Consider the following 69,346-nt stretch of genomic DNA (forward strand, 5'->3'; position numbering starts at 1 on the left):
ATAAAAAAATAAAAATGCAGTTTAGGCACAGTGAGCCGCCCTCACCCTTTGGGGAACTTTTACGTCCACGTGGGGAGCTCTCAAAAGCCAAGCGCGTGCCGGACGCCAGCAAGCAGGCCTTGCTCAGTGTTCCAGTCTCGGGCCTGCTTGGCCACCTCTTTTCTGGACGACCCCTTTTAAATTTATTTTTATTTAGAATGCTACGAGCCATTTCAGTTTGATTTTGAGTCAATGTGATTTTTGCATGCTAAGTGAAGTTTTCTGTGCTCGTCTCTTTGATTATGGCTTTTCTTCCAGTTGTATGGGTTTCTTCCTGAAGCAGCTCTATAATCCTTGGGCCTGGCAGGCAGAGAATGAGGACCCCTCATCCGTCCTCCCTCATCGTTTCCGTTACGTTGCTCTCCTCGCCTCACTCCTGTCCTCCACCTTGCTGGGTCACTTTTCTAGGGTGTCGGCTCTGCTCCTGGTTGACTGACTGGCATTTTTTTCGCCACTGATATTGCTTTAACAATATGTTTTTTAACTGCAAACCTGAGTGCTTTTTCAGAACTTTAATAATTTTTTTCTTCCTGTCTGCCCTCACCGCTCCACTCAAGCTCAAATAGTGGATGATTGATCTAGACCCATTAATTTCCAGTAGGAAGGCCGTGGGGCCTGTGCTTGTTACTGCCGCTGGGCTCTTACGTGTCTGTATGGTTAAGTAGAAGATTGTGGTGTGCACAATCAAAGTGCTGAACTTGTCAATCAAAGTGTGCAGCTTTCAGTCCCAGGGTTGCACTCACGGAACGTCTGCTAAACGGAGATCCACCTGTAGCTCCCGACGGCTGCAGGAATGGCGAGTGCAGACAGCGCGGGGCCCCGGCTGCCTCCCCTGGGCTCTGCGGTCCGCAGGCTGCGCTGTGACATCTGTGGGACTCACCTCCTGGCTACGGGGGAGCCCCCAGTCCCTCCACATACACACCCCAGGCCATTGGGAGAGGGCAGTGGTGGAGCCAGAGAGCAGCCGGGCCAGTGTCCCAGAGTTCCTGGTTTTAGGAGCAGGTTTTCTGGAACACCATGCGGGTGGTCTTGAGGTGGCATTTTTAATCCTGTTTTTTTTGCCTGACATTAGGTTGAATATTGACCCTAATTCACAGAATGAGATTTTTGTTTTCTTCAATGTCATCTTAGCTATTTTCAGAAGTTGGGAGCAGCTTGGTAGGGGGCTATTAGCCAAGCATTGTAAAAACTAAAGTCCTAAGGGAACTTCTAACTGAGGGGCGATGGAGGATTACAGAGAACTGATAAAGTGCTGTAAGCAAGCGTCACAGATCGGAGTCTCCCCAGGGCGGTGGCCAGACGCGCACGGAGAATAGGCCGGTGCACCGGGAGGGCAGTGGGCCGGGGGTCAGGGGCTCCGGCGTCGAGTTCCTACTCCAGCATGGACTTGCTGTGTGACCTTGCACAGGGCAGGCTCCCTTCTGGAACTCTCTTGCCCTAATGAGGGGATTGGTCTTGAGAGTGTCCCATACGCCTCCAGCTCCAACATGCACCATCTTTCCTGGCTGCTGGGGTCCGGGGGCTACTGCAGAGGGAAGGCGGCAGCTGGCTTCAGGCTGAGCAGCTCTAGGAGCCAAAAGGACAGAAGCACGGACACCTCCCAGTGTCCAGCCTCAGTGACAGGGTGTGACTGGGGTCCCCCAGATGGCTGCGGTCTCTCATACCCAATTCCAACTTCTGCATCTTGTCTCTGTTAGATTTTCTTAGACGAGATGACCTATACTTTGTAAGATGTTCCAGTTTACAGTCCACATTCTCATCTGTTCGAATCATCTTGCCTGCGCGGGCGTGCGAGCATGTGCGTGCGTGTGTGTGTATGTGTGTGTGTGTGAGTGTGTGTGAGTGTGAATGCCTAATGTGGCAGAAAATGGATCTCAGGCTTCCTTTGGAATGGAATCCGTTCTTCCTTTTATGGCTGAGTCCTAACTTAGCCATAGGACTGGGACGTCGCTTCGTTCTGACAGTGAGCCATGATCCCTGCGTTAGGCCAAGTTTAGACAAGGGGTCTAAGGCACAGTGACTAACTGCTGACGCATCGGGGTGTGCAGAGACTCCTCCAGCTCCGAAGACCTCGTACCTGGCCGGGAGCCTCCTGCGCTCCCCAGGGGGGTTTTGCTGGTGTTCAGATTCCGCACCCTACGCCGTCTGACGGGCGGGCTGAGTCAGCGCAGGCGGGGAAGAGCAGGTGGCACCCTGCCGTCTGGTGGGGCTGCTCTCAGGTGCGGAGCCCGCGGGGGCAATGGGAGGAGGACCTGGGGCTTCCGGTGCTCCTTCACCCTGTCCTCCCCCCGCCAGAAGAACGACCGGCTGCCCCCCCAGCACCCCGTAGGCAGGAGACCCACTGCTCTCCGCTCTGTCTTGCCCCAAACTAGGCCGCCTCCTTGCCCCAATCCAGGCTAGGAGGGGCAGTCAGCTAATTAGCAGATTATAAGACGCTGCCAGAACCAGGTATTTGAGTTAATGCAAAATCCACTTGAGAAGCGTGAAGAATTTAATTAGCCGTTGACACGCAGCCGGAACAATCGCAAGCTCTCCCCGTACTCTGCCTTCCGCTCCCCTCCTTTCCGGACAAGTTGTTCATACTTGTCCCTCTCGTATATACCCGCAATTCAGGGAGAGCAGAGCGGGGAGAACTGCTCTTACAGTTCCTATCTGTGAGCTGCCCCTAGAGGGGACAGTGCAGACACCCCAAAGGGGCTTTCTCTGTGGCTTCTCCTGACGGGCCGGGGCTGCCGAGCAGCTTCCTCATGCATCGCCCTTGGGGTCTTGCACCTGCCTGTGCCCGTCTGTCCCTCAGTCTGAACTCCTGGAGGCTGAGAACCACGCCCAGTTTTCTCCCCTTGGCAGAAAGGGTGCTCAGCAGTGATTTGCTAGGCCAAACAATTAAGTCCACTTTGCTAGAAAGCTGAGAGGGTGATATTCCCAAGAAGACAAGCTGTATCTGTCAAAAAAAAAAAAAAAAAAAGCCCAGCATGTGTGCAGTTTATATAATTGATAAATATTTATTGAGCATCTACTATGTGCCAGGCATCCTTCTAGGTACTGGGGATGAAGCAGGGAACAAGACAAGTAAGATTCCTACCCGCAAGGAGTTTAAATATAGTGGGAAGAGAGATAATGAACAATGGATGAAAGAAGTCAAATAGTAGCAGTGGTTGTTAAGGGAGTTAAACAGGATGACAGAGAGTGATTGGAGTCGGGGAAGACTTCTCTGTGATATCTGAATGACACAAAAAAATCAATGGAGGAAAGCTCATTCCAGAGGGAGGAGACAGCCAGTGCAAAGGCCCTGAGGTAGAACTAAACTTGGCATGTTAAAGAAGTAGGAAGAAGTCCACAGAGGGCACAGAGGGGCGTGGGGAGGGCCGGCATGAGGCTCTAGTGCGGGCCGGGGCCGGACCACACAGAGTATTCTAACTACGTCGAGAAGCCACCGAGGTGCGGTGAGCCGGGGGGAGGAGGGCGGCACAAATCTGTTCACGGAGGCATTTTGAGAAGACCTCTCGGTAAAAACAGGGTGCTGTTCTTCGTGTGTGGGGATGGCCCTCCGTGTCCACTCTCACGCTGGTTTCCAGGCAGGCATGTGGTTTTTGCGACACCTGCCTTTGTGGCAGCCTTGCGTGCCCAGCTCCTCTGGTGCATGTGTGGGCCTGAGGGAGGGAGGAATGTCCTGGGCTTGGGGCAGGGAGGAGCAGAGTGGCTCCCAAGAGGATAGAAGACACAAATTTGGTCTCGAAAGCATTGACCATCTCTGCACCGGCCAGGTCTCTTTGGGTTGCAAGTGACAGAGACGCAATACAAACTCGCTAAGGGCAGAAAGAGAATTTGTCGGCTGCCAAAACTGGTAATTGAGGGGAAGAACTGGCTCAGTGTAAGCAGGATTGTCTCTGTCCCTTGGTGTCTCCCACTCTGTCTCTCTCTCTTTGTGTGACGTTATTCTCTCTCACTGTAGCAGAGCTTACCGCCCCCCACCCAGATGTCCTTAGGCCCAAAAAGTGGAGTCTCTGTACTGGGCCCCATGCCTCTGGGGACCCCATGCTTTGGAGCATCTTCCTGGAAATTTTCTAAGCTTCCTTGGGTGCCTGGGACCAAGCACCACCGGTGGCAGCCAGGCAGGGTGCCCCAAGCCCAGATCAGGACTCATATAGGCCCTGGTCCTCACTTCCTCCCCTCGGGACATCTGTGACCCTCCGTCACCTTCATTTCAGCCGAACGTTCTGAGGAGCTTCTGAGTTCACAGCCAAGGGACCATCCAGCAGCCCTGGGGCCAGTCCCCAGTTCCAGGAAGACGGGCTGGTGAATGGAGCCCTCTCGCAGGGCAGTGTGGCATTTCTTGCGCAGGACCTTCTGAGGCTGAGCCACCAGGATGGTGCTGCCATGCAAATCGGGGTGCTCGTCCTCCCACCCGATACAGGTGGGGCCAGAGCTCGGGGCTACACTGGCCCTCGGGCTCCAGCTGCACGTGAAGGTCCCCGTGTCAGTCTGTCCTGTCTGTGCTCCGGGTGTGCTGCGCCTGAGCAGGACGTGGAGGAGGGGGTGGCAGGCACCCTTTACCTCTGTACTCCCTGCCGCTCCACCTTGGTCACCACCCACACCGCACCTCGGGTCAGGATCTGCGTTGCGGGCTGTGCCCATCTCCTCCCAGGTGTCCAGGTCATTGCTGCAAAGCACCGATGAGCCGTTCCAATGGATGTCCTTGCTTGCACGTGATTGACGTGCTGGGTTTATGCCCTGCTTGGAATCCCTGCCAGATGAGGGACGGACATTCCTCGTGCAGCTCCAGCCAATGACAGCGCCCTGCCTCTGCCCACTCTCTCACCCGGCAAGGCCCGCACGCCAGCATCTCTCTACCCTGCACGTTCATGTGCCTCGCCCCCACCCACCGTGACGGACATCACCCCTGTCCTGCCAGGACCGAGGGGTCTAGTTTCAAGGAGGTACTACTCAAAGAAACGCAGTCCATCTACCCAAACTGATGTCAAAATAATTTAAGTATTTTATTTTTCCTCTTTGAAAACCCACAGTCCATGTGACTGTTATCATTTCCACTCCTCCATACTGGTTATTTATTTATTTTTCTTTCTTAATTTTTTTTTTGTTTGTTTGTTTGTTTGTTTGTTTGTTTTGAGACAGAGTCTCACTCTGTTGCCTGGGCTAGAGTGCGGTAGCATCAGCCTAGCTCACAGCAACCTCAAACTCCTGGGCTCAAGCGATCCTCCTGCCTCAGCCTTCCGAGTAGCTGGGACTACAGGCATGCGACACCATGTCTGGCTAATTTTTTCTATATATTTTTAGTTGGCCAATTAATTTCTTTCTATTTTTAGTAGAGATGGGGTCTCACTCTTGCTCAGGCTGGTCTCTAACTCCTGAGCTCAAATGATCCGCACTCCTTGGCCTCCCAGAGTGCTAGGATCACAGGCATGAGCCACTGTGCCCGGCCTGGTAATTTATTATCTAGATTTGTGCCGTCTAATGTGGTAGCCACTAGCCATGCGTGGCTATTAAGCGTTCGAAATGTGGCTGGTCTGAATTGAGGTGTGCTATACGTGTAAAATACACACTGGGTTTGAGAAAAAGAAATATAGAATATCTGGCTAATAATTTTTTGTGTTTATTATGTGTTGAAATGATAGAGTTTTAAATATACTGGCTTGAATTAGATATATTTTTAAGATTAATTTACCTGTTTCTTTTTACTTTTGCAATATGGCTAAAATTAAATATTTAAAAGAATTTAAAAATTTAAAGTTACATATGGAGCTCACATTATATTTCTATTGGATGTCTCTGGGTCAGATCAATGAAGACCCCCTAGAAGTTTTCTCCTCTTCTTCCTTCCCCTGTGGTTCCTTCTCCTTTGCCCCGGTATCTTGATTCCAAAACACAAAGCCCCAGTCAGTGGCCTGGCAGAAATGAAACCCTCCTGATGGGGCTGTCCCAGGGCACAGCCTCTAGACACAGGCATTAATCATTTTTGTCTCATCACATGCGTGCTAAGTAGCACTTGGATTCCAGTAGACATTTTAGGAAATACCTGACTTCACTGTCGGATGAAATTGCCATCATAACATTTTACCATACAGAAAAGAACATTGCATGGTGGAGGAAAAAGAGTAGTTTTTTTTGCCCCCTCGAACTCTCATAAGTCTACATTTTACCCTAGAGTTTAAATGATTTCATTCACAAGGGAGCTTCTGTCTCACTTCTGCTCTTTCCAGGCTCTGCCACGATCCCATACTTCTTAGTTGACACAACTCATATGAGACACTTAGCTCCTTTTATTATTTAAAATTGGCAGGCAACATTTTCCTACTTCATTTTCCGAACTTGGTAAATGTCTGGTTCCCAACCCGTCACCACCACCACTTCCACAGACGTGAGGCCCCGCCACTCATTCTTGTCTCCCGGGAGACTGTCCCGACCCGCAAAAGCCAGGCCTCCCTGACTCAGGCTTCACATAAATATGTCTGGGTGCTTGGTCGATGGCCAAAAGCACTTAAATATAGCCTTGTGATAAGAGATACAAGGTACTAATAGCTGGGAATACAATAAGAGGATTTGTTCTAAGCTTTGAAATATTTTTTTATCTGATAATCTTTTAAGTCTTTTTTTTTTTTTTTTTTGATTGAAAACCAATGCGCATCGACAGCTAACAGGAAACTTATTCCAATGTCTAAGTGTTCACATCTGTGAAAAAATTGGATGTGGGCTGCAAGAATGCACTTGAAATAAATCATGGCTTATGAACAAAAGAGGACCTTTTCCTTGGTAATTATTCTCCCTATGTCAATAAAGGAGCAATTTACTGTGGGTGAATTGGTCAAAGATTTAAAGCTAACTACTTGTTGTTATTAGCCGTGGTCCTGAAAATCAGAAATGAACTTGGGGAACTCTCTCAGCTATATGATCTTTTCTGCCTATAATGCCAGCTGCTCTTCTCTGCAGATAAAGAGCAGCCACACACACAATGTTAGAATGCATTCATTAGCATTTGCTGTCGTTTCGTATAGTTAATGTTTCAGACATTTGCTGGTTCATGGTAACTGAGGAAAGAGGAAGTAGAGTATTGTGTAATTAAACAGAATCTCAGGAATTAACGCTGATGTGTAGTAAGCCGTTTCCTCTTCTTACCATAAGTGTCTAATTCATGCTTTTTTTTTTTTTTTTTGGATAAATGGCAAAACTGCAGTGCTCATCAGAAATTTCGAATCCAAAATATAAATCCCTGAGTTTCTTAGTTAACTTCAGGGTGCCACTTTCTTAAAGATTTTTTTTTTGCAATGAGGGGCAGTTTGGAATTTACACAATTCCACAGCTGTTTCATCTATGAAGAGGTGCACGGACAGGCATGTGCGAACAAAAGTTGCTCGGTGTTTGGCCCAGAATTTTCCATCTCCCCCTCCTCTGGGCTGAGGTTCCTGTGTGAGAGTGAGGCCTCGTCATAGAGTGGAAGTTGCGCAGCGTGTTGGAAACATTTGTTGAGATGTCAGCATTTAGACAAAAGTTAGGGAAGGGCTGCCACTTTGCCCGACCGTGGCCTGGGGCCGGCTGCCCATGTCACAAAATCCCAGAGTAGCAGCAGCCTTCAGAGGTCTTCTCCCGGTCCCTCCCCTCCCTGCAGGCTTGTCCCCAGCCAAGCGTAATAGACGGCTGTATGCTCTTAAAGATGTCAGGCGCCTCCCAGCAGCTTCCGCAGCCTGTTCCACGCCTGACGTCAAAAGCCCCTTCACATTGGCAACATACATGTGCCCTCCACTCGCCTGGGCCCGGGGCGCTGGCCTTCAGAGCACGCCTCGGTGAGAGACAGAGAGACTGGCTCCTTTCCGTCTCTGCGAAATATCTGTTCTCTTCGGTTACGTGTACCAGGGGAGCGACGATTTCTAAAGCTTCTCTTGAGATCTACGGTTTGGGGCTAAGAAGAGAATAATGAAGATAATTATCTGGCTCTTTCATAAATCCTGCTGTGTATCTGCTATTGATTGCATCAGTGCAGACTCTGGTCTTAAGAGAAGAAATGAGCCTCGAACGTGACCCACAGTGACACTTGTATCAGAACCCTGTCTACACAGCGTGTTAGGACTAGGTGCCTGGCCAGGGCAGGAGGTGAAGGTGAAGGTCGCCGGCAACTGGGAGGAGCAGCAGCTGGCCCCCAGGGCTCGGGAGAGGAAGAGCTCACACTGTCAGCCTGCCGAACGGCGCAAGGACGGCGACGACAGGGAGGCCGGGTCTCCCCCCAGCGTGTGGCCTCTGGGCGGGCAGAGCCGGCTCACTGCCTGAATTTTATAAGGGCAAATTACTAAATGATCTCCATAGCGCCAAGGGAAAACAGGGGAGGTATCCAAGCCCAAATGCAAGTCTCTGCATTAAAAGAACGCTCAACACGGACTTGAGCTGAGGCCAGGCGCAGCCGCCGGGCGCGCGGGAAGGCGCGGTTGGAGGATGCGCCCTTTGAAGTTCGGTGGTCAGCTTCTGCGGCCGCGGCGATGACCCCGTCTTGTCTCGGTGAAGAGTCAGGCTGTTATTTAGCAGGGACGGAGTCCACGTTTGAAGTCCTGTGTTAGCATTGCTGCAAATGACAGAGAACTTTTTATTTCTAGGCAACAGTTCATGTTGCAGGAACCAAAAGCAACTCGCCTAATGTGGGCTTTGCCCGCTCGCCTGAAAGCAGCAATTTTGTTTAAAAGGCTTTAATGTAATGAAACAGATTGGCGCGCCAAACAATCCCCCGTGGTGGGGTGGTGGTTTGCAAGGGCTGTCAGGCCCAGTTTGCTCCGACAGGCTCCAGGCCCTCCCTCTGCCCGGGGAGGGTGCAGGGTGGGATGCGGCTCCCGTGGGCACCCACAGCAGGGACGAGGGGGACCCCACTCTGCCCCCAAAGTCCGCAGGCTCACGGGGTGGTGGGCATCCCAGCCAGGCCAAGGGGTTGGGTGGAGGGGGTGCCTTGAGATGAGCCTTAAGAGATGGGCAGAGTGTGGTGGAGCAGTGAAGCAGGAGACAGTAGATGGCGGGAGGGCGTGTGGGAAACTTGGAGACGTGTGGGGAAGAGTGAGCGAGCCATGCACTTGGGCTGGAATGTAGAGGAGTGCTTGGAGAAAAGTCTGGAAGAAGAGTCTGGGCCATGTGCAGAGAGGATCTTGCTTTGGGTAGAAGGGCTGAAGCCTGCATGGTGGCCCAGGTGAGAGGGGACGAGTGTGCGGTGGCGAATGGGAAGGTAGGAACACCTGGGAGAGCCGCCTCAGGTGGGCCTGCCTCAGTGGTTCTGTCGTGGCTGCACAACGGAATCACCTGGGCAACTTAAAAACCAGGGATGCCTGGGCCACGTGGCCACAGATTCCGGCTTCCTTGGTCTGGGGTGTGGCCTTGGGCATCAGGATATTTTAGAAGCTCCCCATTATTAGTGATTCTCAGGTGCAGTCAAGGTTGAGAACTACTGGCTGTGGCAGATCGTAATTCCACGAAGGGAGGCCTATTCCAGAAAGCTCATGGTGACGCTTGTGACCCCGGTCCAGAGACCCCTCTGTGAGTAGAAAGAGTCTGTAGAACTCAGCAGAGGCCCTGCCCGCAATTTCACTTCTTAGGGAGGAGAAATTTGAGAAAACCTTTGACTTCTTTTCATCCGGTACGCCCCGGGGTGCTGGGCCCCTGCTGAGAGAGGGCTGCCACAGTCACTGCTGCTTGCTGCCCTGCGAGGACACATGGGGACTTTAAACTGGAGCACGCGTGGCCCTGGCGCTTCGCAGAGACCTTCCGGGGATGTGCACCTTCTGCCCGCAGCCAGTGTTTGGCTCCCTAGTTCATAACATGCCTCTGCTAAGACTGACCAGCCGAGCGCTCCTCCCCTCCTGGAACGCTCCTGCCCACGCCCCCTTTCCCGCCTCCCTTCCCCACTAAGGAAGATTTCCCTCTCCCTCTCCCCAGGCTTACCGTCAGGCTTCCTGCCAGGATTCCTAACAAAGGGCGATTAGAAAACAGAAAACGCAGGCTCCCAAGATCAAAGCAAGAAGTAGTATGGTGCTTGGTCTCATCCAGGCGGAACGTCTCTGGCAAGACACACAGACCTACCTACGTCTCCTAGAAGGAGAATCAGCAAGAGAGATGGTTTTCGGGAAGGCAGGTGGTGATATGTCTATTTGAACTAAAAAAAATGAAGTCATGCTTTTCCTACCGAAAGTAAGTGTGCTTTGGCCAGTGTTGACAACGAGGGCTGGCTTTGCAAATAGAGTATGTGATAGTTGCAAACACTTAGGCAGCAGTGTGGACCAGCTCTTATTCTAAGAACTTTCCATGAATTAACTCATCTAATCCTCTCCGTAGCCTTGTAAGCAGGTACTATTATTGCTCCCAGTTTGTAGGGAACATTGACAACAAGAGGGTAAGTAACTTGCACGAGGCAGGCAAGAGGCAGAATTGAGATACAGCAGAGCTTTCTATAAGCTGCACGAACTAAATCTACAGTTCCAATATCTTCACAAAAATATAATGTAATGCTCATATTCAACATATAATACTCTGTCATCTTTTGCAGTTATTTAAATGTATAATAAAAATCCTTACATGTCAACTTTAAAATGTGCAAGAAGTTCAGTTCTTTGAGGAGGTTTTTGAGCAAAATTTTTGAAGATCACTGGTTCTGAGCCAGACTGCCCTGGCTATGGCTCTTGGCTTAGTCGCTCTGCCCCTCGGCCAAATCCCACCCTTCCCGAGGCTCAGTACTTGTTGGTTAAAACGAAGATGACCATTCCTACTCAGCAGAGTTGTTGAGAAGATCAAATGAGGCAGCCCAAGAAGTGGCCTGGCCTCCCGCCAGCCCAGGGTGAGTGGCAAGTACTGCTGTGGCTGGCATCTGGCAGACCGTGCTGGCATGTGGTGGGAGCTCCGTGGATGTGCACACCCTTCCCGTGATTAATGGTTCCCAGATTTGATTCCTATGGAAGCCCAGACGTCTCTTGGGGGAAAGGGGGGTAGCATGAGGCCCCCAGATTGCGTGCCTCTCATCGTCGTCCTTTCCAAACTTCCTCAAAGAAAATCTCAAAATGCACCTCCTGCAAGATGAGCTCCCGACCACTGCAGTCTCACAGTGACCTTCCTCTGTCATGCTTTGACTGGCTCACACTGGGCACGCCACCAATCAGTTAGTCAATCAATAAACGAATGCTGGGAATGGGGCGGTGAAGAAGGCAGGCTTCTCCCCGCCCTCGCCAAGACTACAGTCCAGTAGAGAAGACAGACGTGTCACTGGTAGGGGCTATGGTAGTAGAAAAATAGGGGCCAGTGAAAGCCCATAGGAAGGGCCCCTCCCAGGCTAAGGGCATCACGGAAGGCTTCCTGGAGGGAATGTTCACTAAACTAAAACCTAATGTACATATGGAAGGCAGGCAGCAGGAGCAGCGCGTTCATAGGCCTGGAGGTGAAAAAGGCATGCTGGGTTCTGAGAACTGGAAAGATCTTAGTAAACTTGGCCATGGAGATGCATGTTTCTCAGTCTTGAACGTGATTTCTTGCCTTTTGTTGGCCATCCCAGACAGTGATGCAAGTCTGGAAAACACAAAGAATCTTCTACATCTTTTGTGTTTATCTCCATATTTGCTTGATGGTGCAATATTGATAGCTGACACATTAAAAAATGTTAACTGCTGGGCGTTGAACTTACTAGAAAAGGAGACCCCTCTGAAGCTTTGTTGGAGCTCATGTCATGCATCCCCCGGGCCTGGGCAGCACTGCACAGAACCCCCTCCAGCAAGAAAGGGGCTAACAGAATCCCTTGACCTGGCCCTTAAGACAGGAATCCGCGGGCAGCCATGCTCTGAGCTGTCTTTCCACGCATTATTGCAAGATCAGGACTGTGTGGGAGCATTTCACCTGCAAAGGGTGTGCACACCAGTGGCCCAGGGGCTGGGGCTCTGGGCCCGTGGCTGGGTGAATGGCAATGGCGTGGCTTGTCTCAGCAGGCCTTTCCTGTCTTAGACCAGGGAAGGGCACAGAGTCCGCGGCAGGGGTGAGAGAGCAGGATGGTCCATTCAGACCCTGGCTCTGTCACAAAGAGGTCAGACCCAGCCACCAGCAGACAGACTCAGCCTTTCTTGCTGCCCCAAAGTGGCCCTCGCCAGCCACCTGTTCTCCTTCTCTTCTCACACCCTTCAGAGCTTTCTGTTCAGGTTCCCAAAATTAACTCCTGCAAATGACTCAGGGAAATAAGCTCTGGTACCAACAAGTGAAAGCCAACTAGGATTGGATCTTTCTTTTGAAGCATGAAGGCAAAGATTCTCAGTGATATTTCAGAGCCTTCCTAGTTGCAAGGTTTTCCTGGAATCCACAAGTAAGTGCTCCTTGTGTTCTAGAGAGCATGAAATTCTTTCTTATCCCAGCCAACCAGCTGAATGCCATGGTCGGCTCCAAGGTGGTCCATGATACCCACTGTATAGGCACACTGACTCCCTTTCTCTCTGCTAGAAAAGGCCACATGTATGTCAAACTAATTCATATGTTGTCGGTTTTAAAAATTCAGAGCTGGAGTTCCCTGTGGTTGTGGCGAGCAGGCTGGTCAGCAAATGGAAATCCGCAGGAGGAGACCTTCCCCAAAGTCGGGGGAGGACGGAAGCAGAATGCCAGGAGACTGGGCTCAGCTGGCCTGGCCTCAGGGCTCGGGCCACGCACCGCCGACTGGTGCCCAGCCGAGGTCTGAGCGCCGCGTGGAGCTCCCCACACGCGGAGACCGGCCGCTAGAGCCATGCCAGAACCTCGTGTCTCCTCGGAGCACCTCTTCACTGAAGCAGGCCCGACTGGCCTTCACAAGTGCCCCAGTATGCCTGACTGCCAAGACGCCTCCTCCCCTGGCAAATCCCCTCGGGCCCCAGACCCGCCTCTGGTTTTGTTTCCTGCGAGCAGGACCGGCTTGGTCTGGAAGCGCCCGCAGTCAGGACCAAGCTTCCCTCGCCTCTCCCCGCCGGAACTGTACAGAAGCAAGCATCTCTCCCAGGGTGAGGACGGGGCTCTGAGCTGATGGCTTCACGGTGCCATTTCCTTGCTTGCTGGGCTGTTTTCACCCCAAATCCAGCCCCCGTCCTTCCTCACTGTTTAGGACTGCTGTTGTAAGCATGCAATCTCCCGCAACCTTCTTTTTTCGAGACACGTCTTGCACGGAGGTTCTCGTGCTGTGCTGTCTTCACCTCCACCGCCTCCGCCAAGTAAACACTCAACGCGGGCAGATGCTTCTAGCCACGTGAGTCCTCTGAAATGAAAACACAAACAGGCCTTCTGCCGGCACCGCTGTAGCCACCTGCTGTTAGCTGGGGAGAAAGGACTTTCGCTCTTGTTTCTGTCCCCGAGCTGCTCCTGTGCCAACAGCCACATCTGGGAGCAGTTATGAAGAAAGAAGAGGCCTGCAAGCCTGGGTCTCATGACCCTGTAGCCTTCCCTTCTGCTGCTCTGTTTATTGACCTGCTGGTGTGCAGTGATCAGCTTGGGTCCCCAGAGAAAGCGATAGGAACTGAAGTAAAAAATAGGCCCTGACTGTCGCAACACTGTATGAAAACAGGCCAAGGTCTTATTTATGGGGGTCTCAGATGGACTTTGTACCTCAATGAAAACATTTTTGAAGTTGCATATTGTATCGTGCTTTGCACACCAAGCCAATCCTTTTTTGGGCTCTGCCTTGAGTTTTGTGCACCTCCTCAGCTTGGCGGAACCCTCCCCCAGCTGCCTCAGGGGCCCGATAGGATTTGTACTTACTGGATTTGGACACACAGATAAAGGCTGTGATTTGCACATCACACAGACACACGCGTTGCCCTTCCTTGCCTCCTTTAAACTAGAAGCAACTACAAAGTTAAGAAGGAGCTGGAACCAGGTTGCGTGTAGCACTAGCACACGGTGACATTAGCTGTGGACGGTGCCCCGAAGATGCAGATAGAACCCGCAAAGGCCAGGGCCCCCCCCCCAGGGTTTATTGGTTTTGGAGTTTGAAAAGTGCCCACGTGGAAGGACTTGGATCTATTTTTGAGCCTCAGGATATTTCGTAGGTTTCTCTACAACAGAGGAAGGGGATACAAGGATAATCTTAAATGGAAAAGTCAGGATGGCATTTTGCTTGGCCATCCAGAGTGAATGCAAAGGAAAACATCTCTTTCAGGGCCCTGTGTGTCTGAGAAATTGTAAAGCACTAACGAGAACCAGAAGTCCAGACCAGCAATGCCGTCTCTAGCGCCAAGCCCGTCTCCGGTTTCTGGTTGGATGAGTTGCAGTCTACCTTGCTGACTTGGCTCCGCTCTCCGCCCGATGATGAATCACCTCTTCTGGGAAGAATCTGGTTCCCCTGCGGCTCCCCTGCCCACCCACCCCCGCCGCCCTCCCTCGGCTGTGCGGCCGGGCACTTCTCTCCGGGGTTCCTTTGCGTATAGCCGCGGGCGGGCGCTGACTTCACCGTATGCGCGCGGCTGCACGCCAGGCCGTGAGCGCCTCCGGCCAGAGAGTGACTCAGGCGTCTCTGGGACCACAGCAAGTGACGGGCCGTAGCGCGAGCTCAGTCCACACTGCTGGACAAGAAACAGCCACCCTTTGCAACAAGCCGGTCGTCCACATGCTGTCAGTAGTAGTAATCTCCAGTTAAACTGTCACTTCAGAAACGTGCTAACGAACGTGGGCGGATGTTTTCTGTGGACCCTGGGGGTCGTTTGAGTTGTTTTGTTGTCCTGGGATTTTGGTGTATAAGTTGTTCATTGAAATGACGATGCCCCATTAGTTTGAAGAGTCCTCGGGCACAGAGAATGGCTATTTGATCACTAATTAAATGAGGGATGAAAGAAGGTTTTTTTCCTTGAATGGGCCTTGCCAAAGTGCGGTCACGTGTGGGGTTGTGCCAAGCACCAGAAACAAACAAACAAAAACTCCTTTACTTATATATATTTATTGAGACAGAGTCTCACTCTGTCACCTGGGCTAGAGTGCCATGCTGTCAGCCTAGCTCACAGCAACCTCAAACTCCTGGGCTCAAGCAATCCTCCTGCCTCAGCCTCCCGAGTAGCTGGGACTACAGGCATGTGCCACCATGCCCGGCTAATTTTTTCTATATATTTTTGGTTGTCTGGCTAAATTTTCTATTTTTTTTTTTTAGTAGAGACGGGGTCTTGCTCTTGCTCAGGCTGGTTTCGAACTCCTGACCTTGAGTGATTCTCCCGCCTGGGCCTCCCAGAGTGCTAGGATTACAGGCGTGAGCCACCGTGCCCGGACTACTTCCTATTTCACATACTTTGATGGTGTTTGAAGAGAAGCAGTGACTGCTTCGTATATATTACTCCATCCCCATTGTTAGCTACATTAGAAAAGAAAACAATCTTTCTTGCCAACCGGAGTCGGACTCCTGGAAATGCAGAAGACTAGAGAGGGGTCAAGAAAACTCAAAGCGGACGGTTGGGTGGGACCTGCTGGCTCCTGCTGCAGGATGCTCAGGAATCGAATCCCAAGTGAGCTGAGACAGGAGATTAACCCCTGTGCAGGATTAATCCTGCAGGATCCCTGCCGGGAACCAGGCGGGGCTGGGCAGTATCCCTCTGGGAGGTCCCAGGCCACAGGGGGGAGCGGGAGGTCAGTGCTGCGAACCCCCTCCGGTGCAGACACCCCGGCCCTGGGGAAGAGACAAGGACACGCGCACCACAAGGTCAAGGATGTAATTCCCCTTTTGCCCGTGAGTAGCATTTTTATTTTAACCAGAATTCTAGAGACTTCGTCAGAGGAAGATCTGAACTGAGATGATGCCGAGGGTGCAGAAGGAGCAGCGGTGGCATCGGGCTGATGAATGATCCCCCACCCCCACCCGGGCAAAAATCGTGTGCGCCCCGTCTGGGAGGCGTCGGCTCGCTGAGCTTCCCCACGCGGTAAACGCGGAGCATCCTCCTGCGGGCCGGCGTGGCCGTGGTGGGTTTGTCGAGGACTGCTGCATAATTGCAGTTGATCCACTCACAGGAAGCCTGATTCATGGTCATCTAGGCAGCTGCCGCCACGGCTCCCCAGCCTGTCTAAGACGAGGGCCGGCCGCGGTGTGCTCTGCTCTGCACGTCTGCTCGCCCACCAGGGCGCGGCGGGGGTCTTGGAGGGTTTGCTCAGTGGCCACGTGTGCAAGGGACGAGGTTTGAGGGTTTTCACACACTATGCAACGACGTTGCCTGTGGGGGTCCGTGGCGCGTCACACTGAGGTTCTGCCGGGACAGGCGGCGGGGGCTGGGCTGCCTCTGTTCAAAGGCTGGCTCCTCTGCCCGCTAGCTCTGGCACTATTCTGGAAAGTTCCTTCACCCCTCCCAGACTTGACTTCTTCATCTGTGAAACAGGAAAGACGACAATGCCCAACCCATAGGCTTATTTTAAGGATGAAATGACTTACTCCATGCCAGTATTTAGGGTAGAGCCTGGGACCTCGGTGGGCGCTGATTTCCTTTGACAGGCTGGTATCGTGTGGGCACCTGCACGCACATACGTGTTGTCCTGCCTGCTTCCCTGCACCGTCCCAAACTTACAGCCTTTCCCAGACACAGCCTCAGACCTGGAGGCCAATCCTTGCTTTTGTTGTCTTTAGAAGCAGCAATCCAAGCCCCTTTCGCTACCTCCTCTATCACTCTGAACACATGTGTCCTCACCTGGAGGCAGCGTGCAGTCCGTGTAGAGCCCCGGAAACAGCAGGCGCTCCAAGACAGAGGGAGAAAATGCCAGGACAGACCTGGCGTGGGCTTGGTCTTCCTGGCTGGGCCCAGTGCCGACTGCCGGGTGAAGGGCAGTGGAGGGTCCAGAATAATCCAAGGCAGGTGCCATGCGGCGCTCTACACGGGGTTTAATTTTGTCCTTCTATACCAGGGCAAAGGTGCTGATCTGGACGATGAGAAAGTTCCAGAATGCTGTGGCCTTCATCTCACAAGCTCTCCTGCATGGATTGTCTTCCCTACCGTGGATTTGAATGTCCAGGGTGTTTGGGGTGGGGTGAGTGGTGTCGGGATGAGAGCGAATTCTTAGCAATTCTGGAAGCGGCTGTCAGAACGGCTGCTTTGGAGCCAGCCGGCCTCCACTTCCTGCTCCCTGAAGCTGGCGCCAGGGCAGCGAGGGAGCAGGGGCCTGCTTCCCCCTAGCCTGGGCGAGCGCCCCGAAAGCCAGGCGGAGATATTGGGAGCACCGGCTGGCTGCGGAGGAGCTCGCTCCTTCACAATGTCACCTAAGGCAGTGCCAAAGAATGCCTTTGTGTGTCCCAGGCCCCTCTGCTGGAATAGGTGTGAGTTACCCCAGGAAGATGAGGCCTTTCAACACACACAGGCATCCGGGCAATTGGTGGATGGGTAAATGTTAACTGGACTCCATGCTGACCTGTTAGGAGGCTGCAAATCAATCCCAGGAGCAAACACACAGGCCCCCTGCGCTGAGGGACAGGAGAGGCTCCATCCAGTGGGGAAGAGAGACCAGCTGAAAAAACAGCAGCCGGGAAAGGGTGAGGAGTCTCCCGAGCAAAGCTGCTCCGTAGCCCAGCTGGCCTTGCAGGAAGACCATCCCGCATGAGAAGGGACGGAGCAGGAGCACAGCGCTCTCTGCACAGGGGCGCGGTGGGGCTGCGGGGCCATATGGGGCTGGGGGACAAGGCACTGGGCACATGGAACAGGTCAGATGGATCAGACGCGGGATCTGGGAGAGGACTTACAAGTCAGGAACAACAGAAGGAGGGCCACATGTTGCTGGTTCTTTCGGCACAGAGATTATGGACGGATGTTTTCCTCTTATCTAGCTTTTTCAGTATTTTCCAAACTTCTTGTAATGTGCACTGTGCCTTGAATGGGTCAGGGTGGCGGGGAGAGGATTAGACGTTCGTTTAAAAAAAGGAAAACAGAGAAGTCTGGATTTTCTCTCATAAGCCATGGGGAGTGTGCTAGGAGAGCAGGGTTGTTTTGGTAGCAGGGGTGTCTAAGACAGGGCAGACGGGGCGTGTTGACAGACTGGGGAGGGGTGCGGGGTGGGAGCTGAGAGCAGAGAGGTGGGAGGGCAGGGCGGGGAGCAGAGGTCAGAGAGGCAGGGCAGTGGGGATCTGGGGTATTTGAGTGGTCCAGGGGGGAACAGACACCCAGGAGAGGCGCACGTGTAGGGTCTGGGTAGCTGACTGCACGTGGGGCCGGAACAGGGAGAGGCAAAGCCGAATGGAAGGTTTCCAGTCTTGAGCAGAGCCGACGGCGAAAGTGAGGCAGTGAAGAAGGGGAGCTGGACCAAGGAGTCGGGGCCTTCTGTCTTTCAGAATGCATTGCTGCATTGCTGCCGGCAGTCTATTTCTCTGAGGCCCTTGGCCCCCGTGCCAGAAAGCTCCAGGCGAGCCGAAGAAAGGCGTGGGTGAGCTCTGCCCCCCGGCCAGCTTTCCTCGGTGGGCATCACTCCACAAAAGCACTTGAGGTCAGGCAATTAAAGCAACCTCAAAAGCGCCTCTGAACCTGTGGCCTTCCGATGTCAAGATTGTTCTTTTTTAAGCGCCAAAGGAGGCAAAAGAAAAAGCTTCATCTTTCTCTGCTGCACTCCTTTTAATAAAAGGGTTTGTTCTGTAAGGACCTAGAAGGCTGCAGGTTTCCCACCCGGTAAGCTGAGCCAAATCAACGAAACTCTCATGAAAAATCAATTTCCCTGGAAAATCAAGTTGGGTTCTAACCAACAAGAAGCATTTGGCAAGGCCTGATTAAGAAAGCCAGTGTTTGGAGAAGTTGTGAAAACAGCAAGTCATTTAAGAAAGTCATTTAGAAAGTAAACACGGCTTGCCTAATGCCATTTCAGGGCGGTGACAGCTGCCCTGTTCCCATCAATTGTGGGGCCTGAAGCCGCAGGTTTGTTTTCAGTTGCTGCTGTTACAAACCTGCGGACCCTCCCTGCCCCCTCTGCAAACTTGGAAAGGAGAGAAGAATGGAAGATGACCGAACCCAATTTCCTGTCCCTGTTCAGTGTGTGGAAGACACTGAATAGCCAACAGCTGGACCTTGTCAGTCACCAAAGCAAGTGGACAGCCATCCACAGAGCAAGCTGGGCCTCTGCATGAGCTGAGATTGCTGCTGTGGTCATTTCATGGGCACAGATTTGCAGGCGTGTGTCTTTTTCATCAATGGCTGCATGGACTGAGTCATATTTTAGTCTTGTCTGAGCTCTTAGCTATGTAACAGGACCCCTTGGTCCTATGCATACAAATCTCCGAGGGATCGTGAGAAAAACACACAGGTGGGCCCAGAAGATTTGGGGAGGATCTAAGATTCCACTTTCTAAGGAGCCCTGGGTGGCACTGGTGCTGCTGTTTGCAGATCACATTTTGAGTGGTGAAGTCGTGGGAGACCCTTGAAAAATCAAATCCAAAATCCCCTACATGGCACTACAATCGCCCTTTGATTTTAGTAAACTGGAACGTTTCTTGCTTTTGTTTGTAACGTGGATGGAACAGTTGCCGTGTGCAAAGTACGGTTCTAAATGCTGTGTTTTATACAGGGAATGGCAATTTCCCCCAAATTTGACCCATGCGCTATTTTCACGTGGATATCTCATGCCGAAACTTGCCCACCCTTCTCCCTAGCAAGTCCTGGGGAGCTGAATGCTAAAGGCTCTGTTTAGCTACCTGGTGGCTCGTCAGAAAGGCCAAGTGTCCTCTGGAGATGACTTTGACTGTGTCTCGGCCTCCCCTGCTGCCAAGCACCACCAGGGACGTTGGGGAAGATGGCAAGGGAAGGCTGGGGGTGCCAGCCCTCCCACCCCCAGGCCCAGAACCAGGTCCTTTCTCAGGTTCCTTTACGGGGAACTTGTTGCAACTACTGACTCATCCCGATGCCTAAGGCCCGTCATGCACGACAGCTATTTTCAAAAGCGTAACTGTTTCTGGTGATCCTGTGAGTGCCACAGAATGTAAAAGTAGTCATTTTTTTTTTAAGTGGCTGAAAAAGTCTAGTAATTATTGTTCCAAACAAGCCTCACTTTCTCCTGTTTAGACTGACTAACCTGGAAAAAAAATAAAAAACGCCTGCTCAAATGAAAGGCCTTTTAGTGTGCTGTGCTTGCCTGGTTGGCTGTGGGTCACCTGGGGTTAGAGGGTCCCTGCTGCTCCCTCCAGCAGCGTCACCCCCCCAATCTCCAAAGCAGCCGCCTGGGGCAGGGGGGAGCATGTCTCTATTCATGGGGCTCTGCTTTTTACTGTTTGAGAGAGGGTGGGGGGCCGGGCATGGAGGTGGAATTTTTTTTTTTAATATCTAAACAGTAAATGAAGTACTCTTGTAATCTCTTGACTGAGCTCATGGAAAAACTCAAGTCATTGAATGTTAGTTTTATAAACGAGGTAAGTGAGGTCCAGTGAGATTACTCGACTTGCCCCAGACAGAGCCCCTACATCTTGCTCGAGGGGGAGCTGAACTAGAGGGCCGGGCGCCCAGCGCTTACACAGCAGGGGCATCTGGCCTAGAGACCGTGATGCGGCCAGACCCCACTGGTCTCGGGGGAGACTTCTGAGAGAGAGCCTGAGCTCGGATCCCTCTGGGTGCTTCCCACCATCCCATGCCAAGAAGTCAGGTTGCAACAGAAATGTTTTGCTTTCACTTAATGAAATAATTATCTCTCTAGTTGCTCAGAACTATTATGTCTCTTCATTGACCTCTACTGTTTGGAACAATTACAGGGGAGCGGTAATAATAATAATAGCAATGCATGTTTTATGGCCATGTTACTTGGACTGTATCATGTGCTCTTCCTTAGCGTCCCGGGAGGGAGACTTCATCATCTCTACGAGGATAAATTACTAGCTCAGGGCCACACAGCGAGTACGCAGCAGGGCTGGTGTTTGAACCCAGGTCACCTGCCTCCAGAGCCTGTACTCAGCAACTTTGCCGTGCCAACGCCACTGCTCGGGGGAGGCTGGCATCAACCCAGTGCGCACTGCCTGGGGGATCCAAGCTATACGTCTAAGCTACCAAGCAACGTTGCCAAAGGCTGCTTCCTCCCCCCCTGAGTGCACACTCGTCCCAAAAACTTTCTTTCATTTCTTACCACCCCAATTTTACAAAGGGGCTATTGGAACAGCGGCTCATACTCAGATGCCACTCCATAGAGGCCACCATGGTTTGGACCTTCACCAGCCAAGCCAGCCTCCCCAGCTCCTGGGCTCAGCGTCCATCCACCTTGACCCGCTGGGCGGGCGCATTGCCAGGGATGCCATCGGCCTCTGTGCGGGATCACTGGCCGCACGCACTGCGCAGACAGGAGCGGTGTTTATGTGGAAACTGCCAGTTCTTCCTACTATGGTCTCTGGATTTTCTCCCCGGAGGCTCCAGGGAAAAAATGATAATAAACACCACAATGAGGAAAATGATTCATGCACGATGTGGAGCTAAATCCCAGGAGCCCAAACCCAGAACTCCTCCAGCATGAGCCGCATTCTCCTCTCCCAAATGATTGTTTTGGGGAAAACCCGCTCATTCCAGACCAAAGGATGTGCTTGATGGTCCTCGCCGGTGAGCAGTATGAGCCACATCTGGACAGAGACAGAGCAAAGGGAACATTTTCCCCAAGGGGCAGAGGTCCCCAGCACTGGCACTGGCCCTCCACGCGTAGCCAGGGGAGTGAATCCCACCCCTCCCTTCTGGGGAGATGGGGTAAAGGAGGTGGCAGGGAGGCCATCAGGGAAGGACCTGGCTCTCCCCAAGATCAAAGCCACCCCGGAACACCTACTTGTCATCAATGCAAAAGATACAGGCTCGGGTTAGAATGTCCAGGAGACTTTCTATGGCCTTGTAGTTTTTGGTTTCCGGAGTGCCAACCATATGCTGGGGCCTACTCGCTGGGGTCCAGCTTGGACTCTCTGCCCCACCTGGCAGTGATGATGGTGGCTCTCCAAAATTCTCCTCTCCTGTGGCCCCTCTGTATCACCCTGGGCCTCTCCTTTCAGGGCTCCTCCTCAGCCTGCCCCTCAACCACTCCCGCCTCTCCAGGTGGCTGTTCCCCAGGTTCTGGCCACCCTCTCCTCTTCTTCCCCTTCCTCCTCCTCCTCTCTTCCAACACATGCTCCTGAGGGATCTGATCTAATCCCTGGCTTTAGCTCCCTCCTGTCCATCTCCTCCTGGAAACGCAGGTGTCTTGCCGTGCGCAGTGTGAACACAGGTGGAGCCACTCCCAGGTGCACCCAAATGCGCACCTTCGCCAGGTTGCCGCACACAGGCATTGGGTCCTTCCAGCTACGAGCCTCCAGGTTACCTCTGGCTCCTCCCTCTCCCCCGGGCCTCCCGGCCCCGCCCCGGCGGTTTCCAAGTCCAGCCAGTGCTACCACTAAAACCTCCTTACCTGTCCCCTCCTCTCCTCTCTCTCTGTCATTCCCACCAGCCCCTCCGTAGCTCCCAGCCCTCGGTGCTGCGCCCTCCTCCAGCACCCAAGCTGCTTTGCTCCATGCTCTCCTTGCTCCTGTCCCCTCTCTGTCACTATCCCTGCCTCCCAAGGCTTTGACCCCTCCTATCACCACTCAACATCTCCAAGCCTCTCTTGACTTTGTCTTTCCTTGGTTCCATCATCCTAACTGCCCGCTTCCCTTCTCAGATAAGCTTCCGGACAGGACTGTCTACAAGCCACTCATGTCTCCATCAGACCACCACAGCCTGGCCTGCGCCAGCCTGCTCTCCACAGCCAAGTCCCCAGTGACCTCTCTGTTTCCAGCGCAGCGGACGGATGCAGGTCTGTCCTGTGCGCAGCGTTCCTCCTGGGCTCCCTCCCCCCAGCGACAGTCCCACACTTCCCACTTCCTCCCGATCTGCCGTCGCTGAAGCTGACTCCCAGGTGTGAATCCCCTTCCTGGATCCCCTGCTCAAGCCGGCTTAGATCCCGTGGGATGCTCCACCTGCGCGAAGCACAAGCATCTCAAACTCGGTGTATCTGAAACCACTTGTCTGCTCCCTGCAAGCCTGCAGCCCTCCGCGTCCCTCATTCTAATCGGCATCACCCTGCCACCACGCCCGGGCCGCAGACACCTCCATCATCCCTCAATCCCCCTTGCCCCCACTCTCTCTGCACAGCCTCCAAGCTCTAGCGGGTGCACTGCCTCCTAGGCCACCCTCAAATTTGCCAGCCCCTCTCCGTCTCTGCCTCTACCACCATGATGCAAGCTCTCACACGGTCCCTTCCTGGCCACCTGATCGTCCTGCCTCCTTAAGCCTGCTCATGACACTGGCCATGTCATCTGTAGGACTCTTAGCTGGGGTCTGGCCCCGCTACACTCTACCCCTCCTCTTCCACCCTCGCCTCCAACTCCCCATGCTTCAGACAACGGGCAACTTGAGTCCCTGAACAGATGCCTCATCTGGCCTTGCTAACCCCTTCTCATCCTTCAGGCCTAAGAGCAGCTGTCCCCTCCTGTTGGGGCAGGTGGCTCCTCTGGGCCCCCAAGGCCCCAGCTGCCCCTCTCCACAGTACATTGTTGGTTGGTCCATGGATCTCCCTGACTGCGAGCTTCCTCGGAAAGGGCCTGGGTCTCATCCACTCTTCCATCTTTGTGACCTCAGGGCTGGCAGTGCCAGGTAACTGGTGGGTGATGAACAGGTGCTTGGGTGAGCACCATCGCTCTACCTGTGCTTGACTAGCTGTCTGCTTGCTCTGAGCTCCTCCAGGGCAGGGCTCTTGCCTTTTCCATCTCTTCGCAGCATCTACCTGGCAGGAGGCCTGCAGAGAGTTCACTGCACGAGGGAGGGAATGAGTGAGCCCCAAGGTGAGGACCCCACCCTTTCCCTCCTCCAAGAGCAGCCTGGAGCAAAACCTGCCCCCACGGGTTCTGGCTTCTGTCACTCACCAGATCTACTCCTCACCTATCTTGCCATGAGCTTGGCTGGCGGTGGGGGCCCTGGGGTGGGGAGACAAGTCCGCTGGGCCAGGTGACCGGGGGTGGCGCTGCCTCCCCATCTCCGGGTCAGCGAGGGGTCTTCGGGCTCAGGGCGCGCAGGACCCGAGCGGGGAGTGAAGTTTAGGGCGAGCGTCAGAGACGGCGCCCCTGCCCTGCATTTGGAGGGACCCGCGTGGCTGCCCGGGCGCAGGGAGGGAGGGAGGCGGCGGCGCGGGCGCGGGCCTTGGCCCACGGGCCAGGACGGGCGCGCGGCTCGGCGGGGGAGCGGGGCTGGGAGGCGCCAGGCGGCCGCGCTCCCGCCCCCGGCCGCTCCCGCCGCTTACTTAACGTGGCGGGCGGCGGGGGCGCCCTCACTTCCCGAGCCGCCGCCGCGCAATTGCTCTCTCGGTGCGCGACCCCCGCTCCATGGCGCTCCTCGTGCGGCTGCTGGCTGTCGCCCTGGCGCTGGCCCTGGGCCCCGCCGCGACCCAGGGGGGCCCCGCCAAGTCGCCCTACCAGCTGGTGCTGCAGCACAGCCGGCTCCGAGGCCGCCAGCACGGGTAAGCCCAGCCGCCCGGCCCGGGACGGCGCCCGCCGTGGGGGGCTCCCAAGCGGGCTGGGGGGCGCAGGGGACAAAGCCCAGAGGAAGAGCAGGCAGCTTGCAGCTCTGAGACCAGCCCTGCCCGTGGAGGGAGGGAGGTGGGGGCCGTGGAGGGAGACCAGCGGGAGGACGCTTTGTAGAGGAAGAAAGTGGGGAGCTGGTCGAGGACCCGACTCGGGCCAAGAGCGCAGGACCGACCGCGCTGTCAGCCTCTCCTCCCGGCCCACAGGAGGGAGCAGTTGGCAGCTGTCTGCCCAGAATCCCAGTGGGAAGGTGCCCAGGGCAAGCTGGAAGCCCACCAGGCAGGCAGCTCGCAGCCAGGTCCCTGGCCAGCAACTTCAGACGGGGTTGGGGGGGTGGGGAGCACAAGGTGGCAGCGTCCAAGGCGCCCCAGTGGCCTGTGCACCTGGCCATGCCCCGCACTCACACTACCTGGGCACTGCAAAGGCAGTGTGGCACCTCTGCCCCTGCCAGTGCAAAGCAAGAGAAGCCACTGGGCCTCACACACATTGTACAGATGGGGAAACTGAGTCATGAGAGGTCATGCCACTTTCCTGCAGTCCTGCAGCGTGCACCGGAGCCAGAACTGGAGTCTTTCTTAAAGCAGTGGCTGGGTTTGTAAATATGGGGCATGAGCACTGCAAGTGTTCCTCTGAGACGCTGAGGATGGGCTGGCTCTAAGAGACAACCAAGGCTGAAGGTCTCACCTGGTAAAGACCCTAACACAGTCCCAGGCCGAGGTGGGCAATATTTCTGCGCCCCACACCAGGCCATGCCTGCTTCACACACAGCCGGGCTGTGCCGCGGCTTCCAGCCCACCTGCACCTCCTCCTCCTGCGCAGCTAGGGAAACCGCATGTGAGTAAGGTCGCAGTACGGCTGCTCAGGGGGAGGCCAGATGCCACTGGGGTCTGGCAGTCACCAGGCCTTGCCTGCACCTCCAAGGGACTGGACCCATCCGAACTCTGATGGAAACTCATTGTGGGGGTTACAGAGTTGAGTTCGCAGGTCCCGACAGAGCCCTGGCCCTCCACGCCAGGCGTGCTCTGGGCGGGGGCACAGCCGTCTCTCCTCCTAGGGAGCAGTTGCCCTCGTGTGCTCTGCCTGCAGCTTGGTGGTCTAACTTGGCCTTCCAGGTGTTTTGGGCTTTTGGGAAGAGGGGCTTCGGGGGGACAAGTCAGGCACCCTGCAGAGCGAGATCAAGCCGGGCCTGCCCACAGCTGCGACACCCTCCTGGGGCAAGGAGAGCGCGGGGCAGATCCCGGGGGCGCTGGGGAAGTGGAAAACCCCTTGGACTTAGGCTGTGTGCGCCAGAGGGCAGAGGGGCAGGTGGGCAAGGCGAGGGGGATATGAGGCCTCAAAGTCGAGCTGTGAGCCACCAGCGTCTTTACTGCCCCCGTCCACCCCCCGCCCTGGTCCCTCTGCTTCTCTGGCAAATGAACCGTGTTGTGTTTGGGTGCCACAGTCCGCCCGGGAGGTTTCCGTTTCTTCTGTTTTGTACCCACTAAGTCAGGAGAAGATGCCTGCAGCATGCCCCGCGACACTGTCACCTGTAAGGGCATCTCTGGGCACAGCCCCAGGGAAGGGTTCCCCAAGGTATAGAGCACCTTTCCACCAAGAACCGTCTTTTTAGCAAAGCTCTTCTTCCCTTCAGAGCCCAGAAGAGACACTGACCAGCTGGAAAATAGGGCTTGTTTTTTTTTTTTTGTTTTTTTTGTTTTTTTAACATGCAGATGCTCTTGATTATGAGTTTCAGATATTTGATCAATTTCCCCACCGTACCCCTGCAGGCCAATCCTCTTGATGAACTTCGTGCAGTGCAGTTGGAAAGGCCTAGAGTAATTGGTGGTGGGCAGAATGATCTGGGAAGTCTCAGGAGTTACCCCGCCCCCAGTAAAACCTGGATGCACAGGGACAGGAACCGAGACAAAACGGTTGCAGGCACCGTGGCACTAACTCTGAACTCTGTCCCCGAAAATACCGCAGGGCTGCCTGGCTTTGCGCACATGGGTGTGGCCCCCATGCAGATGGGTAACCTCGTTCGGGCTCCAGCCCTTCATTCAAAGCGAGAACTGGTGCATAGGGAAGGAGAACGTGTTTGCTGTTTTAAGGAAATACAGTGTGCTTCAGACGCGGTGGAGGAAGCACTGTGTTGTTGGTGTCTAGCACCCTATCACCCTCACCACTTCTGCTTTCATCTTCCCCACCCTAAAGGGAGGTCTGTTGTTCATGCTCCCATCTTACAGATGGTGAAACGTCAGCTCAGTGATTCAGTCCAAGCACGGAAAGCTGTCGAGAGGCAGTTGTTACAACATGGTCTCTTGACTGTGTCGCTACAGAAGGAAGGGAAGGGGAAAAATAATACTGAACACAAAGTAAAAATGGGATCGCATTTCCAAACATCAACAACCAGAGACTGGACCGGGTCTCCTGCAGCGCTTGATTTTTAAATCCAAGTGGAACAGCAGCACTGTTATGCTTGAGGCAGAGGGGCCAGAAATGGCTCGTTCATTTCCGTTAGGCTTCGGCATAAATCTCCGCTGTACAGAGCCCACCCACACCCCCCTGATGGGAGAGGGAGACCCAGGGTCACAGCCGCCCCGGCCTCTGCTCCGGTTGCGAGGGCAGCAGCAGTGGAAACGCTCTGCAGAGGAATGTCCGAGCCGCATTCGCTAGAGACTCGCTGAAGAGTCGCCAAACGCCTACGGAAAGTTGCAGGGAATTCATCGACAGTAATTGTTTCCTGCTCGGGCAGATAGAAGAACTTCTGGGATTGTACAACAATAAATAAAACCTAGGGCTGGAGGGTGGCCAGCAGGGACTCCTCGGGGTTATTTGGGGACTTTCTAATCTATGAATGCTAGGCAGAGAAGCCAGGTGTGTAGAAAGCTGGAGGCTGCTGTCACTTGGCCAGACCCGGCTAGGACTAGGAGGCCTGGACTCGCTCTCTGCTGGCCTGGGGTCTCCTCTCCAGACTTCACTTCTCTCGCCCCAGGTTCTTGCATTGATTCACTAACACCCATGTGCCTCCTCTGCCTACTCCCCTTTGGAAAAAAAAAAAAAAAACTGGACAAGAGGTGACAGTCACATGCTGGAAGAGACAGGGCGGAGAGGAAAGGGTGGGGGTGGATTCCCAGCCCGTCACTCGGCTGCAGCTAAATGGCGGCAGCGGTGGCCGCAGCTCTCCCGGCAGTATCCGCGCGACGCCCCGACGCCCTGCACAGCGAAGGAGGTCTGCGGGTTACGTTTTGAACGTGGCTGGAGAACTGACGTTAAAGGAACTCCCCACCCTTTGCAAGACACCTGAAGTTCTCCGGGCCCTCAGGTTCTGATTTCTTGGCTCCTGCATCCTGACTGGGTGGCAGGCCCCGTCTAGAATGTGAAAGACAGATCACTTGCTCTCAGTGTTCTTTTGAGTGTAGTTGAAGAGAAGAGACACCCACCCCACAGGCACACCAGGGGCGGGACTCTGTTTGGTACCCAGCACCACACAAGGACTGAGACCCAGGTGAGAGGGTGGAGAGAAGCAAGTCACCTGGGACGCCGGAAGAAGGCCGTCTGGGGGAAGTGGCACTTGAGTTGGGGTCTAAGTGATGAACATGTGGGAGTCACATGGGAGAGCATCCCCTATGATGGCCCTGGCAGCAGCCGGGCGTGGCCTCCAGTCACAAGGAAGGCACTCGTTACAGGTGGCCTGGGGGGGCCAGGGGCCGGTCTAGGGATGCAGAGCACGTCTGTATGTGGAGCTGCGCGGAAATCCTTTTCTTTACGCTTGCCAATTGCCCGTGTCAAAAAGGATACTTACATGACGTTATACCCACGTGTAAGAGAGACTTTAACAATTTTTAACCGAAGGGGAAGCTTTCATGGGGGCCGATGGGAATCTAAGTAGACAGGCCTAAAGCCAGCCCCTGGTACCCAGACTGAAGGGGCTGTCTCTCCTCCATTTCTAGAACATTGGCCCAGGAAGGCCAATCTGATGGGAAAGATGTCAAGGTGGGGTGGCCGTGCTACCATTTTGCTAACTCTGTTGCTTTTGTTTTCAGCCCGAACGTGTGTGCTGTGCAGAAGCTCATCGGCACCAACAAGAAGTACTTCACCAACTGCAAGCAGTGGTACCAGAGGAAGATCTGCGGCAAATCAACGTGAGTGTCCGTAGCCCCCCTGGACCACCAGTGCCAGGGAGGCCCAGCGGGTGCGTGCGGGAGGCAGGCGCCCCCGTGCCTGGGCGCACCTTATAAAGGGCCAGGCTGCCGGAAGAGCCATGACGGTGCATGTGAGAACCTGTCGGGACCGTGTGCCGGGGAGTGGCATTTCTAAGAAACTAGGCCAATTCTGTTTTGCATTTTTAAGGCTGCCGACAAGCCTTGGATATGCTTTTGGTTGGTTTGGGATTGCAGGAAGCGTGAAACATTGGTGGGGGGCGGGGTTCTCAATGATCACCAAGTGATACAGATGTTCGGGGGAGAAGCCACCTACATGTGACTCTGCAAAAGAGAGCCCACTGCTGGAGCTATGCTGAAGAACACCACCCCTGCTCTGCAGTCCTAAGGCAAACACCCCCAAAAGACTTCCCGTGCCTAGATACGCGCACGTTAGGAGACAGCATGGCGTATTGAGAACGCTGGCTCAAACCCCGGCTCTCCCACTTCCCTGGGCAAGGGGCTTCATCTCTAGAACCTTCCATTGCCAGAGCTGTAAAGTGGGAATACCACAGGGACCTACCTTAGGGGGTTGTTATGAGGAATGCGGTGCGTGGCGCTTAGTCGGTGCTCAGTGAATGCTCGCCGCCATTATCGTTACCCCTGACTTTGCAAACCTAGACCACACACGCGGCAGTCAGAGTGGCAGCAGGGCGTGGGAGAGCGTGGTCGCAACAGGCTTGCCGGTAAGCAGGGAGCAGCCTTCGCTCCGGCTGCCTGGTGGAAACAGGGTAGCGTCGTGTTCTAACAGATTCTGGGGAAACTTCATCTGTTTCAGCACTCCCTGTCGACAGGTCTCAAAGCTGGCTTTCTCCTGCGGCTAGGAGGATGTGCTCCGGGAAACCTCCTGAGCCCCTGGGGGCAGGGGGGGCCCTGACCTTCCTCTTGTCTGCGTAACAGGAGGACTAAGGCGTTCTCTGCCACGATCCTGAGCACTTTCCAGTGTCGGGGATTTTTAAATTTGTTGCTCGTGACATTGCTTTGGAGCAGACATCTCCTCCAATTTAACAGCCAATGGAAAGCAGGGAAAACGCTCTTCCCTTGAAATGTGCATGGAACTAAATATCCCAGTGTGCGACCCTGATTGTGTTAGGCAGTTATCAGTCCTGGTTGTGAATCCCTGGGAGCCTGAGCAGGGCAGGTCCGTGGCAGCTGGCTGCCCGGCCTTTAAGCTAGAGCTGAGCGAGCTGGGACACACCGCCCGGTTTCAGTGAATAGAAGCCCAGCGATGATTCTTGCTGCCGTGAGCAAAAAGATTATGCAAATCCCTCTTCCACCCATCCTTCCATCACATCCAAGTTTAAAAAAAAAAGGAAAAAGAAATACCTTTAGTACTTACTGCTGGATTTGTTCTCGTGTGCATGTATTATCTACGCAAACATGCAGTTAAGTAATTGCTTAATTATACATAAAGCCGGGCCCCACGTAGCTGCTTCTTGGACCAGGAGGAGGCCCAAGGCACTGGTGCCAAGCAGACAGCTCTTCTGCATCTCAGCGCCTTCCGTTTCAAAGAGCACCACCTCTTTGCTAGTTCAGGTTTCTCTAAAAATGGGGCCTACTTGCGATGGCGAGCTGGCCACAGGTGGCACGGGCCACGCTGTTTCGGGCGTCCCTGTGGTGAAGCACTTGCCCGCCTGGTTAGCAGCAGCTGGGTCACGTTCCCCAGCCCGTTCCCAGGCCTTTGCTGCGGCTGGGGATGAGTTGCCGTAGCTATCGGCTCTGGCTGCCTGCCTCTTTCTCCACGCGTGTGCCAGCGCCAGGCACCAGCAGCGGAGCTGCGTGTTGGCACACTGTGCCAGGGTGTCCCCTCTAAGGCAGCCATGGCTTTGAGAGTCCAGTGACGTGATGGTGCAGTGCCCTCCCTCCGGTGACCTCAGGGGAGAGAGGTGAGAGCACTTAAAATCCATTCTCGTAGTGGTTTTCAAGTATATAATACATTGTTATTAACTGTAGTCACCGTATTGTACGATAGATCTCTTGAATTTAGTTCTCTTGTATCCTTGGAACAACATCTCCACAATCCCCACCTCCGATCCCCAGCCCCTGGTAGCCACCATTCTACTTGCTGCTTCTAGGAGCTCACCTATTTTAGATTTCGTATGTAAGTGAGATCATGTAGCATTTGCCTTTCTGTGCCTTGCTTATTTCGCTTAACGTAATGTCCTCCAGGCTCCATGTTGTCTCAAATGACAGGATTCCCTTCATTTTTTTAGAGACTAGATCGCATTCCATCATGTGTATATACCACATTTTCTTCAGGCACCAGGAAAGGGAAGAAGTGTGCAGGTGGGGTGTGGGCGTCTCACAGGTAAGTGAGGTTTGCAGTGGCCTCAGGCAAAGCCCAGTGTCCAGGCCCAGGTCCTGGCCGGGTCTTGCAAAGCCAGAGGGACGTGATACCCACATTCAACTCTTGGCCGCGGCTTTGGCCACATTCAAAAAGAGGAAATGAAGATAGAAAAACATGAGTTGATATAAAACTTCATGATCCAGGACAAGAGAGGCCCTTCCTGGAACATCACATGCAGTACCAGGAAGGTGGAGCTGACTTGGAAAAATCCAGAAGCTCAGAGAGGGGAAGAGGAAGAGGCTGGACCCATCTCCGTCCTCTCGGAGAGCTGAGTAAGAGCAGCTTGGCAGGGCTCCTGCGGACCCGGGACTGGGACCGGTGAGGGGGCTGCTGCCCGGCCACCATGTGGCCAGAGCTAAGTGCCAGGGTGGTCAGGCGGGGAGGGGAGAGGGCTCAGGTGCCGGCTGGAGTTGTCGCCGTCCTGGGGAAAGCGGGTCCCAAATGCATCCGGTTGGGTGAGGACCAGACCGGGAAACGGAGCATGGTTGTGAGTGATGGGAGCAAAAGAATTGTCCCAGCGCGGGGCCACTGTGGGCAGGGGGCATCTTCTCAGCGAGACTCCAGAGAAGAGGCTGGCGCATAAGTGAGAGTTGGGATGGCCGGGAGCGAAGTGTCGTCGATGAGAGGGGCAGCACCGGTCGTCAGAGGCTCCAGACCAGAGAGGAAAGCAGACTCTCGGGGCAGCGGGCACCGTGGCGGTGTGAGGTCACAGAGTCACAGGGACAGGCCTGGGGAGACAGGAGCCTGGAGCCACCCGCCCGCTGCTGGGGGCCCTGGACTCAGTCTCCCGAAGGGGGCGCCCGGCCACATGCAGCCCCGCCGTCCCCAGGTAGAGCCGCTGTACCCGCAGACAACGGCTTTCTGCCCTTATGGACGGAGGGCGCAGGACCCTGGCGTTAGGCGTCCAGCCGACATGCGGATTTTATTGCGGGAAGTGGCTACCCGTGGGCCCCTCTTCGGTGGCCTGCGTGAACTTTATTACTTGGAAATGCACTGTAGCATTCATTTCGGACCCTAAAGCTCACCAGAGTGACACAACGGCGGATCAGACAAAGAGGGCTGTGGGGGGCGGGCGACGTCCCCCTCTGGGACTTCGGGCCCTGGTTTGATGAGCGGCCGTAACGTTTCTACAGGCCGCACCGTGGGCGGAGGTGCAGGGAGCTGTGGTCGGGAAGCCTGGCTGCCTCTCGACAGGCCCCATCCGCGTGCGCCCCGGGGAGGGGAGGCCTCTCTAGCAGCCAAGTCTGAGTTGACATCACCAGGGCCAGAGCGGCCACAGCGGGGGGGTGGGGGGGTGGGGAGCGCAGACATCATGAACGTGGCGGGAGGGCCAGCGCCAGAGCTGGCTGCAAGGCGGCAGCCGTCCATTGCAAAGGCCTTGACGTTGTTGCATGAGCCGCACGTTCCCCAAGTGCAAGAGCCTCTCTCGGGAGCCCAGACGAGCTGGCAGGACAGTCCCGCTTCCCTAGTAGCAAGCCTGGCTTCGCCCAGAGGCTGGAATGCTGACATTTCTGGGGCGCTGCGACGCAGCGTGCACGTCCAGCTTCACGGCAGCCAGCTGGTGCGTGGCCCCGCGCTGCCCTCCGCTGGCCGGGCTAGTTCCAGGAGTTGTCATTCTGGGCAGGGCACCCCAGAGACACCTGACGTGACGCCGAGGAAGAGCCACCTCCTTCCTCCCGTTCTCATACCCTACAGCCTTGGTCCCAGGGGAAAAGGAAGAAGATGGCGAGGAGCCGCCCAGGGCTGTCCCCACACCCGCGCCCGCACCTCCCTCCTCCTTGTCTTCTGTTCCCGGTGCAGCCGGCCGGGAGCCCCCGCGTGCTTTGCTCCAAGCTGACTGAGACATAACCAAGCACCAGACAGCTCCCTGAAGGTCCCGTCTCGTTCTGTAAACGACGAGGCTGCTTAGCTGAGGTGGAGCTTTGTTCCGTTGAGCACTTCCGTGAACCCACGTACTTACCACCTGGGGCCCATGGTAGGTGGAAAAACGACCTTCCAAAGAGGGAAGAGGTCCGCGTTCTAATCCCCAGACCTGCAAATATGTTTCCTGCCGTGGAAAAGGGGACTTTGCAGGTCTGATTAAGTTCAGCATCTTAAGAGGGGGATTATCCCAGATTATCTGCTGAGTCCAGTGTAATTGTAAGAGGCCGCGTGAGAGGAGGCAACAGGGTCAGAGGCTCAGAGGAGGAGTCGTGATGAGGAAAGCTGGAGTTGGAGTGGGGCGACCACAAGCCAAGGAATGCTGGCAGCCACTAGACGGTGGAAAAGGCGAGGGATAGAGTCTCCCCCACAGCCTCTGTAAGGAACATAGCCTTTGATTTGAGCTTCATAAAGCCAATGTCTGACTCTAACCTCCAGAATTATAAGATAATAAATTTGTGTTGTTTTAAGCAGCTAAATTTCTTACAACAAGCAGTGGGAAACTAACACAGGCCCTATCTACTGAGTTCTATGGATGTGTTTGGGGGAGTTTATTTGCTGCAATGTGATTTGATCATTGGTCTGATGTTAGACATTGCTTTCAAGGACGTTATGGACCTAGCTTCAGTTTTAAAGTTTATATTGGAGAGTTTCGGGTTTTGTTTGTTTTGGTTTGTTTTATTTTATCTTGTTTTTGAAATGGGGTCTTGCTCTGTTGCCTGGGCTAGAGTTCGATGGCACAATCATAGCTCACTGCAGCCTCAGATTCCTGGGCTCAAGTGATCCTCCCACCTTAACCTTCCGACTAGCTGGTGCGTGCCGCCACACCCAGCCAATTTTTTAAAAAATTTTTTGTAGAGACAGGGTTTTGCTTTGTTGCCCAGGCTGGTCTCAAAGTCCTAGCCTCAAGCAGTCCTCCTGTCTCCGCCTCCCAAAGTGCTGGGATTACAGGTGAGAGTGACTGTGCTCAGCCCAGAGGTTTTTTTTTTAGAAGAAGCTCAACAACTATCACTTAGTAAATATCAATCGTCACATGTGAGCTCATTCAGTGCTCACAGTTGTGCTATAAGGTCAGTATGATTATTAGCCCATTTACAGATGGGGAGACTGAGGCCCAGAAAACCCACCTGACTTGCTCACAGCCATCCACTGATAAGTGGGGCAGGTCAGCCCTCTCTTCTGTGCTGCCCCCAGGGAGAGTCAAGCCCAGCGGCCATGTCAGCGACTCAGGGGGTACACAAGCGAGCAGGCCTGTGGGGCGGGGGCCGAACTGCCCCAGGTGTCTCTCGACAGCCCCGAACCTGTGGCCGTGGGTCCCAGAGACAAGGCTCAGGGTGAGAGAAGGCAGCCTCTGGCTCAGTCACCAACCTTCCCCCGGGTGCTCACCGTCTGCTGCAAGGGGGCCCCCGAGGCCCCCCGTCACAGGCGGGGCGTGGGAACCGAGACAGCCAGCAGCCAGGAGCCCCCGAACGCCCTGGCACGCTGCGCACAGATTCCTGCCCAACACTCACGTCACCCCCATCGCCCAGCAGGCGGTGGACACCGCGGTGGTCAAGGCCTGTGGTGTGGACGGGAGGTTAAAGCCAGCCCTGATTTCTGCCGGGAAGCACACTCGCCCGGGGAGCACACTCGCCCGGGGAGCACACTCGCCCGGGGAGCACACTCGGAGACAGCGACCGTTTTAGCTTACGTTGACTTCTTGGGAGATCATGCAAGGAGATAACTGTCAGTGAGTCTCTCTGTGCAGTCGTGAGTGGCAACGTTAGCAGGGAAATGGAGGAGAGCTCCCCAAACACCTCTACACAAAGACTGCGGCCCAGTGCTTTCTTTTTGCCACTCTCCTTTAAATCTGCTTAATCAGATACCTTTCCTCACTTCCTTTTTCAAATTACTCTTTTGACCTGGGAAGCTGGAACAAGATAATTAGCAGGTCACTACTCCAGAAGGCCTGCTTTCTCTAACTCGAGGTTTTTCTTTACTGGACTGTGTCTGGCCAGGGAGAAGCCTTTAATCAGAACAGCTTTGGCTGATGAGATTAGAGTCAGAGACCAACAGATCAGTCTTTTCTGTGCAGGGAGGCCCAGGAACTGGGGGGGTGGGGGTCACAGCTGGGAGGCCCCGTTGTTCCTGTCCTTCCTGCGTTCACCCGGGAGAGATGGTAGCAGACCCGTGACCCTGTCCCCCAGCCCGTCTCCCCGCAGAGTGTGTGTGCTCCCGGGACCAGAGCCCGAGGAGGGCGGGACGCTGGGCCGAGCTGGGCTGAGCCACAGGTAGCCCGCTGTGGAGTCTCCGTGGGTAGCTGTCTCCGTCTGCCGTTCCCAGTTGCCCCGAGCATCTCTGGCCCGTGCAGACCAGTTCCGACAAGGCTGGCCCTGCCAGGGAAGCAGGGAAGCTGCCAGCTGCGCACCTTCGCAGCCCACAGGCCGCTGTGCTCCGGCTGAGAGGCGCGGCTGACCCTGGCACTCCTAGAGAGTGGCGGCGGTGCCAGGCTGTGGGCAGCGGGAGGACAGACAGGGAGGGGCCGGCAGGGCGAGAGGATCAGGACAGAGCTCCCTGGCAGAGAGCCACGCTCGCTCAGCCAGGAACAAGCCTTTGCCGGGGAGGCGGTGGCCTCAGGGACGGAGCCTCGGTTGCGGGGAGTGTGTTGCGCAAGCCGCCCACTTGTGACAGCAGAGCGTGCTCCAGCCGCCCAGGGACCCAGGTGCAGAAAGGCCACACGGAGAGGAACAGTGAGTGCTGACAGCGGCTAGTCGTGACCACCTTGGAGACACCACTTGTCGATGTCAAACTTCGCAATTCAGGTTACTGTCCTCCAAATATGCACATCGTCCAGAGCAGTGGAGAGAGGACGGGACTGGAAATGCAAGGAGAGTCCTGGGTCTGTCTCTACCCGCCTGTGATCCAGCCCTTGCAGCTTTCCGACTCCATCCTAAGCTACCCTGCGTCATGCCACGCTGAGACTTTTCTGCTCAGGTCTGTCCCTCCCTCCCCAGCCCCTCAGCCCTCCGTTTCTCCTGGTGTCGTTCTGTTCATGCCCCACCCCCCAACACACACGCAGACATACACCTGGCCACAGGCAGGTAGGCTCACGTCTAGGGAGTTGGTTTTCTTTTGTCCTCAGTGAAATCCCGGTGAGGCCACTTGAGCCGTTCAGCTCTTTCGAGGTTTCTCGGAGTAGAACTCAGAAGCCAGCAGTATGGCAGAAAGTCTTTGGCCGGCTGGGCTGAGGCTTCAAGCTGTGGGGTCTGCAGCACCCAGGCACGGGGGGGCCAGAAATGAGGACTCTTGACGATAAGACTGTCCTCCAGCTCCGTGGAGCTTCACACAGACACTTCCAGAAAGACACTAAGTTTGGGGGACTTGACCTAATCGCACCTCCCCAACCCCAGCCACGGCGCCCTGGAATTCATCAGCGAAAGCCTGGGACCCCCATGCATGGGTGTCCCCTCGTCCTACGGGTCAAAGGCTTGGAGCTCTCCCTGGATTTAGCTGGGAGAAGTTGGCACTGTTCGTCTTTGAAAAAGTGCATCTCTACTCCCTGGAAATAAGCCTTTTGACTAGGATTGGGAGTGTGAGATTGGAAGGAATTTTAGACATCATCTAGTTTCACTTCACCCCGTTTTATAGATCAGGAAACTGAGCCCAGAGAGAGAAAAGTGGACTTTCAAGGCTACCCTGCTGCTCCGCCTAGTGCAGCTCCTCTCGCACCAAGATGCCTTTGCAAATGTGTCAATCAAATCTTGTTTTGGTTGCAGAGGATGAGTTTAGTTTCTGAAGATAACACTGAAAGTCAGTCCTGAGACCACAGCCTGTGTAGCCCTTATAAACAGGGGTGGCGGGTTAGAAAGGGACAGGCTGGGAGGAGGGCTGGAGAAGGAGGATGGAGTGAGCAGGGTGAAGAAGAAAGTGCACAGCTCAGTCCCCAGTCATTTCCTGGGGGGCCCAATTCTAGCAAAGCAACACGGCAGCTCCTCGGCTGCCCGACTCCCAGCGAATCCATCTCTGAAGCAGCCCCTGGATAACACGTGACCAGGCTTCAGCTTCACTTGCTTAAGTCCTCCCTGAACCGACTCCAGCTGCATTAACCAGGGCAGAGTGTCGCGGGCAGGTTGAGCGCACCCCCCGGAGCCCGGAGCCCCAGCCCTCATTTCTCCCCCATCTGCCCCTCTCTGCTGGCATCCTCATGGCATTAAACGTCCCTGCGGTAAACCCGCTGCAGTGAAAGGCTGTGCTCCCTCCTGTCCCAGGGGGCACATCCCCAGATAAGAAAGGAAGGGGAAGGATGTGGCTGTTTGCGTTTGGCCCCAGGCCTGCCAGGGAGAGACATGCTGTCTTCCGCAGAAATTGGGGATTTGATTTTAAGCTGGTCTTTTTTAGGGATAGGCTTTCTTCCTTGAAGTGTCGTCTGAAATTCCCAGTCTTTTTGGGCTTACCGGAATCCCGGGTCGGCTGAAGCTGTGTATTTCAGACCTCTGCACGGTGGCCAGTGTCCCTCGATGATGGGCTGGTCTGAGTTAGGAGCAGAGAAAGTTCGTACTTTTGCAGAACAAACGATCTCGAAGGCTAAAACTGCGCACTGCTCATCCAAATGTAAAGAATCTCGCAAGCTGGCTATGCTGGCTCACGCCTGGGACGGCCGTGGGCGGTTGAAGGGTGAGGGTGGGTAGGGAGCGCTTTACTATCTAATCCTTTGTATGTTTTCAATTAGAAACCAGAACAATGTTTTTATTAAATTTTTTTTAATTTAAAGAAATAAAAAGCCAAGCATATTCATTAGGGGAGCTTTGTTTTTAAAGTTTAAAGTTTGATTGTGAAGACTGAGGAAAACTCGATGGTCATATATATGCTACCCTGTTTGGTTGTGAAAAATTGGAGAGCTGGAAGGCCACGAGAGATTGAATCCAGTGGCCTTTGCGGGGTACACACGTGCATTTTACAGGTGGGGAAACTGAGGCCCAGAGAGGCGACAGGGCTGGCTGGGGATGTCCCAGCTGGTCGGCAGCAGACTCGGAGCCAGGGCCGGTGCAGGGCTCTTCCTGCTCCTCCTGCTGCGTTGCAGGAACGCTGACCATCGGGCTTCCCGAGTGCAGGATTGGAGACAGATTCTCGGTGAGCGATGTTGGTCGGGCGCACCATGGAACGTGCTGCCCAAGGCCTTCGTTTTCCCGGCTGCTTTGCTGTAGCTGTCGGTGACCATCGGGAACGTTCTAGGAAGCTGAGGAGGGGCGAGAAGCTCCTCGCTCACGAAAGGCAGAGATAAGGTGTAGCAAGTGACCTCCCGGGAGCAGGGTGCCTCACCCGCCTCCCCCTTTCCTGGCCACGGAGGCGATTCTCCCTGGGGAGGCCCCGCGGCGGGAGAGGAGCGCGCCCTGCCCTGACGCCCCTGCGTGCCGGTCTCCTTACAGAGTCATCAGCTACGAGTGCTGTCCTGGGTACGAGAAGGTCCCCGGAGAGAAGGGCTGCCCAGCAGGTGAGCAAGCCCGGCCCGGCGTGCTGGCGTGGGTGGAGGGGACAGGTGGGGGGAGAGGCAGGCGAGGCGTGAGACAGGAGGCGGCGGCGTGAGGGCGTGCTGGCTGGCGTTCTCCCTGTGTGCTCGCTGCCCGCCTCTGTCCGCCGTTTTTTTCAGTTAAGAATGTGAGGCTGAGACTCAACAGGGAGGGCGGGCAACTCGGTCGGTGCCAAGGTCACGGGCAGGGTGCGGTCGGCCCAGGCAGGGCTGTGGCCGTACCGACTCCAGTGCAAGGACGGGCGGGGGAAGGGAGTGGGGAAAGGAGACACCCTCTGCATCCCAGTTCCAGACCCTTCGCAATGAACGTTAAACTCCCCGTCTGAGAAAGCCCTTCTAAACTTCGGGCTCCTTTTAAGAAATAACACTGTAGTAACTGCAAATAGTCACAGTGCTTTAGAGATCTATAGATTTCTTTTATTCCAGTAGAGGCCACCAGGGAACCAGGTTCAATAACTAGATGAATCTGTAAGACTAGTTTGTGATTAGTGTATCTATCTCTGCCTGTATTATCTCAATGTCTAGGAACAATAGCTTTGCACTGTTGTGTTTGAAATGATGAAAACTCCCCATTAGTTGAGTTCACGTAGAGAGGCATGTGACTCGCTGGGTCATTTTAAGAAGCATGTAGTGAACTTTTAGCTCCCCAGCGAGGGAACAAACGTCTCCTAAACGAAGCCCAAATGAGTGTCTGGGCTTTCCAGAAACTTCCCTCTGCACCTGTGGACGCACCGTGGCTCTGGCAGGGAAGGGCTGGGACGGCCTGGCTGGGCTGGACCCCCAGAGCCCCACCCTGTCCCTCTGTCCCCTGCCCCTGCAGCCCTGCCGCTCTCAAATCTTTACGAGACCCTGGGCGTGGTCGGGTCGACCACCACGCAGCTGTACACGGACCGCACGGAGAAGCTGAGGCCAGAGATGGAGGGCCCCGGCAGTTTCACCATCTTCGCCCCCAGCAACGAGGCCTGGGCCTCCCTGCCTGCCGTGAGATGACCTCCTCTGCCCAGGGGACCCTTGCGGGGGACGGCCCTACCTCCCCGAGGGGTGGGCATGAGGGTCGGGATTCTGGAGTCATTTCCTGCTGCTGCAGGAAGCTGTCCCCTTAAGCCTTCAAATGGAACTTGTGTTAAAACGTACCCACCCCATGGGGCAGACACCCCCTCTGCTGCCTTGGACAGGCCAACCTGGGTGCTCTCTGGGTGGGGGGGTGGGGATCGGTGGCAGAAGACAGTCCTGGGTTGCCAGGGGCCAAGGATCACGCTTCCCAGGGTGGCCAGGACCCGCCTCTCGAACACGAGCTCTGCAGCTCCTAACTGCCCCCCTGCTTGCAGGAAGTGCTGGACTCCCTGGTCAGCAACGTCAACATCGAGCTGCTCAACGCGCTTCGCTACCACATGGTGGGCAGGCGGGTGCTGACGGACGAGCTGAAGCACGGCATGGCCCTGACCTCCATGTACCAGAACTCCAACATCCAGATCCACCACTACCCCAACGGGGTACGCACGCCCGGCCTCGCGGCGTGGCCCTTCCCCAGCGTGAGCCCGGCGCTGGCCTCTGCGGGGCCGGTTTCTGGGCTGTGGCCTGCAGCAGCGGCAGGCCGCAGACAGCCCTGCCTCCCGCGCCTGCTTGGCCCCAGCCCGCTCGTCCCACAGAGGCCAGGCCTCCGTCCTGCTAACTGCCCGTCCCTCCGGCTCCTCCTGCAGATCGTCACCGTCAACTGCGCCCGGCTGCTGAAAGCCGACCACCACGCCACCAACGGGGTGGTGCACCTCATCGACAAGGTGATCTCCACCGTCACCAACAACATCCAGCAGATCATCGAGATCGAGGACACCTTCGAGACCCTGCGGGTGAGAGCCTACCCCGGGAGGAAGCCCAGGCTGGGGACACGCCGCCTCCCAGAGGGGCCTGGCGGGGCCTCTTCTGCGGGAGGGGCGGAGGGCAGCTCACGTAGGGAACCTCGGAGCAAGTCCCCCTGAATGCCCGCCACCGACCATGGAGAGTCCCCTCGCCGGCACTCTGCTTGGCCTAGGCTGCGCAGCCCCCGTCTGCCTTCTCCTTTGCGAGGCGTCTTTCCCTGGATCCCCGGGAAAGGTCGTGGTCTGTGGCCGCAGCAGCACAGGGTCATCCTCTGAGCCCCGGGCAGCCTGGGCCTGTCCCGCAGGTGCCAGAGGTAGGAGGTCCCCTCCTCCCAGGGGACTCAGACCAGCAGAGAGGCCGCCAGTGTGGACACCAGAGCCCGGCCTGGCTTCTGCCTGCCCTGGGGCCACAAGAAGGCCGTCCCTTCTCCCCAGCCTGGCCGGCGGCAGTCTCACAACTGGAGGGGCGAGCGGGCGTGCCTCTTGGCAGCGGCCGCGCAGGAGGAAGTGGGCGCAGGCTGCCTGGTCAGGGCTTTTGCTCTGCTTCGGGGAGAACTTGCTAACCACAAAGGGCGCACGTGGGAGTGGGGCAGGCCCTCCCTGGAGATCTCCGACACAGAGACACAAACACGCCCGCGCCAGCTGGCATCGCCGAGCCCCGGCGAGTGGGGACTGCTCTTAGCCGGCGCTGGGGGGCCCGGGGGCCCCGGCCCTCCAGACTCTTCTCCCCTGATTTCCTGGGTCACTCAAAGGGCAGAGTCTGCAAGGGAATGACGTTCCCACAAAGTTGGTGGCACACATTTTACTATTAATAGTTAATTTTGGCCAATATTCCTTCCTTCCTTTTGTGTCCTCCTTCACGTCCTCCTTTTCTTCTAACACCTGCCGCTTAGGCACCTGCTGCTTCCCGGTAATGCTTGTGCCGGGGGGAGGGGAGGTGACCGAGGCGGACAGATGTCTGTCCTCAGTGGAGCCAGTATGCCATCTGGGGAGACAGACTGGAAACAGTCGACCGGGTAGCCACGACTGGTAAGCAGCGTGGAGTGAGAAGTAAACATGAGCAGCAGTCGCGGCGGCGGCCGGGCGGGACCGCAGGGCCAGGCAGGTCTCTGGGAGGTGGCTTCTGAGCTGAGGACGGCTGGAGGTCGGGAGAGAGGAGCAAGCAGAGGTGGCACCACGCTGACCTCCAAGGGGCGGTCAGAGGCCTCGGTCCGTGCAGCAGCGGAGAGGATCGTGGCGCCGGACTGGCGAGCTGCGGCTCGTTCCATGTGCATCTGGGGCTCCCGCGAGGCCGCGAGCCCGGCGGGGAGCATGGCAAGGCTGTGCAGAGAAACCTGCAGCCTTCAGGGAGCACGCTGTCCCTCCCTCCCGCAGGCCGCCGTGGCCGCGTCGGGGCTCAACACCGTGCTCGAGGGCGACGGCCAGTTCACGCTCTTGGCTCCAACCAACGAAGCCTTTGAGAAGATCCCCGCCGAGACCCTGAACCGGATCCTGGGCGACCCAGAGGCCCTCAGAGGTGAGCACCCTCCGGCCCCTGCCGCCACCTCGGCGTCCGAGTGGCCACACCCAGCCTGAGTCCTGCTCTGGTCCAAGAGGGACATGCCACCTGCCAGGACGTCCGCTGCGGCTGTGGCTTAGCACTGTCCTGTTGCTCCCTGCCGGCCATGTCTGCACGGGAGCCAGAGCAGAGCCCCACGCTGGTTCTGGCGGGACAAGTGCAGGCACAGAATCCAGGAGCCTTTGTCTGGGGACACAGCTGGGCTGAGAAGGGAGGCGGAGCAGGAGGTCCACGGCCGGCCGGGGCCAGACACAGGGAGAGGGAAAGGCCGGAATGGCCGTGGCCAGAGCAAGGCCGTCAGGTGGAGCAGCAGCTGGCAGGTGTGGCCAGGGACGGCAGGTCCCGGCATCCTCGAAGTGGAATCCTCGTGCCGACCCTTAACTCTTCCTGTGTCTGGCCGGGGACCTCAGGGATGAGCCAGAATTACAGGTGAAATAGTCGACTCTCCACTCACCGCTGGGAGTGGAGAGTCCTCCATCCTCCCCTCCCCAGGGAGCTGCTGGTCGGGCACTGCCCCACCCCTACCCCGCTGCTGCAGACCCCTGAAGGGCACGAGCTCAGCTGCTGCCTGCGGGTCCCCGAGTCCCCTGAGAAGGACAGCAGGTCCCCTGTGTACCCCAACCACACTGTCCTTCCTTCCCCACACGCTCCAGGACGGCTCCATTTAAGTTTACCGAAACCCACCTTTGCCGTGTGCTATAGAAAACGGCAAATGCATTTCAGATACTCTGTGAATTTAAAATGCTCCCCTGTGGCCTCGCAGGGATGGCAGAGGGCACCCTCTGAAAGCACAGGTGGGCTCTGTTCTGTGTCCCGGTGGCTGTGGGGCCTCCCTGTGCCCGGCCTGTGCCGGGACTGAGGCCGCAGCAGTGAGCACAGTATACAGTCTTGGCCCCGCGGGGATGGCAGGGCTCACACAGCAGGCTGTCGGGATCTGACGTGGTTGCCGTGACAACAGAGATGCTCCCAGCACTCCCGGGAGTGAGGGCTGGGGTGCCAAACGGGCAGCCGTGGGGCCCGGAGGCCTCCTGCAGGAGAGGGGAGCCGGCGCCTCTCGGCACGCCTGGCCTTCCGTCCGCAGCTGCGCTCCCCATAAAACATGCTTTGTACACAGCACGGTTTCATCTTCGCAGATTCCAGAACGCCTTATTACAAATTATAAGGGCGGGGGGGGGAAGGCTTCTCATTCATCCCTCTTGCAAATCTGCCTTTTCCTGCTCGGTAACCAGCTTGCTCAAAGCGAGGGCATTCTGTCCCATGCTGTAGCTGCAGACTCGAAGGAAGAGGGTCTCACAGGTCCCCACCGACCCTGCTCACCCTCTGAGTGGCCCTGGCGGGGCCCCCTGCGCCACCCTTCCCTGAGAGGCTAACTCCCCGAGGCCTCGTTCCCGCGAGGCCTTGCACCTCTTCCCTTCCCCTCCGGCGGAGCTGAGCATGGTCAGCGGCAGCCCGATGCCTCTGCAGGCCTGAGCTTCCTCCTGCCCATGACACTGTGGTTTTGGTTCCCGTGCTCAGAGACAGACTGAAACTCACCCCTCTGGTGAGAATGCGAGGCAGAGAGCCTTGGTTGGGGACCTTGGTGTGCAGCCGTCCAGGAACTGGCCTGGGGTGGGGCAGGTCCTCCTGCCTGCTCCTCCCAGCGGCTCCCGTCCCGCCCGCCGGGCTCTCTGCCGCCATGAGGCAGCGAGAACGTGACGGCCACGTTAGGAGCCCCTCCCCATGCCCCCAGCCCAGCCCTGCCCCTAAGATAGCACTCGGAGGAGCAAATACACAGTTCTATTTATTATTTATGGGTGTGGTGATTGGGACAGCCAAGGCGGTGTCTCACCGATCGCCATTTCAACCCCTAAGACAGATCCTGGGAACTAGTCGGTAAAATGGGTAAAATGAACACAAACCTGAACAAATAAAATGTGCAAATAATTCAAAACCGTCATCGGCTACAATTTCCATCTTATCCTACCACGTTGCATGTTTTTATACAGGTCAGTAGACTTAAAAAGTCCCACGGCAGGCTCTCTGGAGTTTTTCCTTATCCCTGAAATTCAGCTACATTATAACAAGCTACTCACTAACTTTGATTAGTGCTTTTGTTTAGTGCTTCACTTGCAGGATTTCACGCCCTCCCTACACCCACCCCAGGAGATGATGCTGTCCTTATCTCCCCTGCCTGATGAGGGAAGTTGAGAATCAAGGAGGCTGAGTGACTTGCCCAGGGTCCCCCAGCTGGAGGTGGCCGTGGGACTCCAGCTGGAGGACAGGAGGGTCTGGGTCCTGTGGTGCCCGGGCCACATCCGGGAGAACAGAGTCCCGGGGCGGACCCCGACTTGACCTGTGTGCGTTTGGCCCCCAGACCTGCTCAACAACCACATCCTGAAGTCGGCCATGTGTGCGGAAGCCATCGTCGCGGGGCTGTCCGTGGAGACCCTGGAGGGCACCACGCTGGAGGTGGGCTGCAGCGGGGACATGCTCACCATCAACGGGAAGGCCATCATCTCCAACAAGGACATCCTGGCCACCAACGGGGTCATCCACTTCATCGACGAGCTGCTCATCCCAGACTCAGGTAGGCCAGGCCTCGGGCGGCCTCGCCCCTTCTGCCATCCCTGGTGGCAGCGTGAGGGAGATCTGTGGGGCCGCTTCCCTGCCGGGACCCAGCTCACAGCCTCTCAGCCACCGCACACAGGTGGGTTGTGGCCAGATTGTGAAGAGTCCTGAACTTCAGGCATGGGCGTCCACGCTTGGTCTTGGAGGCAGTGGGGAGCCATTGAAGGTTTCTGGGGAGGGAGATGCAATCTCAGAAGCCTTTCGGAAGGTCTGCCTGCTTGCTGTGGCTGTGCACAGAGGGCCATTGGTGACCTCAGGATATTTGCTTCCTCAGTAGTGCCCAAGCTGTACCAGGGTCACTGACCCAGGGGGAGCGACCGAATGGACTCTGGCTTGTGTTTCATTCAGCATCCTAGCCCCATGCGGGAGTCCCGCCCCTGAGCGCAAGAAGCTCACGGGAAAAACTTTGGCACTGTGCCTTTTCCACGGGGGTGGCCCCTGTCCTTACCTACTCTCTAGAAACCGTCACAGACAATGCCGCCTTCCTCCCCAGCGTGAGACCATGTCCTGGCTGTGCCTGCCCGGGGGCCCGGGACGGAGGCTGACCCCCGCCGAGCCCACACCAACCTCGAGCGCGGGCAGATCTTCTGGGCCACCATTCCCCTGATGACACAAACCCGCTGGGCCCCCATGGTGTTTAGAGGGATTGTTGACTCACGAGATGACATTCCTGCTGCTGTATGTCATGCCCGGGTAGATGAGTGATAAACGAAAACACACTTTTAACTTTTGAACCCGCTTTCTCCTTCCTCGTAGCCAAGACGCTGTTTGAGTTGGCCGCAGAGTCTGACGTCTCCGTGGCCGTTGACCTTTTCAGACAAGCCGGCCTCGGCACTCATCTCTCCGGGAGCGAGCGGGTGACCCTCCTGGCCCCCCTGAATTCTGTATTCAAAGGTAGCGTGGGGAAAGCGTCCCCGTTTGTTTGTCCCGGGAGGCGGCTTCCCCACCCGTCACCTGCACGGCACTGCCCCTGAGTGACGGCAGCCCGTGGGTGGGACCTCGGAGCTTCCGCCCAGCTCAGCCGAAGCAGACGTGACGTCAGTGGGAACCTCAGGGGCTCTGCTGTTGCATTAGGCAGAGCGGAGCGTGCATGTGGGGGTCTGGTCCTCAGAACGCGAGGCTTTGCTCCTGCCAGGAGAGCAGGGAGCACCCCCTGGCCTTTTTATTTGTGGGGTCAGTCGCCAGTGTGTAGCCAAGGGTCAGAGTGAGGACATGGCTGTGCTGCAGCCACAGGAAGGGCAGATGGGAGGCCACGTTGTGTGCGTGCCTGCCCTTCCCTCTAAGGGCAAAACTGCAAGCACCCTTGAATTTCTGGATTTTTTTTTCCCTCTCCGCAGAGGATGCCAGATGTTAAGGAACATTGGCAGCCTCCCCTGATTTCTCAGTCTCCGTTTCCAAGCGCTAGGAGGGACGGGCTTTTCACTGTACCTGTCTCTCCTCATCCTCTTCATCTCGAGAGCTCTCCGCACCTGACCACACCCCCTCTTGCAGACGGAACCCCTCCGATCAACGCCAATACGAAGACTTTGCTTCTGAACCACATAATTAAAGAGCAACTGGCCTCCAAGTACCTGTACCACGGACAGACCCTGGAAACCCTGGGCGGCAAAAAGCTGAGAGTGTTTGTTTATCGGAATGTAAGTCCTGGGTCCTGAGTCCCGTCGCTTGTTTGGCCCGGCTCTAGGAAGTGCAGGTTGTACTCATGTGAAACAGACAGGACAGCCCTCCGTAAGCGGGAGCTCGTGTGATAAGGAGGGAAATAATCTCTGGGAAGTCTGTATGATATTGAAATGGGATCTTGCAGAAGGATTAGAATCTCTTTTCCTGGAGGCCTTAGAGAATAAGCCACACACCTGTCCGGCCTGGATTGTTAAGCAGTGAGCCCACCTCGAACTCAGGGATGGACACACAGAGGAGGGGGTTTAGAACCCTTCTGAGCTTGTGTGAAGAGAAACCCCCTGAGCCGAAGCACAGCCCTCCTTGGTCCGGAAGGTCTCTTCTCTCTTGTCCTGTCTCTTTGTCTTCAAACCCGACATTACTCTGGAATATCACATAGGAACTATAACGCAAGATCCGGTCTTTCCTGGGACCAACCGGTGCCATTCGGCTAAAGACGGATGTCATCTGTTAAATAAATAAATAGATGGGCTCGGTCTACTTATTTGCTTGTGGTCAGTGGACCTCAGGTGTAGCTGCTGTTCTCATTTTGGGACCGACCTCTGCATAACTCTGGTGGGGCCCCTGTGGCCAGTCTTCCCTCAAAGATGACCATTTTTATTGTCTTATTTCCTAGAGAAAAATATTATGACGTCATTTTATCCCAGTCTTGAGTCCCCACCCCCTACCGTATGTTCGCTGATCTTTGTGGACGGAGGCATCGGCAGGTGCCCTGAACGGACCCGGACGCCCCTCCCGGGAGGCTGACAGCCCTTCCTCTCCCCCCTCTCCCCTGCGCAGAGCCTGTGCATCGAGAACAGCTGCATCGCCGCGCACGACAAGCGGGGGCGCTACGGGACCCTGTTCACCATGGACCGGGTGCTGACGCCCCCCATGGGGACCGTCATGGACGTCCTGAAGGGGGACAGTCGCTTCAGGTAACGAGCCCGGGGCGGGGCCTCTGCCAGGCAGTGGTGCCGGGCAGGACGTCGGGGCTCAGCCGTGTGTCGAGCTCCCCGCCCTCTCGGGGGTTCAGTGGACAATGCTGCACACGGTGCGACCTTCCAGGCAGGGGCCAAGGGTGGGGGTCACCTCGAAAGCCCGAGCTGGGACGAGGAGTTACTGCGGTACTGGGAGTGTGACCCTCGCGCCCACGGGAAGCAGGGCAGGGGGCTGCGCGCTTATCACGGAAGTGCGAGGAAAGCCTCACCCTCCCGAAACGTCCCCAGCGAGCCGCGCAGCTGACCCGGAGGGTGTGACTGACGGGCGCCTCGCCCCGGCAGTGGCTGCTCACGGCAGCTGAAGCCCTGAGTCGCTGCGCGTGCTCGCCCTGCTCTCGCTCCCTCTCTGACGCGCTCGTTCCTGGGCGCTGTCACGTTTCCCTGTCGCTGGCATCAGCCACCTGCCCGGGCGGGGAGACCGCGTGCCCACTGGCCTCCCAGAAGCCCGTCCCCAGCCCCGTGGTGCGGCCGGTCTCTGGGTCAGCCGTGCCTCTGTGCTTTCCCCTGCTGCCTTCCCCTCCGGCTCTGCCCTCCGGCCTCTGCCCTCCGGCCACGCAGCCGGTCCCAGCGTTCCCGCCTGGAGGGGAGAGGACTGGAATGGCCCCCGCCACCGCCGCCGTGTGCATAGGCAGTGCATGAAAGCCAAGCGGTGTGTGCTGCGCTGCGGGGGTCCGGGCTCTGCTCCTCCCCAGTGGGTGGGACTTGGGGAAGTCGCCTCCTTGCCCTCCAGGCAGGTGACCTGTTCTGTGTGTGCGTCCACAGCACGCTGGTGGCCGCCATCCAGTCTGCGGGGCTGACGGAGACCCTCAACCGGGAAGGGGTCTACACCGTGTTCGCTCCCACAAATGAAGCCTTCCAAGCCATGCCGCCGGGAGAACTGAACAAACTCTTGGGTAAACATCGGCTTACGGGCATGTTCCTACTCTTCCGAAGTCACGTTCCGTCGGGGTTCCAGCGGGAGACAGCTGGCACGTTGCAAAGGGGTTGACGCAGAGGGATTTAATGACCAGACTGTTTGTACAAGTGTGGGCGGGATTAAGGGAACCAGCAAAGGTGGTGACACCCAGGCAGTAGCAGCCGGGGAAGCCTTCGCCACCCCAGGCCTTGGGGCTGAGAGGGTGAGGGCAGGAAGCGGGAGGGCTGGAGTCTTGGACAGAGGGCGCAGAACAGAGGCCGGAGCCACATGCCGCCACTGTCAGACCCATGTTCAGGGGACACTGAGTGTCCCAGCCTCCCCTTCCTCCCACACGCCAGGTGCCTACTGGGCCCCCGTTAGCCGATTACAGGGGGCAAGGACACCCAGAGGACATAGCTCATAGAGGGTGGCCTCCGGGGCACCAGGCCAGGCAGAGAAGAGAGGAACGGAACTGAGGGTGGAAACGCCCAGCCCGCTCACTGAGGCGTGTTCTCCACCGGAGACCTGGGCGAGCAGTGACAACGAGGCCATTTACCTGCATCACATGTGCCTGGGGATAAAAGCTTTCCCCGAGGACCTCGTGGGGACTGTTTGGGAGGCAACCTCGTGGCTAAGAAGCATGAGGACGACGAGAGCTCCTTGCTGGCCGTGCCGTGAGCACCCAGCGGGTGGCACATGGCGCTGGGCGCACGTGCTCACTCACGCAGCAGACGCTCTGCTGGTGGGGACCGGGAGGGGGCGGGAGCCGCAGCGGCCGGCTCTCGCGCAGCCTGGGAGAGACACCGCCACTGCCCCACCGAGGCTAGTCTGAGCAGGAGGAGGAAGGGCCTTGGCCAAGCCCCGGGGCCCGTGCTGCCTGTGCGTCTCTTCCTGGCCTGGCGCGGGGGACGAGCACGTCCAGACCGCAGGCAGCTCCGAGGCGAACGCCTGTCCTGTTTGACTCTCTTTATTGCTGAATGCATGCCCGTGTCCGTGATGCTGACGTAGGTCCCCCAGGGAGACGTTCACACTGAGCACGAACTTTCCATCCTCTCTCTGTCCGGCAAGAATGGGATATTCCCCAGGTGGCCTGAGCCTGCTCGGCTTCCTGTTCGTTTATGAATTGTGTGGGAGCAGAGGAAGGGCACGAGGGAAGCTTCCCGAACACGCCTTCCCGCAGGCCCCCGTCAGCGAGGGGGAGGGGGGTCCAGGAGTTGGAGATCTAGAAGGAAGGTGGCCCCTTGCACCCGGGGGCTGGCTTAGCTCTGCACCTCCGGGCAGTGGTTTTGTGGAAGGGGAAGTTCGTCAGCCCCAGATTATGGATGTGCGGAAATCCCCCGGTACCTGGTGGCTCCATCCCTTGGCACTAACGTGGAATTTGTCCATAACCATCGAACTCCCCAAAATGCTTGAAAACTTCCTCCATTCTCAGTCTGGAGATGCTGGAAACTGCCCTCCAGAAGCCCTGGGGAAATTCAGCCATTGGGTGGGTAACGGGAGCATCAGAGATGAGCAGGCAGCTGGAAACGTCGGGACTTGCCGCCCGCACTCGATTTGGGAGATGCCTGTGCACCTTTATGGGCAACCAGATGCCTGGCCCGGTCGCCAGGGACACTGATGTGGGCTGGAAGGAATGCTGAGCCGCGCCGGGGAGGGACCCCGTGGGGGGGGACACCCCTCGGCCCTGACCTCATCGGCTCCGTGGCTCCTCCACCGTGCAGCTGTTGCCTCTTTTAAGTTCTCCTTTCAGGAAATAGCCGTCTCCGACGGAATATGCATCTGAGGGCAGAATGTGTAAATATTGCACTACTGTGTTATAACCGGCGGGAGCCTCGCTGATGATGAAACGTCCCAGATGCCGGTGCTGGAAAGGTTCCTGGCTTTCCAAGCAAATATTTAGCTCATGGAAACATGAGTCACGCTCACAGAGGCGTATGGATTAACTCCTCGGCAGCCAGGGGGCCCAGGGAGCACGTGTTTAACCGGGCAGCCCGCCCACTGCAGGGGCAGATTCGTGGCCACGGCCAGTGCTGGTGTCCACTGACCATTAGGCAGACGGTGGGTCACAGAGCCACGCACACAGTGGGTGCTCCATGAGTGCTCGTTACGTGGGCAGGGAGTTCTCTGTCTCACAGGGGGACCGCTTGCGTCTCCTCCTCTGGGCCCTCCTGGACCACGCCGATTACCAACAACCTTGGGATCAACTCCATGCCCTTTTCCCTCACACCTGCAGGAAACGCCAAGGAACTTGCCGACATCCTGAAATACCACGTTGGCGATGAAATCCTGGTCAGTGGGGGCATCGGGGCCCTGGTGCGGCTCAAGTCTCTCCAGGGTGACAAGCTGGAAGTCAGCTCGGTGAGTGTGCCTGCCACCAGGGCTCCAGGGCACGGCTCACCCCTGGCATCAGACACAAACACAGCCTTTAAGATGAACCTCCAAGTACAATTTGTCCAAAGAGAGAGAGAACAGGGTCTTCGGGGAAATCGAGTGAGACTGTAATTAGACATGAGTAAGAAGGCCCAGATTTGCAGGGGAACAGAGCGTCCGACCTGGCATCTGGGTAGGCAGTGGGTCTTCCTTGTCTTAAGGCGAGGGTAGGCGATTACCTACGCCGCTTGAGAGAGCAGTGCCCTGTCCTCAGCCCACCCCCCAAACCCGGGGCTCACCGAGCCCCGCCGTGCAGCAGACCCTCACCAGAGGCTGTTCCGGTCTGCTGCTTGCTCCTCGCGCCGTCCCTTGCTCCGTGTTAATGACACTCATTCCACGCTGGAGCTGCGCTCAAAGCACCCCCCCCCCTTGGAGGGAGAGAGCGGCCAGCCCAGCCCAGCGCCACGAACCTCCCTGCTGCGCTGGCCGAGGCCTCTGACGGCTCTCTGGAGGCGACGCCTCGGCGCGGGTCCGGCCTCTGCTCCTCTCTCCTGACCGCCAGCCGTCATTCGCCCTCCGGAGCGTGGGTGTGACTTCGGCAGGTCATCCGAGATCTCCCAGCATCTAGTTTCAGGCATGGGGGTCCTGTCTGTCACAGGCTTCGGTGCCCCCTTCCCCCTAGTGTCTGTTGCGTGGGCCTGAGACAGATTGACACTGGGCGGCGTCCTGTGGCAGCACCTGGAGCAGGGTGTCCAGCCACAGCGGAAGGAGCCGGGGGCCTGGCCCTGTCCCCAGCTGGCCAGTCTACCTTGCTCACAGGAGACACTTGCCCTCCCTTGAGTCTCAGTTTCCTCTTGTGTTAAATGGGACAGTCCTCTACACCCTCCTTGCCTTGCTGCTGCCAGGACTGAGTGGGTCGCCCAGAAGAGCGTGACGGCAGTGGCCATGTGCCGCGTCCACACACGGGGCCGGGATGAACCCCCAGACTGCAAGTCTTTTACCAAAGTGCCCCCTGACACTCCTGCAGGACCCGGCCGACCTAACTGTTCAGGAAACACTTGCTGAAATCCATCAAATACATACTTTCGACATTCCACAACCACTGTCCGTTTTTCCCTTAGAAAGACAACGTGGTGAGCGTCAACAAGGAGCCCGTGACCGAAGCCGACATCATGGCCACGAACGGCGTGGTCCACGCCATCGCCAGCATCCTGCAGCCACCAGGTACGCCCAAGGGTCCCGTCCCCGCTGACCGTGCAGCGGGTCCTTCTCTACGCACGGCACGGCTGTGCTCGGGAGGAAAACTGAGCCGCTCAACGGCATGTCGTTGCGACGGTCACCCCGTGCCCACATGGGTGCGTCCCTGTGGCTGGTGGAGGAGCGAGCTGGGAACGGGTGGTTTCGGGCGCAACACAATAAGGACAGCGAGGGCACCCTGCTCTCTGCAGCAGTGCCCGCCCGTCCCAGCCCCATCGTCACTGTCGTGTCCGTGTGGACGCCGGCCACGTGGCTCCCGGCCCTGCTCTGTGCCCTTGTGTGTGCCCTTTGCCCCCAGCACACTTGCACTCCGGTCCCGCCTCTCTCCTCACCTGTGCACTCGCCCTTCTCGGAGCTCCCCCGAGGGCCAAATGCCACCGTGAGCTATGACGAGCTGGAGAGGAGAAATGTATTCGAAATGCCAGCTGGAAAGGCCACCGGTGCCTCTCGGCAGCCAGCTACGGATGACGGGCCGGTGGCCTCTCCCCTCACCGAGGCTGCCTTTTCCTCCCTCTCCAGCCAGCAGACCTCAGGAGCGGGGGGACGAGCTTGCAGACTCGGCGCTCGAGATCTTCAGGCAGGCCTCGGCGTTCTCCAGGGTGAGAGACCCGCGAGGGCCTCCGCAGGGCTGTCCAGCCCCTGTCTGCCTTGGGTGCCCACCCACCCCCGACCCCGGGCTCTCTCGAACTTCTCCCCACCCCCACTGGGGACGTCCTCGGCCCCAGCCTGTGTCACACTGAGAGAAAGGAGCCCGGGCAGCTCCAGCTTCCTCCACGGGCCGAAGCCCAGGCCTTCACACGGAGGCCTCGGAGCTCCAGGTCTCGGGGAAGCCACTGCTGGGGAGAAGAGACGCGGCTCGGAATCCGCCTCTCCAAGCGTGTCTTGCAGGGCCCTGGCCTGCCCTGCGCCCGGCCTCCGAGTCGCCCGTCTGCGCCCCACGGCATGGCCCGTGCTGGGAGACGCCGGGGCTCTCCTGGGCACAGGGACCCTGAGCCAGCCCTGGGTGTGGAGCCTGAGCCCCACCTGCCTCTCAGAACCTCCCCGACTCCTCCTGAGCTCCCTCTCCCGCCCCCCAGCTTGCCTGGGCCCAGGAGCCCCACTCGGACTCTTTTGCTGCCTTGGGCTGGGTGGAGCTTCTTAGGAATGTGGGCGCCTGGCGGAAGGTTTGCATTTCAACAGGAGAGGCTGCAGGGTGTGCTTCTGAGGAGGCCTGGAGCTCCGACATGCCGTTTCACTCTTGGACAGAGGCGTCTCCGTAGTGCCCTCAAGAAGGGATCTTGGCCCCGAGCTCCTGCTCCTGAGAGCCAGCCCTGTGCAGCGCCAGCTCCCCCGGGCCAGGCTCTGGCCCCAGTGGGAGGGGCGGCTTGGGGTCTCCCAGAGTGTCCACCTTAAACCCCGCTTGACACACAGGGGCTTGCACACCTCCCTGGCACCCGTCCATCCCACTTTCTCCTTCCCTTCCCCTCCCAGAGTTTTTTCTGAGCAGAGGTGGCCGTGGGCAAAGCCACTGCCATAAGCAGCAGGGGTGGGTATAACTGTCACTAGAAAAACTGACACCTGTGTTTTCTTTCAGGCTGCCCAGAGGTCTGTGCGACTAGGTGAGTCGGGCTGGGTTTGACGTCCCCACAGACCTGTTTGAGCCTTACCCCCGGCAGGCCCAAGCCTGCCTTCTGCTGTGTGCAGATCAGAACATCACGGTGCAGGGAAACAAGACTAGCCTTTGGGGTCAGACCAGCGGGGCGATTGGGGTCAGACCCAGAACACCCAATTTCCTTCTCCGTGAGATGCAGATAAGAAGAGCCATGACCTTGTAGGGTTGGTGAGAGTTTTTGGCTTTAAGAGCCTGGGAATACCGCACAGGGGCTTGGCAGGAGCCCATGGGGAGGACGTGATTCCAAGCGGGTCGATGTAGAAAGTCCCAGAACATCAGGCGTTGAGTAAGATGTGACGTTTCACAAACCAGAAAGCACCGTCTATGTGCAAGAGCGCTCGGCCCCTGGCCCCAGGACTCTGGCGGCGTCCTAGACAGACAGGCACGGGGCAGTCTGCATCCCTCTGACCTCCCGAACTTCTCTTTGGCAGCCCCCGTCTATCAGATGTTGCTGGAGAGGATGAAGCATTAGCAGGACGGACCGGCCGCAGCAGTGCACCGCGGCGGCTCCCCGCCGGTTTCTCTCCGTTCGCCAAAGAGACTGCTTGAATGTGTCTGAAACCAAATATCACACTTCAACGTGCCTGGGCCAAACCGTGACGAGATCCGAACCTCGGGCGGGTCGGGGAGGAGGGAAAGAGATGTACTTTTTTATTTTTTTTCTTTTCTTCCCCCTAAACGTAGCTGTTAACCCACTGCATGCAGAAATGGATGTCACTGCCTGACGTTCACTTCCAGAAAGTCCCTGTCCCAAACACGGAAGGTCCCGCCTGTGCCAAGTGCCTGAGAAAAAGGGAGCTGCAGTCCTGTGGGCTCCGAAACCGTGCCCCGAGCGGTGCGGGTGGCGGGAGGCCCTGGCGCGGCTTTGCAAAGCTCCTGCGCGGCTGCAGAGCGGCGCCGTCATAAGCTGAGTTGAACCGTTCTGTCCAACCGTTCTGTGGACTGCGTCTCACGTCCACGTGGGGCTCGGACGCTTCTCTGGGGCCCTGTCCGGGTAGAAAAGGAATGGTGTGGAGAGCATGTAGAGCACAGATTCCCCACGTGTGCCGGCGCCACGGTGTGTTTGTGATAATAAAACCTAAGAAACGTGCGTGCGCCCGCGTGCACAGTGCGGCGTGCCGGCCTGGGCGCTCGGGAGGGCTGGGGCCCGGCTCCGCGGGAGCTGCGTGCTCCTTCTCGCATCCGTTCAGGCAGGAGCGGCCGGGCAAGGAGCCCTGAGGGCGGGGCTTGGGGGGATCCCGGCATCGGCCCTCAGACACCCAGTTGGCACGTGGGGGTTCGAGCTAAGTCTTTTCGGAATTCTTTTTCATTTCACCCTTCGCCAGCACTGGGGGTTCGAGTCCTCGGTGTTGGCTTCAGCCCCTAGTCTCTTCCCCCAGCACTATGGCCCCCTGCCTTGGTGCCGGCCCTCTGGATCCTCAGTGCCTCCCTGTGAAGTGGTCGCCAGCACAGTCCCATTAGACAGACGAGGGGACTGAGGCTCCAGAAAGGGAGAACCACTGGTAACACAGAAAATGGCTGAGCTGGGACAGGAACCCAACTCTTCCTGATTGCCAGGGATCCCCAGGTGACGACAGAGCAAGTTCAGGTTTTCCAGGCCGGTCCCCTCTGTGACAACCCATGTGCAAATGCTTTCCCTGCTCCTTCAATCTCCACCACCTAGAATGTTCTCGACTCTGACAGGCAGGATCAAGTGGCTGTGGTGTCCCTGCTCCCTACCTGTGTGGTCTTGGGCCCGTCATGTGACCTCTCCGGGCCTCCTCTGTAACAGGGAGTTGACCATCACATCTACATGGGCCTGTCATAAGGAAGACATGCCATGACCCATATGACATGCCTGTGTGACACTGGGTGGCCGCACTGTCACCGTGCTGTGTGGGGGACTGCTCAGGCTCGGTGCAGCCAAGAGCCCCCCTGCCTGTCTCTGCCAAAGGAGAACGGGGCGGACCCCCAGCTGCCCGCAGCCCCTCTGCACGGCTGCTTCACGCCAGCAGGTGGAGCTCGGCTGCTTCCTGGACCCAGTGACCCACAGCCCTGTCCACAGCACGGCTGCTGGTCAGCCCGCCACTGCCGGGGACAGAGCACCGGTGGAGGCAGACAGAGTCCCCTCCTTAAATACCTCCCAGTCTGGGGACAGACAGACATGACATCAATCCATTAAAATTTTTTATCCTCCACATTCGCTCCACAAATATTTGTTGAGGGCCACCCGTGTGCACCCCCACATTAGGCCCTGGGGTGCAGACATGTGCTTGTTCCCACGAGGCTTCCCTACCGGTGGGGGAGAGAGTCGTGAGTCAGCTGGTGGCACTGCAGACTGTGCGTCCATGGGGACGCAAGGACAGCGCTGTGGTCCGTGGCAGACAATGCAGGAAGCGGAGGAAGGGCCACCCGGCAGCTCCCAGAGTCGGGCAGAGGAGAGACACGGAAGGGACTCACCTGTAGGGAAGGTGTCCTGCCAGGTGAGGCTTAGTCTTATGCACCTGGTCCCGTGATGCCCACAGCTCTGTCCTGCTCAGCCCGCCCCCCAGGCAGTCACGCGGGCTCGGGCTGCCCGTGCTGGGTGTCCTGCAGCCGTGCCTCGCTCTGAGCACCTGGAATACACACACCTGGGCCTTCCCGTGCCACAATCAGAACCCAAAGAGATGATTAGTACAACTTTTAAAGATCCTTAAGTTTAAAAATGAAAACCACCACAAAACCCCTTATAAATGCCAAATGCTAAAATGTGTGTCTAAGTCCCTTCCCACTTCTCCCCTTCACCTGTCCCTGCCACCCCCACCTGCCCTTGCCCCAGACCTCAATAAGGGGGGCTCCACTCTGCTCTCTGAACGCTCCCTGCAGAATCCTCCTGTAAGAACCAGGTACACCCTTCCCTGCCCAGCTAAAGATGGTCGAGTTCCCTTTCTTGGGTGCTACACGCCCACCCCCCTTCTGTGTCTCATGGAGACTCCGGCTGGGTGCTCATCAGGGCTGCCACCTGGAGGATGGGCCCCTAGGGCTCAGGGGTCAGCCGAGGTGGGTGTTTATGGGGCTGGGTGACTGGGGGAGGGAGGGGCGCGCTGTCCCTGCTGCACCCCATCAGAAGGCCAGAGGGCAGCCTGAGCCGGAGCAGGTGGCCCAGGCCTCAGCCGAGTCCTGACCTTTGAGCCCCAGCCAAGGAAGAAGAAGGGGAGAGGGAGGGGAGCGGGGCTCTGGTGCACTTCTCTTTCTGCTGTCGCTCTGGGGCTACAAGGCTTTCCAGGATATAGAGGGGACTGCACAGACCCTCAGCGTTGGCCCCAGAGACCTCACAGGACAGGGTGCGCCTTCCCCAGGCAGGAGGCAGGGGCCACGTAAGCCCAGCCCCATTGGCCAGCTCAGCTAAGTGGCAGAGCAGCCCACTGCACGGGGCTGTGCACCTCTGTGCAGATTCTTATCCATTCCTTACCCCAGTGCTATGACATGGGTGAGGACTGTCGGAATTCTTGCGTCACTGCGGCAGCAATGAAAGCTTGGAGAGGTAAGGCAGTTGGCCAGGTCACAGACTAGGAAGAGGCCTGAACCCAAACCTGGCCCATTTGTCTCTGGAGCTCACACTCTCAATCGCTGCCCCCTCTGCCCACCCAGCCCGGGGTCCAGTGAGATGAGCCCAGGCAGCCCCAGGCAGGTAGATGGGGGTGCCCGCGTGGCCAGAAGGGGCTCAACCCCCACCCCAGCCCTCCTGAGAAGCCCCTGCAGGCCTGACCTCTGCTTGCCCCCACTAGAACACAACTCGGGGGGCGCCTGTCACAGCTAGGGATGCCCAGCCCCGGCGGCATGTCAGGAAAGAAGAGAGAGGAAAACAGGCCTCTGTGCTGGAAACCGTAATCCACTGTTATGCTCGTCGTGCAGCTGCCTGGAATATTGTGCTCAGAATTCTTTGCAAAGCCAGGAGAGAAAGCCATGGAATGAGGGATGGGCCGGCGCGTTGTCCAGAGAAGTCAAATGGGGCCGCCTTTGGCCGTCCCTTCCTGGCAAGGGAAGAAACACATCCACCCCAGAGAGCCAGAGAGGCCGTCCAGGAACTAAGTGGCAGGAGGCAGGAGTCTGGGCAAACCCACAACACACACGCATGCATGCTCACACCCACCCACCCATGCACAGGTGGGGAGGGGACTCCGGGACCTGGGCGGGGAAGGCCACAGCCTGCGCTCTGGCCTCAGGCCTGCTGGCGGAGGCCCCACCACCCATCTGCACCCTGCCAGCCAGCCGGGCTGTCCCGCCAGGCCCCGCCATCCTGGGCTCGCCATGCGGGTGGGGGGGAGTTTACCGGGACCTGAAAGGAGGAGGAGGCCGGGGAGGAGCATGCATGGGGATTGGGGGGACTGGAGAACAGGGCAGGAAGTCTCCACCGCCAACCTGAGAGGGCTTTGTGTGGCTACAGGGGAGAGGGGAGAGAAAATTCCTCCGAGAGAGGTCTGGGAGCCAGACTCTGCTGGGCCTTGTCGCTGTATTGAGAATTTTATACGTCATCCTTAGGACAGTGAAAAGCCCCTAGAGGATTTCAGTTGGGAGGGGGGGGGGCATGATCAGAATTTTTTTTTTTACTGTAATAAAATATATGTGGCATCCAATTTACCATGGCAGCCATTCTAAGTGTACAGTTCAGTGGCAATAAGGACATTCACACTGTTGTGCAACCAGTCATCTTGCCACACTGAAACTCTGCACCCATTAAACACTAGTCCCCCACTCTCCCCTCCACCCAGCCCTTGATAACCTCCATTCTACCTTCTGCCTCCTCGAGGCACCTCATGTCAGTAAAATCAAATACTACTTGTTCTTTGTGACTGGCTTATGTCACTTGGCATAATGCCTTCAGAGTTCATCCACACTGTCACGTATTGCAGGATTTCTTTCCTTTTCCAGTCTGAATAGTAAACCACTGTGTATACACACACACCACTCATGTTGTCCATCCACTCGGCCTTTGACAGGCAGTCGACTTGCCTCCCCTTCTGGCTGTTGTGGAGAACGCTGCTATGAACGTAGGTTTACCGGTATCTGTTTGAGTTTCTGCTGTAAATTCTTTTGGTTAGACTCAAAAGTGGAATCGATAAATCCTGTGGCAATTCTATTTTTAATTTTTTGAGGAACTGTCACACTGTTTGTCATAACAGCTGCACCATTTGACATTCCGGCCAACAGTGCACAAGGATTCCGGTTACTCCACGTCCTCACTGACACTTGTTATTTTCTGGGTTGTTGATAGTAGCAATTCTAATGGGGGTGAAGTGATGTCTCAATTGTGGTTTTGACTTTTTTTTATTCCCTAATGATCAGTGATATTGAGCATGTTTTCATGCACTTATCAGCCGTTTGCATATCTCCTTTGGAAAAATGTTTATTCCATTCCTTTGCCCATTTTTTAATTAGGTTCTTTGGTTTTTGGTTGTTGTCAAGCTTTGGGAGTTCTTTACATACTCTGAATATTGAACCTTATCAGATATATGCTTTGCAAATATTTTCCCGTATTCTGTGGGTTGCCTTTTTACTCTGTTGATAGTGTCCTTTGTTGCATAAAAATGTTTCAATTTGATGAAGTCTAATTTATTTTTTTTTTCTTTTGTTGCCTGTACTTTTAGTGTCATGTCCAGAAAATCACTGATAAATCCAATGTCACAAAGTGTCTCCTATGTTTTCTTCTAAGAGTTTTAGCTCTTAAATGTAGGTCTTTGGTCCATTTTAAGTTAATTTTTTTATATGAAGGTAAGGCTGCAACTAACTCTTTTTAATGCAGATATCAAGTTTCCTCAGTACCATTTGTTGAAAAGACTGTCCTTTCCCCCACTGAATGGTTTTGGCACCCTTGAAAATCATATAACCATATAGGCAAGAGTTTATTTCTGGGCTCTCTCTTCTTCTATTGCATTGGTCTACATGTCAGCACTGATGCCAGTACCATACTGTTTTGATTATTGTAGTCTTGTAGTAAGTTTTATAATTAGGAAGTATGAATCCTCCAACTTTGTTTTTCTTTTTTCAAGATTGTTTTGGCTATTTGGGGTACCTTGAGATTTTGTATAAATTTTAGGGTGGTCTTTAGAAGTAAGCATCATGTAAAAAAATATTAGGGTAGATTTCTTCTATTTCTGCAAAAAAATATCATCAGGATTTTGATAGAGATTACATTGAATCTGCAGATCACTTTGGATACTATGGACGACTTAACAATATTGTCTTCCAATTCATGAACATGGGATGTCTTTCCATTTATCAGTGGCTTCTTTAATTTCTTCCAACAATGTTTTGCAGTTTTCAGTATACCAGTCTTTCATATCCTTGGTTAAATTGATTCCTAAGTGTTTTATACGTTTTGATACTATTATCAATGGAATTGTTTCTTCAATTTCCCAATATGTTTTTAAAAGACTGCTTTGGCTTTGACGTGGAGGATAGGTTGGGGTGGAGGGTAGAAGTGGAGGCTGGGAATCCAGTTAGGAGGCTGTCACAGTCACCCAGGCAAGAGACGGTGGTGGCCTGGGGAGCTGGCACTTGAGACAGAAGGACATGGAAGGACTTGGGATGCTACTTCAGAGGTAAAAGACATAAGACTTTAAGATGGCTTGGAGGAAGGGCATGAGAGAAAGAGAGTCTTCAAGAGAGGTGCCAAGATGTATGTATTAAGGTTTTGGAAGCCAATTAAACATCCAAGAGGGATGCTGAGAAATCTGTTAGGTAGTCAAGCCTATATAGTTCAGGCAAGAGGTCCAGGCTGAGGTGGGGGTGTTTGGAAGTCATCAGATACAGGTGTTATTTTAAAACAGTGGCGAGAAGAGACCAGCTAAGCAGAGAGAATAGATGGAGAAGAGAGCCTGGGACAGGCCTTGGGTTGCTCCAGCGTTTAGAGATCTGGTGAGGAAGGGAAACCTGCATGGGGGTGCAAGTATCTGTATGTGGGGCCTGAGAAGCCGAGAGAGGACAGCATTTCAAGGACAAGCAGCAACTGTGGAACTACTCGTGTGTCCACGGGGTTTAGCCACAAGGATGTCACCTGGCGTCTTGGCAAGAGCATCCTCAGAGGCGGCGAGAGGACTGCACCAGGAGTGAGAAGGAAGGGGCAGGAGAGAAGGAAACATTTTCTGGTGTAAGGGCTTGAATGGATGCCATTTTTCAGGAATTGAGACCCCATAGGAACATGAAAAACCAGCAGAAATCTGCTGGTTTAGCCTCATCCTTCAGGACTGCATCAGAGGCCCCTCCTTCCAACCCCCTCGCCCCCATGGGCCCCGTGCACGCATCACTGCAGCCCTACAACTTCTCTGGGGTAACTTCCCTCTTCCTTTGTGGCCTTCCCTGCTAGGGGTGAGCTGCCCAGAGGTGTGTAGAACTCTGTCCAGCGCCCAGCACGGGGCCGGGCACACAGCAAGTGCTCAGCGGGTGTTACCCAGGGCCTGGCTTCCAGAGAACAAATGGCCCCTTCGCTCAACAAGGCGGGCTCAGGCCCCTGTTGCTCTCTGAAAATACAGAAGAGGATGCACGCCATGGAACTTTCTGGGGGGCTCCGGCGCATGTGGGTTGGAGGAAGCCTGCACCCAGGCTGTCCCCAGGTCTCTGGCAGGAAAGCAGAGTGGCTTGCATGTGCCCCTAGCCCCAGAAGACTGCCTGGCTGAGAAAGGTACCCATGCATCAGCAGGCCCAGGCCCCAGGGCAGGGAGAACACTGGGTCTGGAGAACAAATAAGTGGCTGCCTCGTCACACTGCAGAACGGGCCACTTCATCTTGAGCAGGTGACCCCACCCTCTAACCCTTTTGGGAAGGTTCCTGCTCAGAGGGTTTTTCCCTACTCCCAGGATCCTCTTCCCCCGGTTCTATTAGAAGGAAGACGGAGGGGAAACACTTGTCATTAAATATCTTCATTTGGGCGGAAATGAGTTTTTGAGAGAACAGATGGAAAACTACTCTCTTCGCCTGTCAGTGGGGCCAGTGAGTCCCTGTGGCTTCTTGGCAACAGCCCATCAATAATTCGAGTTCAAGGAGGCCATCTGCACGCGGGGACCTTTCCCCAGTGACAGCTCTCAGTCCGGCTCCCAGAATTGGAGGAGGGTGGGGGCAGAGCCCTGCTGGAGGAGCTGCTCTCAGCCAGCGGAGTGGAAAAGGCTGGGCCACTCCTGCGGTGGGGGAGGGGAGGGAGGGGAGGAGGGCCAGGGACAAGCACCCCTGGGTCCTCCGTTCTTCAGTCGTGCAGGGGCAGCTCCTCCGAACATGCTGGGAACTAAGAAAAAACAGTCTTCCTTGCAGCTTCGAATGCTAGCCCTACTTGGACAGGTACCACCTACGTCCCCATTCTATTCACCTCCCGCCTAGACGGGAAGTTCCTAATCTTCCCCAGCCAGGGACTCCTGATGAGAGCAGGGGACCCAGCCCTCGGGAAAACAGACACAGGTGTCTGCAACACATGCGGTTTGGCTGGAACCGGCCCCTTGAGCCCCTGCTGGAAATCCATTCCACACAGGCCTGGTTCTGCTGCTCCCGAGCGCAGCCGGCACGGGCTCTGCCCCACCGCGTCCAGCTCAGACGCTGCACACAGGGGGCCATTGGACCACGGCCCGGTCTCTCTGCCTGCAACAGGGCACAGAGGCTGTTCCTCAGTGGCACGGTGGTAGCCCGACAGCAAGAGAGGGAAGGGAAGAGCAGTAACTGGGTGTGCCGCAAAGGCCCCCGGACAGAGCTCAGGGTGCCACCCACCCCAACAAAGGTATGCGTGGACACGCCCTGGACGGCAGGACTGTAGAGCACACAGCACAAAACGATCAGTATCAGGGAACGCACACCGGCGGGAAACCCTGGGCACCTACATAACATGCAACCAGCATATTTGCGGTTTATCGTTTGCATACTCGAGAGAATTCAACCAGGTAGTGAACCTTCAAAGGTATTTGATCAATCCTTTTTTGAAGATCATGGCATTTATACCAATGCATGATTTATTAATAAAATAAAAAAGGCCCTTTTCTCATCTTTCTAACCAGATTTTCAGCTTCAGAAAAATCATATTTGCGAATTTAGTTTTTATTTCCTCATGTGTCTATCATTTTCTTTTTAACTTTTTAATCCAAAGTTAATTTGATTTACTCTACGATGGAAATTCAGAGCCCTAATGAATCAATTTCACCTCACGATGCACCCCATCATCAGGGAATTTATCAACCACTCATTGGGTTGTCCTGCCTCCTTGGAGATAAGTTTCATTCTGACTCACAGGAGCTGGCGTCTCTGGGCCACATTTCCTGTGCCTTTGATCTACAAACCTGTGCTCACACCTGCACCATGCCACTGAAATTGGTGTTAATTTAGTATCTTTTGACATCTCACAGAGTCAGATCTCTCTGCTTTTGAAGATAACTTTTTTCCTTTTTACAAAATTAACACTTTCTCCTTGCAAAAGTGTTTAGGAAATGTAGAGAAGCAGAAAGAATACGTGAAAGTAGATTGTCAGGATTCCGACTGCCACAACCACTGTCAGATCACTGAAGCAGACCCTTCCAGGTTTTGTTTCTGAGGAAAGCGTGAGCACACAGAATACACTGCAATCTTCCTTCCTTGTGCCGTAAGTCTCAGAATAAAAATAAAACGGGCATTGCGGGAGGCAGAATTTTAAGCAAGATGGCCTTCATGACTTTCAGCCCTCAGTGTTGCTCCCCTGATGACCAAAGGGAGACTACGCAGGTGGCCCCATCTAACCCCGCAGCCCTTTACAAGCAAAGGGTCTGCTCTCCAGCTGGTGGCAGAAGTAGCAATCAGGAAGACCGGAAGCCCAAGCAAACCTGGCTGCGAGGGTGCTGGTTTGCAGATGGAAGGGCGTGAGAGGGCGTGCGGGCAGCCTCCAGGGGACAGCCGGCGAGGACGTGGGGACCTCAGACCTTCAGCCACAAGGAGCTGGATTCTGCCACCACCCTAAATGGTCTTGGAAAGGGAATCTGCTCTAGAGCGCCCAAGTAAGAGCCCTGCTGACCCCCTGGTTTCTGCTCGGGAGACCCTGATAGAGAAGGTAGCCGAGACCACCCAGCATTCCGACGTTACAGAATTGCGAAATGATTGATGGGTGCTGTTTGAAGCCACTAAGTTAGTGGCAACTTGCTAGGCATCAATAGAAAACTAATATAGACAATGCATTTAAACTAGTGAATGATAGAAAAGCCCTTTTATCACCTGTGTTTTTTTCAGCATTAGAAAACTCATATTTGGGAATAATCTTGTGAATTTTGTCCCATTTTATTCACTCAGCATCTGCTGAGGACTCTAAGTTGCCTCTGCTCCACAGAATGCCTGGGTCCCAGGCCAAGGTGGGGTCTCTGGGCCTGGGCGTCCGGGCCAGGCCCTGTGAGGCCCCACCGTGCAGGTAAAGGCCCTTCCTCCAGGAATCAGAGTGGTGTCCCAGCCCTCCCCACCCCCCAGACCCAGCACAGACTTGTAGAGAGCTTGGGTACAGAACCCCTGCAGCTTTGGGTGGCAGAACACCCCTCTGCCACACCTGTGCTCCTGGGCTTCCTCCCTGGTGGGCTAGCTGACAGCCCAAGGACATCCACGCAGTGGGATGACATTTGAGTGACAATCTGTGATCCCCATCAGCTAAGCCTGTGAGCTTTCCCAGGGCCTTCTGGGAACAAGCGCCCACCTTTGCATCTGAACACATTTAAATCTTCAAATTTCTGCTCTGCAGCAGCCAAAGGTGGCCCTAGGGCTGGCTGGACACAGAGAGGTTCAGTGACAAAGGGCCCTGGCGCTCCTCCAATCCCACCCTCTGATGCCAATTATAATCATCAAAGCCACCCCTTACTGAAGGCCTGGTTTGTCCAAAGCCTCATACTGAGCAGTTTATACTCACATTCTCATTTATTATCTTACTGCTTCCAGTTTATAGAGGAGAAAACTGGGCTCAGAGAGATTGAGTCGATGCTATGGACTGAATGTTGTGTCCCTCCAAGGTTCATATGTTGGAACCCTGACCCCAGCGTGATGGCATTTGGAGGCGGGGCCTTTGAGAGGCGATTAGGTCGCGAGGGTGGAGTCTTCACGTGGGATTAGTGCCCTTACCGGGAGGGACTGGAGAGCTCCTGCTTCCCCTTCCTCTCTACCAACTGAGGCTGCAGCAAGAAGGCTGTATCCAATTCCAGGCTGCTTCTCAATTTAATGAAAATTGGGAAGAGGGCACACACTAGGAATTGAAGTGGTTGGCACCTTGATCTTGGACTTCCTACCTGCAGAGCTGTGAGTAATCTCTTTTGTGTAAGCCACCCAATCTATAATGTTTTTGTTATAGCAGCCTGAGCTAAGACGGTAGTTCGCCCAAGGAGAAACACTATTCAATAAATGATGGAGTCAGGATTCTGCCCCAACTCTGACTCTAGACGCTTTTCACCACTACCTTGGGCGGCCGGTGGGAAAGGTGTGTGTTCAGCAGCAGCACACAGAGGAGAGGTTCTCAACCCTGGTTGCGTGTTAGAATCCGCTGAGGAGCTTTATAAGATTCAGGTGCCTGGACCTCAAGTCTAGAGATTCTGATTTTTAACTGTTCGCAAGGGCACCTGGTCCTCAGTAGTTTTAAAACCTCCCCAAGTCGGCCGGGCGCTGTGGCTCACGCCTGTAATCCTAGCTCTTGGGAGGCCGAGGCGGGCGGATTGCTCAAGGTCAGGAGTTCAAAACCAGCCTGAGCAAGAGCAAGACCCCGTCTCTACTATAAATAGAAAGAAATTAATTGGCCAACTGATATATATATAAAAAAAAAAAATTAGCCGGGCATGGTGGCACATGCCTGTAGTCCCAGCTACCCGGGAGGCTGAGGCAGAAGGATCACTCGAGCCCAGGAGTTTGAGGTTGCTGTGAGCGAGGCTGACGCCACGGCACTCACTCTAGCCTGGGCAACAAATCGAGACTCTGTCTCAAAAAAAAAAAAAAAAAAAAAAAAACCTCCCCAAGTGATTTCATTGTTGAGAGCAATGGTTCTCCAATATTGCTATGCCTAAGAACCCCCTTAGAACCTCGTTACAGATGATGAATTTCTAGACCAGGGGTCCTCAAACTTCTTAAACAGGGGGCCAGTTCACTGTCCCTCAGACCGTTGGAAGGCCGGACTATAGTTTTTAAAAAAACTATGAACAAATTCCTATGCACACTGCACATATCTTATTTTGAAGTAAAAAACCAAATGGGCAAAAACACCCGAATGTGGCCCGCAGGCCGTAGTTTGAGGACGCCTGCTCTAGACCCTACTCTGTCAGATCCTGTTTCAGTTGCGTAAGGGGGAAGCCCAGGAATTAGCATCTTTAACATACACCCCAGCTCAAACTTGTTAAAATGAAGATTCTGATTCAAGAGGTCTGGGATGGAACCTCAAATTCTGCATTTCAAACAAGTTTTCGGGTGACCCTGCTGCTGATCCAGGGGCCACATTTTAAAGGAGCAAAGGCCCCAACAGGTTTGGAAAAACTGTCCCAGACCGATGTTTCTCAGAGCATAGTCCTGGGAACTTGTCAGAAATGAAAATTTGGGGGCCCCTCCTCAGCCCTGTTGGATCAGAAATTCAGGAGGTGGGGCCCAGCAGTTTTGGAAAGCGACCCCCCCACCAGGTGACGCAGGATACAGTTTGAGAACCACGACCAGAGGAGGGTCCCATGTCGGCTGAGGCATTGCTCAGGGCCGGCAGACAGTGAGCAAGTGGCTCTCTGGGGTCTGTTCCCTGCTCTGAAGGCAAAGCTGTGTCTCTCCAGGGGCCGTCGGCCGGAGCAGGCGGCAGGCTGGGGTCCTGCTAGCCCCATCTGGAAGCAGAGTGAACGCTCCAGTTTCCTGAGAAGGTCGGGGACAGCCACGTTGGCATCATTATGCAAATATGCAAAAAACAGCATTCTTGAAGGAAAGGCCTTGACTTTGATTTTAATAAGATCTGGCTCAGCTCTCTCTCCAGATGTTTATTTCTGGTTTACCAACAGCCGTCAGGGAGATGCAAGGCAGGCCTGGTTTGTTGTTTCTTTTCTCAATGTCATGCAACAGTTTCTGAAGCCTAAGCACCCGTTTTTGGAAAGCCGTGGGATTTCCCCGGCCTGGGGAGACGGGGAAAGTTAGTATCTCCCTGGAGGGAGGGGGTAAGATTATCATTCTGAACATTCATTCAATCATTCTTTCCATAAATGCGTGTTAAATGCCTGCTGTATGCCAAGCACTACGCCGGGTCCTGGAGGGAGAAATGGCAGGGTCATTTATTGTGTTAGTTAATGGTGTCTTTACAATTATTATTTTCTCATCTCAGCTGTATGAGGTAGGCAATGTCATTATTATGAACCTCCCTCTTCCCAGTTTTGCAGATGAATAAACTGGAGGCTCAAAGAAATTGCCACATGCCCTAGGCCATGCAGGCAGCCGAGGGGTGAGAGGGAGGTGGGGAGTGGGCCTGCTTTATCTGTCGCCTGCGGTCCTACGAAACCACAGATGGGGGCACTTGGGTAACAATACTAAAGGAGATGGTTACTCGTAATGTGAAGACTTAAACCTGCCTGTATCTGCCAGGTGAGCCCAGGCCTACTGCACGTGCCAAAGAAGGGAAGAAGCTTTTCGACTCTGAATGTCCTCCTCGTGAGACAACTGCTATCGGGTAAGTCACCTCTATGTCATTCATGTATTCACTGTCTCTTCGTGGTTCCTACTTCCTACCTGTTAAAACTGAGCATGGGAGGAGGAAGAGGGAAAACAAGGTCCCTGGGGGTTGAGGGGGCAGAAAGGGCCCCTTCTGCTTTCCTGGAGAAAGGGTCCTGCCCCCCAGCTCCTCACCCCCTGGGCTCTGGGCAGATCACATGAGGCTCACATTTAAAGCTCAGCCGCTCCCCTTGGCCCTGATGTGGAAGCTTTAAAAAAAAAAAGCCAGGACAGCAGCAAGATGGGCCAAACATGCAGCAAGGCACAGCCCCACCCAGAAGTCTCTCGCAGCTGAGGGATGACTCTTCACTAAGAAGAAGAGAGGTTGTGTTGCTACAACGCTAGTTCAAGTCTGAAACAAAGGGAGCACTAAGAGTCACCCATTACCTGGCTGCACTTGAGCAAAGAGAGGAGAGCTCTGTGTCCACCTCGTCTTCTGCCAAATGCATGCATTTTTCATCATCCAGTGGGTTCCTGCCTGAGGCTTCTTGCATTAAGATGGGGTGTGTCCCCAGCTGTCCTCCCAAGGTTCAGATCATCTCCCCATGTCCCTCTAAGCCAGCTAGCTTCTGTATCCTAATAAGACCCAGTAGCTTTGAGCATTTCCTTGCCTTCTTCATAACAAAAAATTAGAAGGGAGGATCACTCGGCTGTGTGCAGAGTGGGCTGGAGGGGGCTACAAGAGAGCAGGGAGCCCAGATGGATGGCTGTCAAGTAGTCCAGGGGAAACGGGATGGAGTCGGGATTTATTTGGACCAGGTTGCCATGGCACCGATGAGACGTGATTGAACTCAGGATACGTTTTGGAAATAGAACCAACGGGACTTTGTGAATTTGAGGTGAATTCGGGGTGGGGGAGAATCAAGGATAGCACCCAGATTTCTGATGTAAGCAACCAAGTAGATGGTGCTGCCATTTCCTGAGAAGGGCAAGACTAGGGGTAGAACCAGTTAGGGGGATGGGGTGGGAGGGGAGCAAGAGTTTTGCTTTATCAAGTCTGAAACGTCTCTAAAACTTTTCAAGCGGGGAATTAGAACTCCAAGGTCAGAAAAGCCCTGGGCCTGAGATACGTACTGGGAAACGTCAGACAGTTCAGGGCCCCAGGACTGGACAGGGGCGCAGGGAGAGAGCAGGGTGGGGGGAGAGGCTGGCAGAGCGCCGGGCCTCCGGAGCTGCTAGGGAGGAAGAGGCAGCAGGAATGGGGGCAAGACTGGCCCCTGAAGGGTGGTGTCGGGGTGCTTGAGGAGAACGTGTGGCTACGGTCGTTGGGACGGAATCAGATTAAGGAGAGAGAATTGGATTTGGCCTGCGGTCACCTTAGGAAAAGCTGGCGGCTGGTAGAGAGAAAAGCCCATTTGGGATGGAGCGAGAAGAGAATGGAAAGCAACAGAGATGCGTTGCCAAGAAGAGGGCCAAAAAAATGGGGTGTTGTCAGGAACAGACAGGATTAGGAGAAGCAGGGTGTGTGTGTGTGTTGTTTTGGTTTGTTTTTGGAGGGAAGGGGACCGTGTCCGCTTACCACTGATGGACGATATTAGGCAAGCGTACAGGCGGACAGGAGCAATCCAGCTGGGGGGAGCTGGTGCTGTAGGTTAGGGGCTGGCACCCAGAGCTGAAGGGTCACCTGTGGCCGATGCCCAGACACCGCCCCCCCTGGGAATGGAGAGAAGGCAGAGAGCGTAGGATGGGGTGGACAAGGCATTGGCTTAGGTGGTGGGAAGCCCAATTCCCACTACCCAAGGAAATTCTCCTGGATTTACACTAACTCATTTAATGAAATATAAGGCAGAGTGAGCAGCTGGGGAGGAGTTTGAGAGGGGACATATGCAGTAGTCACACTAGAGTTCTTTAGCCAAGCAAGTTCCTGGGCGCCACCCAGTTCGGGGGATGGGGGAGCCTGAAGTTCTAACAAGATCCTCAGCTGATGTTTGGTGTGGGGAATCCTTACCCACAGCAGGAAGGATTTGTTGTCTTTTTTGTTTTACACTAAGTAATCTGCGTTCTTTATGGGAAGTTGGAAGATGAGATTGACCGAAATGTCAACTTGAATCCCACTGCCTGCTCGCCCCACCGCCACCACCATCAGCACTGCCAGGATCTCAGCTTCCAAGCTGGCTCTGTGACTCAGTAGTTTCCCTATTGGCTCAGCTTCTCTCCCTTGCAAGGTTCAAGGTCGGCTGGTAGTTGGGCTCCTCTTTCTGCGCCAGGGTTGTTTCTCTCCCAGGTGGAGCTGCTTGCTCCTGGCAAGTGAGGCTCCTAGCCGCCTTGGGGGAACCTGCGGCTGCTCAGGTGGGGAGCAGAGCGGGTGTAGGAGCCCCAGGGCCTTCTCCCACCTGCCCAACAGAGGGAGGGACTCAGGATCGTGCCCGGCTCCGCCATCTGCTGGCGCGAGGTGCAGTCCTGC

General features: G+C 55.7%; 1 protein-coding gene and 1 long non-coding RNA gene across 2 annotated transcripts; one reads left to right on the plus strand and one right to left on the minus strand.

The window, feature by feature from the left end:
• Nucleotides 1-20,644: 20,644 nt before the first annotated feature.
• LOC142863077 (uncharacterized) lies at nucleotides 20,645-24,085 on the minus strand. The gene is made up of 3 exons (XR_012913954.1): nucleotides 23,837-24,085; nucleotides 23,617-23,723; nucleotides 20,645-21,538 (listed from the first exon to the last, which is right to left on the minus strand). It is a non-coding gene; the product is annotated as an uncharacterized LOC142863077 (long non-coding RNA).
• Nucleotides 24,086-24,196: 111 nt separating this feature from the next.
• On the plus strand, nucleotides 24,197-54,382 carry TGFBI (transforming growth factor beta induced). The gene is made up of 17 exons (XM_012762260.2): nucleotides 24,197-24,426; nucleotides 28,513-28,611; nucleotides 38,341-38,405; nucleotides 39,262-39,422; nucleotides 39,770-39,934; nucleotides 40,142-40,288; nucleotides 41,672-41,813; nucleotides 44,209-44,421; nucleotides 45,219-45,356; nucleotides 45,954-46,099; nucleotides 46,920-47,056; nucleotides 47,882-48,012; nucleotides 50,248-50,372; nucleotides 51,506-51,608; nucleotides 52,161-52,240; nucleotides 53,215-53,239; nucleotides 53,724-54,382. Exons 1-17 carry the CDS (start codon nucleotides 24,293-24,295, stop codon nucleotides 53,762-53,764), a joined length of 2,052 nt encoding a protein of 683 aa, XP_012617714.2. The 5' UTR covers nucleotides 24,197-24,292; the 3' UTR covers nucleotides 53,765-54,382.
• The last annotated feature ends 14,964 nt before the right edge of the window (nucleotides 54,383-69,346 follow it).

This window comes from Microcebus murinus, chromosome 21 (assembly GCF_040939455.1).
Source record: "Microcebus murinus isolate Inina chromosome 21, M.murinus_Inina_mat1.0, whole genome shotgun sequence".
Lineage (NCBI taxonomy): Eukaryota > Metazoa > Chordata > Mammalia > Primates > Cheirogaleidae > Microcebus > Microcebus murinus.

Coding starts and splice junctions, on each gene's coding strand:
- TGFBI (XM_012762260.2), top strand. CDS start 24,293: ATGGCGCTCCTCGTGCGGCTGCTGGCTGTCGCCCTGGCGCTGGCCCTG. Junction 39,423..39,769: donor CCTGGGCCTCCCTGCCTGCC/GTGAGATGACCT, acceptor CCCTGCTTGCAG/GAAGTGCTGGACTCCCTGGT. Junction 41,814..44,208: donor CGACCCAGAGGCCCTCAGAG/GTGAGCACCCTC, acceptor TTTGGCCCCCAG/ACCTGCTCAACAACCACATC.